This window comes from Dermacentor andersoni, chromosome 8, assembly GCF_023375885.2.
Source record: "Dermacentor andersoni chromosome 8, qqDerAnde1_hic_scaffold, whole genome shotgun sequence".
Taxonomy (NCBI): Eukaryota; Metazoa; Arthropoda; class Arachnida; order Ixodida; family Ixodidae; genus Dermacentor; species Dermacentor andersoni.
The window spans coordinates 131398920-131471008 of record NC_092821.1 but is presented as its reverse complement, the minus strand read 5'-3'; the positions used below and the strand labels follow the sequence as shown (position 1 = coordinate 131471008).

Below are 72089 nucleotides of genomic sequence, written 5' to 3'. Positions count from 1 at the left end.
GAACGTACAGCCCCATAATCCAATTCGAGTTAACTCTTCCGCCACGAGGTGATGTGCCATGTGAGGAAGCGACAACGCTGAACCCACTCAGAGGTTATAAAATATGGCGCACAACAACGCCTCAGCAAGCAGCTCTCTCTCTGTCTTTTGTGTAGTACGCAGACAAAGAGCAGTGGTGCACGCAAGAACGACAGAAAGCTGAGCAAGTTGGTAAGGATTCATTATGCAGAAAAAGGTGAGGCGTGCAGACAGGCCACAAGAGTAGAGAAGTTCGTGTTGTCCACTTCTCTACTCGCGTGTCCTGTCTGCACGCAAGGTAACGTTTAACATCAACTCACCACGCTCGTGTTAGTCTAAACGTTGAAGAAATTAAGCTTTAGCCGTCAACATCACCGGTAATTATCATCAATGAAAGCATTTAGCACGGAAAGCTTCGCTTACATCGATTCCCACGTTGCGTGGTATCTGTATATTTCTTTTCTTGCTTTCATTCAACAAGCACAAATGTTTTTTTTTTCTTTTTATCCAGAATCAGACGCCAGACATCTAAGACGAACACTCCAAGTACAAAGTAACGACAAATACCTCATCGGCCTGCAACGAAAGCTTCCTTGAAGGAACACGAAACATCCCCCTTACCCAGCCACAGCGTGGTTCGCATACACACACTCTAAAAAAAGTTTGTATCTGCGGTGTGCATCTGCCACACAACGATAATCGTCATCTGCCTGGCTTGCGTTTCCTTTCTTGAAAACGCTGCGGACGCTACTTTCCTGTCGGTAATGCTACGTCATGCTGATAATGTGCATGCCGTTCATTACTGGGAAGTACCAAGCTCGCAGCTTTAGAGAAAGGTGATGTGGACAAGACAGATGATGTTTATCGTTGCTTTACAAGATACGACTCAAAGGACGTAAACTTTTTCTTAGAGTGCACCACAGGTGTCGATAAACTATTCCAAAGACCTCTCAGTGCAATAGTTATGGTTAATGACTAATAATTAGAGATGTTAAGAGGAAGCTTTAGCTCGAGCCCAGTGCTGAGGCCGCCTATCAAATACACGTGAAACCAAAAAGTGGTTTACTCCGATAACCCTTCAGCCGATTTTAATGAAGTTTGTGGTAGATTTATGACGCACTTGGCGCTGCGTCCCGTTTACTTTCTGAATTATATTCCTTGTGAGAGCTCGCGCTTTGGGACGCTGCGTATGACGTCATACATCCGGGATCGGTCAACGTTCCCCAGTACTTTAACTGCAGAACGCGACGCTATGTAAAAACAGTGTGGCGGTGTACCCAGTTCATTAACGGCACGTGTTAATCATGCCTCGACATTTATTCCACGTGGTACCACTCTCGTCGTATTCACATAGACAACAGGACATTACATATATAGGTAATTGCGATTGTATAACACTTAGCCGCAGATCACGTCACAATCGGTGTTTTTCTTGCTGAAGCCCGGTTTGGCACCCGTGTAGAGCCCAACAATCGGCATGTGTCCAGCCGGCCGCAATAGAAATCAAGAAATCGTCTTCAAGGCGGTCGTCGTCGTACTGCCGTTTTTCCACACACAGGCCCGCTCGTATCGCACAAACAACTAATCAATCTATACAAACGCGTTATTTCATCTGGTAACGCTTTCTGGAGCTCCAAGCAATGCTGGATAGCAGGGTAGCTGCAGAATAACATCGATTCTGATAATATATTCCAATAACAGGACAACGATTCCAGTAGTTTGTTGGATTAGTGCAATTATTTATTTTTTACGGACCGCCATACACGTGTTTTTCTTTCGGCGCGTAGGTATCTTCCCTGCTCTTTATTTGGTAGTGAGCAGGATCCCTTCTGCGCTCCCTTCTTGGAACGACTGGCCCTAGTCATGCTACCCGCCTCTTCATTTCCGCTTCCAGCGCTCTTTGTTCAGCGCCAGTAAGGTGTTAAACACGTGTCCGAGTTTTTTCGGCTGCGAGAGCACTGGGCGACATTTCTGAGAAACATATATGGCTTTCACTTTTCTAGTTGCCTGAGCGGTAGGTCAGCGCCCGTGACAAATACAGCAGACTCAACAAAGTCTAGGAGGTGAGCTTCGACACAATAGCTAGAGGAAGTCTTCAAATGGGCTCCTCCCCCCCCCAGAGCGGTGGGGGAGGAGCCTATCGGAGCCTGGTGTGCACGCAGGCCACAGGACTAAATGCTATAAAGTCAGCCTGACTGTCACCGGTCGGTCACTCGTTCTGCATCTGTGTGTGTGGTGGACAACTGGACAGACCGCCCAACGGCACATGATCGCTACGTGTGGACCTCATATTCTACTAGAAGGTGGAAGGTGAGTGTTGAAACCTATTATCCATTGTCTTTCTTTTTATGTTGCATAAGAGATCATAAACGTTTATGTTGCATTTGATTGCACCATAAATTAAAGAAAAATGTATGCTTTGGCATACCATGCTTCATTTCAAAGCGACGATATATCATCGTTTCCTGAACTGCGCTTCCATGCCAGGATTTGCGGTCCCGGAAGAACATTTCATTGGCTTTTCTTTTTCTTCCTGTTTTCTTGGCATTATTGACCGACATATTGATGCGAACTAATCTGCTATATTCCAGAAAGAGGGCAAAACGGCTAGAGAGCGCAATGCGCACGTGATCCTTTGCGCGCATTAACCAACGAGCCACTTGTAGTATGCCTTAATAGACTCAATTAGAATGTTAGTAGCGCCTTCGCCACTGTTAGCGTTATGTAGATCATTTACCCTTCATGCTATGTAAGGCAAACGCGTTTCAGGGAGGTTCCTGCACTCTTGCTTTAGAGATGGAAAGAATCACTCACACTTGTAATTGAGGAGTGAAATATATGTTTCTTTTCTTTTTCGTCTGGAACAATACAGTGCAACCAGAGTACAGTTGTTTTCGCGGCGCCAAAGCGAGGAGCTGACCTGATTATCATTTAATTGTACATGTGTCAGTATATGATGTCATGGTATTTGAGGTAAGGTCGGACGACATCCGTGAAGTGAACTTCGCCTTAGATCCGAAGGCGTGCGCTTGGATACGATGACCGCGACGATAGCCACACTATCGTGATAGTGTGGCTATCCCTATCGTGATATTCCCTATCGTGAATTTCCCTATCGTGATATGATTACTTTGATACGATGCGCGACTGAGAGTTTACGTCGAACAAATTAAGCTAGAGCCAGATTCAGACGCCATCAGTAAAACGGCCCCTGGGTCATCCTCTGGCAAAACCTAGATTGCTACAAAACGAAATCAACAGCCTCGCAATGCGATTCTCAGTTTTGTTGCGCATAAATGATTTGCTCGTTTTCTCACTAGCTCTGTCTCCTGCGCTGTCTGCTTGCACACTTGAGGGGCGATAAAAAAAAACTATTCTTCGGTTGCTTTTCGACCCACACTCGAACCAGCCGCCGGTTACAAAGCACCACGGCTTCAAGACTAATGGGAGTTCAAGGCTAGTGGACAAACTTCCGGGAATGTTCGGGTCGTTGACCTCGGTGATGGGGCGCGGTTTGGACTGCCGCGTACTTTGACCCTTCCTTTCTTTGCGGCATCAGCATACATTTCGTGTCGGACAAGGAGTTTCAAGTGCGATGAACCGCAGGGCTGCATTTTAACTGCGAGACTTGTGAAAATGAACCGACGGACCATCATCTCCTTGGCCTGCAGCGTACGACACTCGACGAATGTTTGTGCCCCAGTGATACAGGCATTCTCGGGGATCTGTCACCCTTTTCTTTCTTAGTTCTTCCCCTCCTTGCCACCTTCCACTCCCATGTTTCTGCCTCCTCCTTTCAGTAGGGTCGGCACGCGTCGTGCCCCTTCATGGTGGCGGTTGCCAGCCTGCTCGTCGCTTACTCTTTCCTGTCTAGCGTATATATGTTTTCAAAACAAATAGGATTATGCAGATCTCGCGCACTGTGGGAATCGATGTAAGCGAAGCTTTTTTTGCTGGATGCTTTGATTGACGATAATTAGCGGTGATGTTGACGACTATAGCTTAGTTTCTTTAACCTTTTGCGCACCACTGCTGCTTGTCTGCATAGTACATGGAACACACGGGGAGAGGTGTTTGCTTGAGGCGTTGTTGTGCGCCACATTTCATAACCTCTGAGAGGATTGAGCGTTGTCATTGCCTCTCATGGCACATCGCATCGCGGCAGAAGTATCGAACTTGACTTGCATCATGGGACTGTACGTGTGAAAACTACAGTCGGATTATGAGGCACGATATAGCGGCGAACTCCGGATTAATTTTGACACCGTGATGTCCTTCCATCATCTTCATCATCAGCCTATTTTATGTCCAGTGCAGGACGAAGGCCTTTCCCTGCGATGCCCAATTACCCCTGTCCTGCGCGAATCGATTCCAACTAGCGCCTGCGAATTCCTTAATTTCATCAGCACCAACTAGTCTTTTCCCGTACTCGACTGCGCTTCCCTTCTTTTGTCACCAATTCTGTAACCCTAATGGTCCACCGGTTATCCAACCTGCGCATACATGACCTGCCCAGCTCCATTTCGTTCTCCTAATGCCAATTAGAATGCCGCCTATCCCTGTTTGCTCTCTGATCCACACCGCTCTCTTCCTGTCTCTCACCCTTATGCCTAACATTCTTCGTTCCATCGCTCTTTGCGCAGTCCTTAACTTGTTCTCGTGCTTCTTGGTCAGTCTCCAAGTTTCTGCCCAATATGTCGGCACCGGTAGAATGCATTGATTGTACACCTTTCTTTTTAATAATAATGCTAAGCTTCCAGTCAGGAGCTGACAATGTGTGCCGAATGCCGCTCCAACCCATTTCTATCCTTCTGTAAATTTCCTTCTCATGAACAGGGTCCTCTGTGAATAATAAACCTAGGTAAACGTATTCCTTCACAGACTTTAGAGGCTGACTGGTGTTCCTGAACTCTTCTTCCCTTGCCCGGCTACTGATCATTATCTTTGTCGTCTTCATATTACCTTCCACCCCACTTTTATACTCTCTGTTATGGTCCTCAATCATTTGTTGTTACTCGACCCCAGTGTTGCTGAACAGTACAATGTCATCTCCAAATCTAAGGTTGCTGAGATATTCGCCGTTTATCCTTAATCCTAAGCCTTCTGATCTTCTGATCCTTACTCCTAAGTCTAATAGCTTGAATACTTCTTCCAAGTATGCAGTGAATAGCATTGCAGAGATTGTGTCTCTTTGTCTGACCGCTTTCTTTATAGGTATCTTCTGACTTTTCTTGTGGAGAATTAAGGTAGCTGTGGAATCTCTGTAGACACTTTCGAAGATATCTATATAAGTGTCCTGTACTCCTTGCTTACGTAATGGCTCTATGACTGCTGGTATTTCGACTGAATCAAATGCATTTTAGTAATCTATGAAAGCCGTATAGAGACGCTGATTGATCTCTGCAGATTTATTAACTACCTAATTGAGTACAACGATGGGATCCATTGCACGGTTCCCGTCGAAATACTTCTCCTGTACCAGTTTTAGAATGCAATACCAACTCGCCTAATCCTCAACCCTTGTGAACTTGATTAGGTGTGCCAATTACTCAATCAGCGCATTCCCAGCGTCAACGGCCAGCAGTTCGAACACATATCGGTCTCTTGGTGCCACCCAAGCATACGACGGAGAGAAGGAGCGAACGCGGGCTAGCTGAACCACCTTCGCTAACTGCAAAAAAAAAAAGAAGAAAGGAGTTATCGCCGCATACATGCGAGAGATATGTGAACAGGAATACCACCAGAGAAAGACGAACCGAAAATGCACCATAATGTGTGAATGAGCGTGCGCGGAACAAGATTATCACCGCCCCGAAAAAGCCTTGGGGACACACAAATGCACACATAAAATCTTCAAACGGTTCACCACTGCTCGTATCACACCGCTTCGCAATGCGGAACGGTGCGTTAGCACCTAAAACGATAAGGCTAGAAGTTGATCGTAGGCAGTTATTGGTTGAGTGAGGTAAAGTTAAATCCTCGGGCGACTGCGTTCCAATCCGTCAAGTCCCCACAAAGGTGGCGTCGAACCCCATCGCCTCTTTCAGTCGTCTGCTAGCCAGAGAACTTCCAGAGAGCAGCAAGATCAAAATCACCCTGGCTGGTTCTTGCATCGCACGGGTAGCCCTAATTGGAAAACTGAAGAGGCCCACTGGCGGTTGCCGGATATCCAAGTGGAAATACTTCGGCAACAAAACAATGCCTGTGACGCCACTGATGAAGTGAGAAGGCAGATGGAGAGGGCGCGCCGCCAGGAGGAGGATTCCCGCGAAGCCCTCCTCTCCCACTTCGCATGTAAGCGGGCTGTGTCAACACCACCTAGACAAGAGAAGGCCGGCGGCGTGCTCGGGGATACGGGTTTAATGAAGGGATCGCGCCCATATGGGCAGCGTTAACCAGGGCGCAGTTATATTTTAAGGCATAGTTGAGCAGATGGCCCGCAGTGAGCAGAGTGTGTTCCTATATTATTTTATTTATGCAAAACCATTTACGCGCTCCATTATTAAAAAGCCCGTTCATAAAAAATGTAATGGTTCAACCTTAGGATTGAGAATAAATTTCGGGTAAATGATGACTCATATTGACTCATAAATGGCTCATATTGAATAGTCACAGTGCTGCCCTCTTCCTCAGAGTAGCTTCAAAGGCTTCAAACGAATAATTCAGAGGCTTCAAACAAATCATTTTGCTTTCGAGGCATTATTACTTACAGTACCACAGTCCACATATTTACAACACCTGAAATGAGTTTAGCAATGGAGTTACAAAACATATTCGCGCAACTATTTACAAAGAAACAGCTGCCTTATTTCGCATAGTTCCAGTTTTTCTCTTTCCCTTAGCATTGGCACCCACTATTCTGTCCTTGATCTTGCGGAAACATGAACGCATGATTTATCGGCCCCGATTTGTAATTGCTCTAGCAATTGAGCACGCAGCGCTTATTGGGCATATCCTGGCATGAACGTATACTCCACATTCCGCGGCAGTGAAGGCTTGCGGGACACACAAGCGCAGAGACTACATGCACGATACACGTCTAGAAAAAAAGAACGCTAGGAAGCATGTCGCAGCATTCCAGGACTTTTCTAGCCCCGAAGCTAACCAAGGAGCCGCAGGGTTCCCGTAACCAATCGAATTGTTATCGCCGTCGTCGCCCACTGGGTCTTCCGCGCCTCATTTTCAACACAGGTGCGCCGCTCGTAGCACGCTGCACGGAACTTCTATGTGGGCCTCTTTTGCGTGACGTAGCTCAGGGGGAGAGGGTACACCCAGAAGCCCTTAAGTTCTCTAGAGGGTTTTGGCTGTGTGCGTATTCTCTTGCAGGTCCGCTGGCCTCGCGGCGATAATGGGCAAACCGCGGAGCAGAACTCGTTGAAATGCACTGTGTTTACGAAGCGTTCATTCATAATAATAATAATAATAATAATAATAATAATTATTATTATTATTATTATTATGAAAGAATATTATCAGAGCGCCGCATATCAAGCAAAATTTATTTGCACAAATAAATGGGTGCATTACGCACGCAAGGCCGTTCTTCAATGTAAAACTCGCACGTGCAGACCGCACTTCTTCCTCATCTACAGTTTCCTTCTCCAAGCAGAGGAAGCGAAGCGGAACGACTTACATAAGTTACTGCGAAACATTTCTGTTGTCGCAGGGCTCACACACCCGACATCTCGCGTCCAGGGAGTGAGGTATTTTTGCCAAGGTCAGTAGCCCTAGCCACGGCCTAACCTCTGCTGTATAGATGCGCGCAGACTCTGGCTATAGTAAAGGTGAAGTTAATCAATGGGAACAATACTTCATTCGGCTAGTCAGTGGTGGAAATTATTTTCCTGAGAATATATCTTTCAAGTGATAGGCAAAGACGAAACAATTAAGCAAAATTCTTTAGCAATAGCTTTACTCCACTTTTGCAAAACATGTTTAATGGCTTGAACGGCCAAAATGCACACCAGCGTTTGGACTGTATGCGGAAGCCATTGCTGCAACAAGAACATGCTGAGTGCTTAGACAGGGCCGTTTGTGTGTATGACCTCTGTAGTCGTGCGCAAAACGTTTGCAAAGGATCGCTCAGTTATTACGCATAAAAATAAAACCACGCTTTCTTATGCGCTCGCCAATACCGTATAATATCTAGATTATAATATCTAGATTATCATATCTAGGTTATAATATCGAGTGAGCTTCTCACGTTCACAACTAGCATCGCACTCAGATTCGCATACCTCTTGCATGTGCTTTTTGACAAGCTTGTTTTAAACAAGGTAGCAGGTTGAATTTTCGCCACACTATATCGTGGAACGCTGTACACCGCTCTTTTTTTAACCTTTCTTTAGACAGGTATATAGGATTAGTTTCTCGGGCAATAATACTGTATTGGCCCAATAGCAAAATAGTATTGGCAAAATTCTCCAACCTCGACTACTCTCAACGCTGAAATGAAAAAGTTTGACGAAATCTCGTAAGGTCAAACAGTAACGGCAGAATAGGAATAAAATACAGTTTTCCGACCAAAACCTCACCTTGGTCGGCATTCTGCATTTTATTCCTATTATGCCTATATACCCTGATAACTTCCCTAGTATTTTAAGAATTAAGAATAGAAACGTCGTCCGCGGACCCGTCTTTCCAAGTACATCTGCACTAAACGTAACAGCGCAAACATCTAAGACGAGCCACAAAAAGAAAGACACGACACACACAGCGCCAGTGTGTGTCGTGTCTTTCTTTTTGTGGCTCGTCTTAGATGTTTGCGCTGTTAACGTTTAGTTCAGAAGTATGTACCAACTAGGCCCAAATGAAGCGTTACTGAAATTCAAGTACTACAAGAATCAGATGGGAATGATTCTTCTTTTCACCCGCTAAAGTGAGAAGGGAGCTGAAACATCGCATTTACAGAATAGTTCTCGAAAAGGGAATGAAAATATCGGCCTTGCGCTCGCACTACAGTTATTTTGCGAAGCCCATGGAACGGGGTCTACCAGCATTTGCGCACCTCGCTCTCAGCCAATACAATCCATCTGTCGTGAAGACCAGAAACGCAAATGACCCTCGAAGAGGAACCTAAGCAATGTTCTATAGGAGAATATTTTCACTCTGTCTCGAGCTACGCAAACTACACGCAATTCATCCAGTATCGAATTTCAGCAGAAAAACAACAGCTTACAACACTGTAACATAATTTACACCCTTAAAAGTGAAAAACGGTGTAAATGTTTCTATAACTCACACCCTGAGGGTGTGAGTTATAGACACATTTGCACCTTTTCTCACTTTTAAAGCTGTAAATTATTTTACAGTGCACTACCAGCGTAACGAAAGAAGTACACAGTATTCCCATTACACCCCAGGAATTAGAAAGGGTAGATTAGGATATAAAAGATCGTCAGTACGTCTAGACAGACTTCCTGATGCAAAGCGAAGACTTTAGCCCAAACTGCAACAAAAGCCCTTCAAACGTTTTTTGCCAATTATTCGGACGTCGGGTCAAGCGCCCAAAAAATGGCCAACGGCGGCTATATGGTTGCTTTCTTAAAACCAGGAAAACCAGCCACATCCGCTATAGTTAGAGACCAACAGTACTTGCGAGCTGGCCAGGTCATGAAAAATTAATCTTATTGTATTCATCCTTGAAGCACGCCGTCTAATGCTCAAATATCAGCGTGTTTATACAAGATGCGATGTTCAGTAACTTAGCCCCTACATATACTTGAACAGAGCATGCGAAGCTTTTTTTTTTTTTCGTAAAAGCAGCAGTGTCCTGCAACCTTCTTTCACTTGGAAAAAGCCTATGATACTACTTAGTGGGTGGCGATATATTACAAGACTTCGCTGATATTAGCTGCCTGGCAGATCTGATACCTGTCTGTTTTTCAGCAGTTTCAATTGCAACTTAGTACCCTGGTTTGGCGATCATTTATACGAGATAACGGCGTAATGCAGGGCTGAATTTTTTTGCATTTCTCGCCTATTCCAGCATTTTAAGTGCGCCACTTTTTGTCGTGACAATTAACTCGGTAAATGAAGTGATGCCTTCTTCGATGATGCATTCATTCTGTGTCGACGATCTACAAGTGGCGTGCCGAACATCGACGACTTTAACATTCGAAAGCTACGCTTCAGCAAGCGTTAAACAAACTATATATATAGCACAGTGTGCGGACGAAAGCGGTTTTCGTTGCTCTCTCGAAAAAAAATGTGTTTTCTCGCGTTTTCGCAAAACCGAGATCTGCAACCTGGTCAGCTGCCTGGCCCGGTCTCCTCGAGCGGCCAGTCGCGCGGCAATTTTGCGTGCGTTTGCGGGTTTCTTTCACGCTTGGAAAAACACTTTTATGTAGCACGTATTGAGAAACAGAAAGCTGTGTCGAAAGTTTTTCATGTCGCTCTACAGTTTTCTCATTGCCACTATTCTTCTAAATAATATATTTGAGAAGTTGAATAATCAAACAGTTTGAGTATCTCCAAGCGACCGCAGACAACATGGCATGTGTTCTATCTGGCCACGTGGCATTTGCATATATATAGCTGGGACGCCCTATATATATATATATATATATATATATATATATATATATATATGTATATATATAGTTGCCACTAGTGGCACCTATGTTTTACACACTTCTATTTCTAATTTAATTCAGTGTCTAGCATAATTAAATAGGGCCCTTGTACACTTGTACATAACTGTGTTTCAACCTTTTTAAAGTGCCGGGCAAAAACTTCGATTAACCAAGTAAGCGATGGAAGACCCTGCATCGAAAGCGATAATTCGTTAAACGGCTAGAGTGGTGAACCCCTATCACGGTTAATCGCATAAAAAATTAATTTACCATGCCTACAGTGCATGAATACCAAAGTTACATTGGTCAAAGAATGCCAAAGTTACATTGGTGAGGCAGAACCCCCTTGGCATCTTCCATGTCTCGCTTCCAGCTTGCTAGCCGAGACGAACAAATAGGAAGCCACGTATCGGTGAGATAACTCCACTAATATATATCCCGGCCACGGCGGCCGCATTTCGATTGGGGCAAAATGCGACACCTTGAGAAAATTAATTACATCTTACGCAATTTCGTTTCAATGATTATGATTATTGTTTTGTAAGATATAGCTGATATAATAACGGCACCTTTTATACATAAATTTTGTTCTAATATGGTGTATTATTAGGTGCAGTTTACAGAGATGTGATGTCGTTTTTCATTATCGAGTTAGAATTAAATGTGGAAATTTCGTTTGCAGAAATCTTGCGAATTACACCGATTTGTGTAAAAGGAGTAATGGACGAAATCAAAAATTACGTTTCCGACAGTTACTAGATTTCAATATTTCCTTTTAATTGCAACAACATATTAAATTAGATTCTGCGGCTGGCTGTCGTGAAAAACCGTTTCTACATTCCCATGTGTTTAGATAGCAGCCGCCAAGGTCGTTGAGTGTGCAGAGCTAACCCCACGGATACGACACCGACGAGTAGTGCGGCCAAAGTTTAATTTCTACGCGCGCGCACACGTGACCGAGCAGACGACAGTCGGCTTCTTCCGGAATGACGCATTTCTTATCAAATTTTGAAACGCAGATTTCTGCTTCCTTTAGAATGTTTATTAAGCTGCATCAATAAACATGCACAGTAACAGAAAGAACAAGCGCATGGATTCAAACAACATGCTTTATTGATGTCAGATATCAGCCATTGGCAAGCTCCCCGTGTGAAACGTCTCCATGAGGACATATGCAGGGTATTTTATTTATTTGTTTATTCGATATTTGAGTACCCTAAGGGCCCGTTAGGGCATTACATAGGGGCGGGACGGAAAAGTTCAAGCATGAGTGAAATCTGTACAATGTAAATACATGAAGGCATTAGGAACCATAAAAAACATCTTGCAGAAGCAAACAAAGAAAGAAAAAAAGGAAAGGGTAACGAAGTTTATACAATGTTTAGTAGCGTGAAACACGCATAAGAACCTAAAATGCGATGCAAACAATCAGTACCCATCACAACACGAGTTTAAGGATACAATCGAATAATGATTTAGGTAAACAGCCTACACAGATAAATATCAGATGAAACGGAATGAATTTTATACAATGCCAAGCACTTGAAAACACTGTTGAAGTAAATATTCAAGAAATGTGGGTTCGGACAGGTTGACACACTCTAAAAAGGTTAGCAGTGCTGCATGAAATGATGATGATTCCGTAAGCGAGACAATGTTTGCAGGTAGCGAATTCCATTCGGCAATAGATAAAACTAGAAGCGAATTTTGATAAGCGTTAGTCCTGGCAAATATAGGTTTTACTTTATGAACATGATCTGTGCGGGTAAGATGTGGGGAGCGGGAAGAATATGGGCTCGAGCAAATGCAATGTTGCTGTGGTAAAGGCTATGGAAGAAGGTCAACCGTGATATTTTCCTGCGCATGTCAAGGGAAAGGCGATTAAGTAATTTTTTTAAGGCCGACACACTTTGATATCGAGAGTATGAAGTTAGGATGAACCGCGCAGCTTTATTTTGAACTGATTCCAGTAGGTTCGTGAGATTAGAGTGATGGGGGTGCCAAATTATTGATGCATATTCTAATGAAGGCCTGATAACAGAACTGTATGCACGAAGTCTGGTATCTGTGTTAGCAAGGTGTAAGTGACGTTTCAGGTAACCAAGTTTTTTGCATGCTTTTGTGGTGATGTGTTCAATGTGAGCATTCCAGCTTAAATTGGAGGTAAACAGGACACCCAAGTACTTGATTGAAGATACTGAGTCAACAGTAATACCGCGTATTGTATATTGGTCAGAGGTAGGTCGAGTTATCGAAGCAAATTTTACGTGTTTAGTTTTGGCTATGTTAATTTCCATCTGCCATGTGTCACACCAGTCAGTTAGTTTTGTTAAATCAGACTGCAGCACAAAGACGTCGGCAGGGCTGCTTATTTCATTATACAAGACGCAGTCACCTGCGAAGAGACGTATTTGTGAGGTAATATTAGTTGCGATGTGATTTATTTATATTAAAAATAGCAGTGGCCCAAGGACGGATCCTTGGGGAACTCCCGAAGTGACGTGAGTGTGTTAGAAAAGCACTTGTTGAGACTGATTACTTGAAATCGGTTCGTTAGGAACTCCTCAATCCATCGCGTCGTGTTGTAGTCAAGCTGTAGGTTTCTAACTTTCAGTTTTAGTCGATTATGAGGAACTCGGTCGAAAGCTTTAGAAAAGTCAATAAAAATGGCGTCTGTACTAATCAATCTGTGTAAAGAAATGTGAATATCTGTTACAAGTTCACAAAGTTGCGTCTGACATGAGCAATTTTGGCGAAAGCCATGTTGGTTATTGAGGAGCAGGTTATTATCGTTAAGATAGGCTATAATGTGAGAGTATAGGATGTGTTCTAGTCATTCAGCGATATAGGTCAATGTCAGCGATATAGGTCTGTAACTATTAGGGTCTGCTGTATCACCAGATTTAAATAGTGGCATCACTAATGCTGATTTCCAATCTTCCGGTAGGCACCCTGTATCGAGTGATTGCTGAAATATTAGAGATAACAGAACTGAAGAGTAGTGCGAGGTTAATTTTAGAAGTTTAGCACTTATACCGTCAGAACCTGGGCTGGTTTTATGAGGAAGCCTGTCAATGGCACGAGAGACACCATGTTCCGTTATTATGATGGAAGAAAAGGGGAAACGGATAGATGGTTGTTCAAGTATGTGAGTGTTATCAAGGTGCAGTTCTTCAGTAAAAACTGCAGAGAAGCATGTGTTAAATAGCTCAGTGCTATCTTTTGTGTTAAGCACTGCTCCGTTCTCGGAAAGTAGTAAGGCAGCAGTGTGATTTGCTTTTGGGTTAACTACTTGCCAAAACTCTTTCGGATCAGTCTTTATCATATTGGGAAGGGTGCAATTAAACTTGTGTTTAGCTTCGACAATTGTAGTTTCTGTATGGCGCGCTATGGTTTTGTAATTTTGCCCGTCTTCTGGAGCATTTGTTCAGGCAGCTTTTCTGAACGCTCTTTTTTTCTTGTTTATACACTTCTTGACTTCGCGGTTAAACCACGGATCGTTCTGCCTTGAGCTGATGGTCATTCTTGTATGCTTGTAGTTTCAACTTCTTTGAGTTTATCGCGGAACAAGCTCCAGTTATCATCTACCATTCTGTTTTGAAAATTGTTTGCAAAGTCTGCTGTAAATGAGGCTAACATATCAATCATTCTGCCAGTGTCGGCGCGTGCGTACGTATTGTATTCTTTCGCTGTATATTTCTTGGCAGGTTTCAATGAAAAGGAACATTGCACCACCCTATAATCACTTAATGGTTCTAGCACAGGTGTCGCAGCAAGGTCTGGATGATTTGTTAAAATGATATCTAGTATGTGTTCACCGCGAGTTGGTTCGCGCACGACTTGAGTTAAGTGATGAAAATACAAGGTTTGTAGAAAATGAAGACACTCAGATCTGTTGCAATTTTCCTTTAAGGAAGAGGTTGACCACTCAATATCTGGGTAATTAAAGTCACCCCCTAATACTAGTATGCATTTTGGGAACTGGGATAAGACCTGTTGTAAAGCATCATTGAAAAAATGAACAAATTCCAAACGGCTATCAGGTGGACGATAGCATGCACCAATGACACATTGCGCATGTCCGATACGTGCAGACACCCACACTATTTCAAGAGTCGATTATCACTAGAGACGGTTGATAGTCATCTTTAATGACCACTATAACTCCGCATCCTCGGAAGCCTTCCTGGTCCTTTCTAAAGATTACAAAAGATGGGTCAAGTGCAAGTTCGCTGTTAGTGATGTCACTGGAAAGCCACCGCTTCCGTACCTATTACTATATCTGTGGTGCAAGAATGTATGAGTGTTTTCAGTGCATCAATTTTATGAAAAAGGCTGCGGAAATTTGCCAAGAGCAACGAGACTGCATGTACGGATGTAAGCTTACGCCTCTCAGTTGTTTTTCGTCAATTACTGAAAGGTTGGTTCCTTGCAGCAACCTGTACAACAGTATTAGTGATTGAATCGAACCGGTAGAGACATAAAACGAATAGAAAAACGTTCGTTTCCTTCACGATTGCTCTTAGCTAACTCGCGCAACTTCCTACGAGCCAACTGTACTTTAGGCGAAAAGTCTTCTTCTATCCACACTTTAGGGGACTCAAGATTTTTCAGTTTATGGGCATTTTGCAGGACTTCTGTTTTAGATTTAAAGTTACCGGCAGCTTCGAAACGGGTGAGAAACTCTTCGTCAGAATAGAGAGTGTTCGAGAAAAGAAAATATTTACCGGCGATTACGACACTTCCTAATGCCAATTTCGAGCGCAGCTGTTACGGTGTTTTTAATTTGCGATACACAGTGTTACAAACATTTCGATTCCGAACAACAGGGTCCTCTCGTCGGTGGACCTGAGCGTCTGCTCGGACAGCTCCTTTAGCAGCAGACGAAGAATGTCCGTCGGTTGCGTCGCTCATCGTTCAGACAGAAAGCGTCAACGCGTGGGACGCGCGGAGCGCATTCTCCAGCAGCTGCGAAGACGCAACAGCGCATGCGCAGTTGGTTGGCGCATGCACAACAACAACAACAGCGCATGCGCAATGCGTTGGCGCATACGCCAACGCTTTGTTTCCATAGCGCTCCACGCATTCCTCGTCGCGACGCCGTTGGGCATGTCTCGTGCGTCGCTCCGCTTTCCCCTCAACCTTTCGCCACACTCTCCTCTTCCACTTTCCTCCTCGCGCTTACTTCGCTCTAGCCGTGTTTCATCTCCCGCTGCGCTCCACGTTCGCTCTTTCATAATTTGCTGTGCTTGTTCGCTCGTCGGCACTATAAACACCGGAACGGCCGCCTAAAAGCTCTCTCTAAACGTGACCTTCGCGGTCCGTTTGCGAGCTTCACGCAGGACTGCAAATTTGGCTGGGATATTCACAGCAGCGTGCACTTTGCGCTGACTGGTTAAGGACTCCTTTTGAATATATCGTAAATGAAACGATGTACCCTTTTACTGTCCTATCTTAATTTGCCCGCAAATTTTTTGTTCTCTTCCCAGCGCAGACGAGGCTCATCGAGGGCTTCAAGTACGTCCTGAGGCGGGAAGCCGGGCCATAACCGCCACCATTTTGATCTTCGAACTATAACTTCTACCTAAGGGAACAAAGAATCGGCGCGCTACGAAGAAGCAAAAATGGAACGCTGGAACCTACCTATCCCGGGCATCAACGGCCGCGACATCACATGTTACTTGCAGCGGCACAGAGAGGCCATCAACCGAGTGCTCCTCGGTGCAGGTTTAGAAGTGCGCGAGGACATCGGAGAGATCGGTTGTACCCGCCTGGCAGTGATTCAAAATTCCACCTGCAACTTCCCATTACGGGCTAACCCGGACGACGCGGTGAGAAACGAGGCGTTCAGCCTTGCCAATTATCTGCTCACGCATTACCCATATTGTTTCAACGCCTTGGAAGTATACTCCACCGATTACTGCACCGACCAGGCTCGAGACGCGCTGAGCGTGAGTCCCGGCTTGAAGAGCTTGACTCTCTACTCACTACATGGCAAATTTCGCGCGAGTAAGAAGCGCATCAGCAAGCTCATCGAATCTATGCCATCGCTCGAAGAGCTGATCTTTAAAGCCAAGTGCTATCCGCTCCCGAGAGTTGGCAGTGTCATTGAACGACTTGTGTCAAGACGTTTCGGTCAGCTAGCAACACTCGATGTCGCTGGTCTGCGACTGAGTCCAAAATATGTCACTCGCTTTGTCTTCGCCCTCCTTGCGAACTGCACCATAACCAACTTAGCTGTCGGAGGCTGCGTGTACAGAGCTGGCCCCCCCAGTGAACCCGGGCAACTGTTTGCCTCTTACCTGACCAAGCGTACCGCCACCCTGAAAAAGCTGACGCTGCGCGGCCACTACGTTTGCCGGGACCGAGCTCTCTGGATGACACTGACAGCGGCACTCAGCAGAGCGACCACACTGGAGGAACTGACTGTGGACGTGTACATCGGAAGCGAGATCCTGTAAGTAGCCACTCGGCTTTATTTATTCTACGTTTACCCTTTGCTATACCTGCACCCCATGTACCAACGTAAACATTCAAGTAGTTTCTATACTAGTGTAGCCCTGACGTGCGGTTATTGTATATTGACCTGATGATGATGTGGAGTGTTTTATGGTGGCAAGGGCCAGTGATGGCCAAAGATGGAAGAGTGTGGCAGAATCGATGATGTCGTGAGTGACAACTTTGTGATGTATAGAGGATGTATAGAGGCCTAAAATTCCATGTACGGTACTTAATATGCACAAGTATTAAAATAATTTCAATGACAAGTGAAGTGAGCGATAACCATGAAAGATATTCTAACATCAAGAAAAAAAAAACGCAAAAAAGATAAGATTCCCTTTGTATTGCCGGCCTGTATTACTTCGACCGTAGGTCAGTGCTCGTAATTGCGTTTGCCATGCCCATTCCGTCCGTCCATTTGTTACGCAGACGTCATCGTCGAATACACTCAACGACGATCCCGTGAGGCAATGGGTATTCGGGAGTCGAGCGCGTTAACCATTTAGCCGTCGCGCATCAACGGCGGATGTACAGCACGTGGTGCAGGACCGAGCGCTACGCAGACTCCGAGAACAGCTGCGTGCGCGCATGCGTTTCGGAGGCTACAACCAGCGGTAATCCAGAGATCAATGATCCGGTTATGTGGCGTCGCGTATAAAATGTATTGACGAAATATCTACGAGCATACGTGCGATTCTTTATTGTCACGCTCGTGAAAACAGCATCGGTAGCACAATAACCCATACCCACAATAGAGGATACCACAAAGAAAATAGCATCGACAAGGCCAATGCCACTGTTAAAGTAGCAGTGACGATCACAGGTAGTTTGCATAATAGTTCACAGGACTCGCAACCGTCACGTACCCAGCACATCTACAAATTTAGAGAGAAAATCATATCCCTCAGATATCGTAGCTCGCAAAGTGTCATTTCGCTCGTGACTTATGCTGTAGGCAAGTTTTGGCCTCGGAGATAATTAATGCCAAGTCGGGACCTTTAAAACAAATCATCAAACCCGAATAACAAAAAGCATTTAACGCAGCAGTTGTTATCTCACCTGCGCCACGAAGTACTGATTTACACAAAAAATGAATTGAAAGAATTGGTGTAAAGAACTTCGAATTCAAAATTCTTCCCAAATGCCACGCGGCAGTACCGTCTGGAAAGTAGATGCATGGGATTTCTCCTGCTGAAGTGTTAAAAAAGATAAAAAAAAACATTTGGGACTGCATTACGAATGTTTTCGAAAATCGTCACACTGGTGACAATGCCATCTCGCATTGGTACACCGATGAGGAACCAAAAATGAACATAACGCACCAAAATTATAAAGGTTAAACCACTTCGAGCAAGGAAAGCAGGATTACCCGGACTGTCTGGCCAAACAGCTGCGACTACGGAGCTTCATGAAGCTATACTATTTGTCTATATTAATGCAGCCTACTAAGACAGGAGAAGCCTGAGAGTACTAAAGCCTGTCTATGCGCTTTGTCCGAATTCTACAGCAGCCATTATCGTGATATGAAAGAAGGAAGTTTCGTACGTCACAAAGTAAAATTGAGAGCATATTTAACTAATCCATACTATTTCAGCGTCATAACAGATATACAGAAAACTTTAGCTATTTTAATAGTTCTTTCTTCGTTTCTGACTTTTCTCTTCAAGTAAATGCATCTTTATACGCCATCATCCCCCCTCTCCACTTTACACGACTGCAACTCGGGCAGGTATTGCCATTATATCAATCCTTCAATTATCTATCCTTCATTATCTATCCAGCCGGTCCTTGTTCTGCACGGTTCTGAAGTTTTCGTTGGCGAGTCTCGCCTGCATTTTTAGTGGAAACAATACTCAGCGGCACAAGGCTAAACATAGACATAAATACAGGACGAAAAAGCGACGAATCGCACCGGCATGAGTTACGTGATGTTGTAATGTTACAAAACATCGGAATGGCCGTGGGGCAGCAATTTGCGCTCGGGTCTGTGCTGGCAGAAAGGCAACGAAGCCACACGGGCACGTTTGAATTTTCGCTCACTAAATTATGCAATAAAGATAACCTGAAGATGCAAACAGAACGAAGCCTTACCTCCGTATTCAGATGCATCTCAACTTGAAGCCCGCTTTGACTTAAGTGACGCCTGTCGACAACGCACCCAAAGAAAACGGAACAAGTGCCTTGGGCGCGTTCGCACCAGGCGTCGTTCATATCGAGTCAAGCATGGGCTTAGAGTTAATGTGCGTTTATGAATACGAGGGTGAGGTTACACTTGTCTTATGGTGACACACTCTACAAGCGATTCCGAAACGGTGTTCTGTTAGCTCGACACTGGCGTGGTTAAAAGGCTAGGGTGGGTAAACTTGGCATGACGGAAAGAAATTAACCGGGAGGTAGCGTCGTGTGGCAAAATTTAAACCAGTCAGTCGGCCCCACAGTTAATCCTCTTACGTTAGGTCTTCGCCGCGTTGCGGATTGGCCTAGACTTTGATGCATTATCGTGAGTGCTTGAGCTTACATTGTCTACGCTGACATTTAGAGGGCACTAAAGGCGAATAATTTATCAATGTGGACTGTTGAAATGCTATTCCTGACACGGAAAACACGTTTCGTGCTAAGAAAACACTTAGTTTTCGTGCTAAGAAAACACTTAGTTTTCGTGCTTAGAAAACACTTGGTTTAAGAGAAAACTGCGTCTGAAGAGTTTGCATTCCTCTATAGCGCAATTGAAACTGCCCGCCCTTGAGCAAAAAGTTGTCACGCAGCATGCCGCATTACCACCCTTTGTTGCCAGTCAATGAGTTACCATGTTTCCATAAATTGCGAGTACGGCCACAAACCGCCCGATGACCCAGTCGACAGTACCGCAGCTCTAAAATGGACGCCGAATTTTCTGCTGCTTACAGAAATTTTCCTTGCCGGCCGAAAATTTGCGCGGTGTTCCGCCTGTTGACACATGAGTGCATAATAGGAACGACTGCGCCCTCCTACCCCTGAATTCGCGATTGCTACTTGTTCTCCTCCTCATCAGCAATAAATAAATGGCAAATTCAGCCTTGGCTAGCTTCGTCTCCTCACACGGGGTATACAAAGCATACGAGATCGCACGCGCTCTCCGCAGCCTCGGAGACCATGGAGTCACGTAAGCGTCAAGTGAGTGAATGGCCCTGATCCCTGACTCGGGGCAGCCGTTTGCCAACGCCAGAGGAAATGTAGACAGCAAGAAAGGAAGTATAAGGCCTAGAAAGTACAAGGAGAGAGAACATGTAACCCAGTTTCGTCACAGCCAGCCTTTGAGGCCATCAGGTTGGTCGGGTTCACTGTACTCATGTCGCCTCCGATATCGCCAGAGCCAGGACGAGGCAATCCGCTAGCCATGCATGTCGGGGTCCCGTCAGCGCTTCCCAGCCGCGTCGCTGCATGGTCGGCCGTGACGAGCTGTAGCAGGCCGTAGCTCGCGAGGTCGGTGGCCAGCCGCTGCTGGAGTCTCCTGTTGTTGTGACGGGGTGGCTCTAGCTGGGCGATGTCCGTTTGTGCTTTTCTGCCAGATTTCCGGCGCTCCTACTCAGCTGTTCCCCCTGTTCTTGCCGAGTCTTCGAGGCCCTCGGCGTGTGCAGCTCGGTCTTTCTCGGTGTGACCATGTGGGCGCTAGGCTCACTGGTCACACCAAGCGCCAAGCCTCGAACATTGCTGCTAAGGCGTGGAGGAGTTCTGCTACACCGCACAGGCGAAGCGCCGAATAGTTTGTGGCGGCGTTGGCTTGTGAGAAGAGCGCCAGTGCGGGTTTGAAATAGAAGTGTGCTGCCTCTATCTCCTCACAAGTTTGGTGATGGGCACGGTTCCGGCTTGTGGTGATGTTATAGTGCCAGGCTTTGCATTTTTGCTACTCCCGTGCACCATATACTTGTTTCAGCATCATTGATTTCGTTGATGACTCCTTTGCAACGCTCTGTCTCTTGTCTTAGTTTTGCGGCGTTTTGGATTTTGCCTTGATTTCGCACCAAGGGCCGTGCATTTCCCATTCCAAGCGGTTTTGATCTTGTTGTATCTTAGTGTTTTGATTCGAGGCTGTCAGATGGCGCCAAATCATTTACGGCTAATGGCGTGGAGTGTACTGGCCATGAGCACACGTTCAAGTTAAATATAGTACGCTCAAGTTAAACCATTCGTGTTGCTGCAATCCGAGACATTTCTTTTACTGCTGCGCTTTGGTATTTATGCAGACGACAACAAATGTTCGTATATCCTGAGCACGTCAGGAGCAAACGTGCTAACCACTTTAATGAACAAGTACGGCATCGATTAACGCTCTATACGGAATCAGACAGGGCCAAGTCTGCGAAGCGCATTCGAGGTCACGTGGTGGGCACTAATTCGGTGTGCAGGAGAGTAAGAAATCAAACCATGTGTAAACCATCGACGATGACTGTCAATGTAAGCGCACAGGGCTCGAGCGAAGGAACGAGTGACAGTCCCTGCCTCATACTCGCCCATCCCCGAAAATGTATAATGTTGCGCTGGGCACAGGCGCGACAGCCTGCCCCCCCTCTCCTCCCCCTCCCCCTTAGCCCTAATCCTAAATCTCTTGCTCGAGCTTATGCGGTTAGAGTATCTTGCTGCGAGTTTGATTTGGCTCATTTGGCACCGCTTTATTTGCGCTCTGAAAGTGCACGTAGATGACTCGCAAGTGCATGCACCCTTCATCACCAAAAAGTTGCGAAATTAAGTCTGCCTTTGGCTCCCGCAAGCATCATCGCCACATTGGACACAGTCAAATACGACCGCGCCGTTGGAAGCGTGTCCTGCAATAGTTGCTGGAATAGTTGCAGCTCATAATGTACTTGATTTTCTAGCGACTCTGTACATATCGTCCACGTGTCTATATGTATATATATATATATATATATATATATATATATACGGTATAATTCATGTTCCCTTCTTGATAATCAAACACAGGGCTTGATTTGCGTTTGTGCAAACTTCTAACGCCTTCCTTGTGGTGCCTGTTTTTCAGCCCCGAAGTGACCGCTCTGTTTGCTGAAGTGGCTGCCAGCAGTCCTACCCTAGGAGTCCTCCAACTACCAGCAGTTAGCAACGATTATTCATAGGTGCAGAGGCATTTCTTTGCTATGTTCAATAGGCTATAGCTGCTCGAAAATTTAGAAACAACAGGCGTGACAATCAAATCACAAGTCCGCCTGAAGCAACGAACAGATAATACAGATAAGACTAATCCTTGCGTATCCATAATTACATGGCAGCTGGACAACACCTACGGGGCAGAAACCTGGAGGCTTACGAAAAGGGTTCTACTCAAATTGAGGACGACGCAACGAGCTATGGAAAGAAGAATGATAGGTGTAACGTTAAGGGATAAGAAAAGAGCAGATTGGGTGAGGGAACAAACGCGAGTTAATGACATCTTAGTTGAAATCAAGAAAAAGAAATGGGCATGGGCAGGACATGTAATGAGGAGGGAAGATAACCGATGGTCATTAATGGTTACGGACTGGATCCCAAGGGAAGGGAAGCGTAGCAGGGGGCGGCAGAAAGTTAGGTGGGCGGATGAGATTAAGAAGTTTGCAGGGACGGCATGGCCGCAATTAGTACATGACCGGGGCTGTTGGAGAAGTATGGGAGAGGCCTTTGCCCTGCAGTGGGCGTAACCAGGCTGATGATGATGATGATGATGGACAACAAAGCTTCGCTCTAGCGTGTTTTGAGGGCAACTCTGCTGCAAAGCATCCCGTCGTGAGTAGCAAGTGAGGGCACTTCTCTGTAGTCTGCATCAATTATTTTACCTTCGTTATTGGCTTACCAATGCTTCACTCTGAAACACTCCCGTTTGTGCTACTGCAGAAGTACATCTTACCCACTAAGCCGAACTAGCGTGTCTAACGATTAGCTACTTCCCAACAACTTACCTGCTTAACAGGCTACTGAGTTGCCGTATATTTTAGACTCCTCACTTCTTGCATTAAATGGAGGTCTTGAAGCTCTGAATGCTCGAATATATAGTGACAAGCCTCAGCTTGAAAAATTACAACTTTCCACCTCGGTAAGACTAGTCTGTCTAACGATTAGCTACTTGCCAACAACTTACCTGCTTAACGAGATATATATATATACTGACATGCCGTATATATATATATATATATTGGAGTGCTCAATTTTTCTTTTTTTTGCTTTTAGTGGGGGGCCCTGAAGCTCTGAACCCACGAAAATATATTAAAAAGCCTCAAATTGCTGTCAATAATTATTTTTAAATTGTTTTTCTACTGTCAATTTTGGTATCCTTTCCCACAAGGATAGCGTCTTGTGACGTTATGACACAGTACGTGGTCACGGGGGAACAGGACATTGCGACGCTTTGACGGCTGCTCCGACTCGCTCAGTCGTCCACTGTGCGGCTAGGACGGCCCTCACTACGAGTAGCTGCATTACGGACGACCAAGAGAGCCGGATCGAGTGTCGAAACGTCGCACTGTCACTAGCAAACGTCGGTACGCCGAAACGTCACTCTACCACCTTCTGCGTCATAAAGCCAAAACACCACCGAAAAGAAACTAGAACTGACTGCAGAAAAGCTTTTACGATAAATCATTAGTAATGCAGTAAGCATGACCACATCTTTTCCGCGTTTGAATATTCTTGCACATGCAGCACGGCAGCTGCGTAGCCTTGAGATCGCCCTTCATTATTCTTGAGAGCCTTCACAGTTAGGCGCGATGTTGGTTCCCTGCTCGCGCACACGTTCATTGCTCTTTCTCTGCAAAATTTTTAACACTCGCAGGAGCTGCAGAAGATGATGCACAAGAACGCCGCTCGCATAAGTGCGGCGGCCAGGTTCGTCCTAGGCGAGGACATCCACAAGGGTGCTAGATTGATCGAACGGCTACACGAGCACCCCCGGTTGCTGGAGCTGGTACGGGAAGGAGCATCTGTCCCTGACGACGAGGCCCAGGCTATGGCCCGGACAGCCATGAAGAGGGTGCGAGAGTGCAGCCTTGGCGACTACTTCAGGCTGACCGGCGTGGTCAAGAACAAAGTGGAGCCGCTTGACCCCTACTCCGCAGAAGTCCACCTCGTGAAGTTGCCGGCAGACTTCTTGCTCCGGGTGCGCCAGTGCCTGAACGTAACACACGTTGCTGTCCCACGCGGTGTCGTAGAGAGGTAGTGCCGGCCCCCCCCCCCATGTCCCCCTACGAAACGTACTTTGGTATAGAGCCTGCCCCTTCAGCTCCATTCCCCCTGGAAGAATTTTGACTATATGCCACTGGCTGCCCGTAACAACTTGTATCCTTGCACGTAGCGCTGTACTTGCATACTACTATGCATGCTATGCATGTACTAAGCGAAAAATAAAAGTATTATTCTGTACATACAATAGCGCCGCTATTTCTTTCTCCTTTTTTTACTCGTGACGCCTGCGGCGGAAAGGATGTTGCACATCCGTCACCAAGGTTTGTGTGTGGTGTACTGGCTAACACGCCCATGGTTCTGCATGGTAGGAAACACAAATACCGAAGAAAGTGGACGGAAAACGGCGCCGCGATAGCTCAATTGGTAGAGTATCGCACGCGTAATGCCAATTGACGTGGGATCGTTTCCTACCTGCGGCAAGTTCTTTTTCCCTCCCCGTTCAGTTTCAGTTTATTTGTTTCATAAGTAGATACATGCTTACATAAGTATACACAAGGAGATCCCAGAGCATGTGGCAAAAATTGGACCTCCTGTCAGAAAAGAAATATATATAGACATATATTTACATATGTATTATTTCTTTGTATATACTATGCATATACATCCAATAATTTACCATTTCTTTAATTCATTTAGTAAGTACAAGTAGAGTTTTCCACGTGCGTTGTCCTTGGTGACAACGTTTGTTGACTTCTTATGATACGCCATATATATATATATATATATATATATATATATATATATATATATATATATATATACCATAGTACAATAGCAAGAAAACAGTGGAATAAAGCCACCGTCGATACATAGATTACTTTTTGGCATAGTCATTCATCACAGGCCGCTGTCGCGATAGGTAGAGGCTTTCTTTTTTCCCCAGTGAAACAGACGGGTATAGCTTACAGAATTACTGCTTCTAATAATTCCAAACGCCTCGAAAATCTCCCCAGTCACTTGATCCGTGTTTCCCGATCTCACTTCAATCATCGCGTTTTCTAAACGTGCTGCCAGCCACATCAGTTGCATGGAAGGAATAACGGCCTGCGCTTAACTCGGTTTTCGAACCTTCGTGCACTAAGAGCGTTTTACAGCGTTTTACAGTTCTACGAGCGTTTTACAGCGAAGCTGCTTGTGCGGACCCTGTGCCGTGTCGTAGTCGGCGTTTGTTAAAACTATCACCATCAACAATCTCTCGAGTCTCGTCGACGTCCTCCACAGCGCTACCTCGCGAACGCGCTCGTGCCACTGCTCCCACGTTCCTCGTCGTGGTCGTCTTCCACAGCTGTCGCCGTTACCGTTCGTTATTCCATCGTAGAATTTTACTTCTGTTCTGTCGTCGTAATGTGGCGGCCGCGTTTACGGGGGAACGAACCATCGCTTATGCGGGTATGAGCCATTCATTGTCTTACGCGATGGACAGATTTAATTTTGATGCAATTCAATTCTGAAGAATCGCAAGCGGCAATGCCGGCCGTATATGCTGCTAACCACGCCAGCGAGCAAACTCCAGACGTCGAAAGCAAGCGACAACGGCGGACTGCGGACATGCCGTCATGACGTCGTTCTCGCCGTCACAGCGGAAGGTGTGTGTGACCTCATTAAGAAACACAAAGACGTCAATCGTCATAGCAATCCAACCAATCGTCAAAACGATTGTAGCGCCCGCGTCTCCAGTGGTGGGCCTTGTGCCCAATGTGCGGAGCTTTGGATTAGTGCATGGCTCCGCAGATTCTATGCAGCTACAACTATGGGAAGAGCACGAGTCGTGCGTGCTTCCGAGGAAGATGCTGGTTACCGCGAGCGTCGGCGAGAGTTGGCTCGTGAACGGGCTCGTCGTCGTAGCTATACTCCGAGCTGCGCGTCACAGAAACATCACGCGCAAAAAAAAAAAAAAAAAGAGAAAAGGCACAGGGAGAACCGCAAAAACAAAACAAAAACATTCCTAAAGCATTCTAACCTCGCGAAGCACGCTAAGGCGAAAATGAGGTGAAAAAAAAATCTTGAAACAAGAGATTTACAATATAGACTGCTCGCGAAGTTCGACTTGCATGGTGTAACATTCGGTGCAACTAACACAGCTTCACTGTTCCACCATCGTCATGGACAAGAAGGGGCGGTGATTTGTTTTATTTATTTGTGCATATATTTAGGAAACACCTTACTGTCGGACATTAAGTGGGGCATTGTAACAATGAGCTGTGGAGTACAATGGAAACCAGCTCAAAATATAACACAGCAGTGCTGCAGTGGCTGAACTGCATAACCAAACAAAGTACAGAATGCACAAGCAAACAGCAAATAAGAGAAAGCAGATTAAGCAAGAAGTGCGCATAGACGTTCACGAAATATTTTACGATAACTTATCGAGACAATTTCATCGGGAAGACCATTCTAGAGAGATATGGCACGAGGTACAGCAGATAAGTTGAAAGCAGTAGTTTTATAAAACATGCGCTTGAAGCCAAGATGATTATGTAATCTTGAAGACATACGGGCGGAGGTTTCGAAGAGTAATTTACATGGCTTATCGGAAGGAACATATTGTTGAAGTAGGCAGAGCAAAGCAACCTTGCGACGGATGTATATACCGGCTGTAAAGAAATATCTAGCTTAATATGCGTCATATTGCAGTTCCGATCAAAATTCCGAGTGCTATATATACCGGGTAGCTCTGTTCCGTATATGCGTTCAAGCATGGTTATTGAATATTCGTGGCATGGTGACCATACAGCGGATGCAAATTCTAATAGCCGGCGTACAAACGTCAGGTTTGCTAATTCACCCACGTCAGCAGATGAATTTTGCAAGTTGCGCCTCAGAAAGCCAAGCGTTTTAGATGCAGTCTAGCAAATGTGGTATTGTGCCTGGACAAGGAAAGGTGAGTGGTGAGGTTCACGCAAAGGTATATGTAGGCGTTGGTACGTGACAGTCATGGTATTTATGCTGTACGCCAATATACTTATCTTTTGCAGTGGCAACAGCGCACTCACTAAGAAATGTTTTGTACTTGCTCCACGAGAACTCGCTTGCACGGCTCTTCGCATTCTTCGCGAAGTGCTCGCAGGTTTTTTTTTTTTTCTAACGAACCATGGTTTAATCTTGTCCTTCGCTGCCGAAACGTACGGAATGTATACGTCTACAAGAGTGACCACTTTTTCTTTTGCAAGGTATCGAGTTTTCGTAGGGGAAAAAACGGAAAATAATTCAGTCAAGAAAAATTTTAGCTTGGTGTTGGTGGCAGCCAATAACTGACAGATCCGAAGAACTGGTGCAGCTGACAATGTCACCCGAAGGTCCGGCGCGGTCCCGAATCAGCCAAGCATCTGCTCTCGCCGGTTTCGTCTGCGCATCAGGCGAGACCGGCATGCCTTGCGCGCCTTCCCCGGCTTCCCATGGCTGCTGGGCACACTCGTGACGTCACACACAGAGGCTCGCTCGGCTGCTTAGCCAGTTTGCGGCTTCGTTTTTGTGCTTTTTTGCCCATTTAAAATGATTTTCGAATTTGCAAAGGAATTTTATTATCAGACGCGTGAAAGGGGGGAGGGTCTCGGCCGGGAACCTAAATATTCCATAACCTTGACATGGCCAAAAAGTCGCCGGAGTTGCCCTTTAATCTACTGTAGAGCCCGTAAACGTCAGCAAGCGTATTGCCTCTTGCGGTATACTGATGAGCAGGCATACCGGTGCTCGCCGGCGAGAGGGGTCGGGTAGCGGAACTTCTCGAGGAGCTGCCCTCTACAAGTGAACTATGAATAACTCTTGCTTAGTCGCTCTGCTGTATATCGTAGAAAGAGTATGCTCAACGTAACTCAAAGGGACACATAAACGAGCTCCGTTGATACGAAGTTTCCTTTAGGCGAAAGCCACAGAAATCAGCAAGTACCATTTTATTCGCAAAGCTCCCAAGCGTTCCGATATAACTGCGGCGAACAAAAGAGAGAGACCTTAACGTGCTCCCCTTCAAATATTGTAGCTTATTTCGCGCAAGGTGGTGTTCATGCGCCAAAAGGGCTCGCAACAAAAGCTAGCATTCTAGACTTTGAGATGCATCTCTTTGTTTGGTCCTAAAGGGGTATACACGCACAGGGTCAGTAATATGGATGTCTTCGACAATAGAGTCATAGGCCGCTATTTTGTAGCGATGCCTTATGCCTTATTCTATGCTATTCTTATAATCCACCCCACACGGCCGCCTGATCCCGTTGATAATGTGGGCAGACCGTCGCTCTGACCACTGGCCAAGCGCGAAAAGCCTGAAAAAGCATAAAATCGGAAAAAAGAATCGCTACAAAATACCGGCCATAGTCTTCCCCACGAACATCACTGATAAGATTTTGAATTGCCTACGCAGAGCTGGTAATAAGGGCTTTATCCGAGGGCACTTATTCCTGGCGATGGGAACGAAGCAGTGGTGGCAGCCTTACCGCAACATCTTACCGTGCGTCCTTGTCTTTTTCTGGTATCATATACTTACCTATCGAAGTCATCAGGATGGAGACAGCGTTGCAACGTTGACGTGCTTAATTTGCGATGACTTTGCCGCCACTACTTAATGGATTGAATATTCTTCACGGTATATTTTGTAGCATCCCCATTTCGCATGTTCACCGGGCATTTACTGAACCAATGTTCAGTAAAGGCAAATGTTTCGTGAACCAATGTTCACGAAAAGACAGGTTCCGCTTAACCCACGTTTAGTTTGTTAACGTTGCGCTTGTGGGCGGCCAATGGAAAATGGTGCAATTTTTCAGTTTATTCGGCTTTTCCATTTAAGCGAGTTTCGTTCATCTGCAGTCCATTGTAGCTTCCTCTATGATGCACTATCCTCCCTCATCGTCTTGCTATCGCCCCCCCCCTCCCCCTTTGCTGACCGCCGTTCAGGTGCGAGCAGACCGCGCTGGACACTTTCAGTGCAGTCGGCAGTAATTTCCTTGCTTTCCCTTTTCACTTATTTGCTTATTTAATATGTTTCGTTGCTTTTTTATCCAATAAACAAACTGCAAACAACAGCTATTACTACTACAAAGTAGACGTGAGCCCACAGTTTGGTGGCGACACCTGGTGGCACATAACTTAACTTTACGCAGCTGACAAACTTATTGCAGTGACTAACCACTTAGCTGCTAGCCTAAACTGTGGTCAGCAATGTGATCATTAGACAGTGTTAGTTTAGCGTACGCTATACTCTATAGTGTATATAGTGTAGCATACGCTAGGCAGCGCATGTTCTTTAGCTTTAATTGGCCGACGAGATCTTTGGATCTCAGAGGCCATATGCCACCGTTGCGGCTATTTCCCGACTGTAGCGATAGGTGGCGCAGCCATCTCGAATGTGCTAGGTGGCGCGCGCCGCCGCTGCCCGATTCAAAGGGTTGAGCCTCAATCATCCATCCATCCATCCATCCATCCACCCTTTCTTTTGTTAGGCTTCGACTCATTCGAAACGAGAAGCGATCTCGAAAACACCACAAGGTTATCCATGATACTCTGTCGTCGAAGCGGCCTGAGACTAAGCGAAAGCCATTTACGCAATCATTTGCTACGAACGAAGTGCATTTCACAAAAGCAACGCAAAATTCAATTCGAAGCGGACAGCTGGAACCGCCGCCGTGTTTCACGCAAACTCCGCAAACCACGCAAAAACGCTAAGGCTAACTCGTTTGCGTTGCGTACGCCCGCTATACCCGCTATTTCGTTTAGCGTTCAGCGCGTGCGCAGTGACGACACGCTATACTAAAACAGCAGTTCCCCCCCCCCCTCTCCAACACCCACTTTAATTTTTTTCATTTTTTTTTTGGCAACACCCGTGTAACAAAGAGAAAACATGAGTTGTAGTTCGATAGAATTGTCACAAGATGTATCCACCAGCGTTATCGCTGCAGTCCGCATCTCCGGTTAAACAAGCGTATTATTTGAGAGCGTTCAGTTGTGAACAGTCATGCGTTCATCACCGCCGGTGCTACAGATGGGGTTTGGCGCGGCGAGCATAGGTGGCGAGGCAGGTGCGCGAGCGATACCAAAGCAGCGAGGGAACCCAAGATGTCTCTGCGCCCGCAAACCTTCGAAGAGCGTCAGATGGGGCGCGACCTCTTTTGTCTCTCTTCGACGAAACTGCGATTGTCATTTTCAGCGCTCGCGCATGCCGACATTCATTGCATTCCGCAGCTTTGTCCTTCTTGCGAAGGCTGACTGACACCCACTTATCAGGAACCGCAATCTCGCTTTCTTTCTTTCTTTCTTTTTGCATTTTCGAATTTTAGGACAATCTAGTGAATACAATGTGTAGGTTTCTTTAGTTATACGTGAACGCAATTGGACGCTACAGGCGTGAGAGGACTTTGCGGAGAACATGCTTAAAGGTTGTGGAGGTGCGTACTCTCGTCGTGGCCCTCCGGGGGCACGTGCCCGTGTCACGTGGCAGGACCTTCTTTGTCAGCTGCACTGTCCAGTAGTGGCCAGTTGGGGCCTGGATGCGAGAGAGCTAAGGTCCGCCCGTTTGCCTCGTGTCCGTCTCTGGGTGCCTCAACTGACCGTCTGGCTCGGATGCGACGGCCCGTAACCGACGAGATATTACACCAAGTTGGGCGAGTTGGTTTACCATGAAAACGATGTAAATGCGCTTCAAAGACGTGGACTCTGGGTAAAGATGAGACAAAACATAGCGCATTGATCACAATAATTCAAGAAATCACAATCAAGAAATTTTTGAAAAAGATGAAAATTTCTTTTTTATTTGGCAAGACACTGAGCGGAAGCAAATGCACACTAAGCATATCGACACCACCGCAGCTGCTCACTGAAGCTGCGCTGCTCACAAGTTCGATCGAAAGTGGCGCGTAGTGCTTTTTATGTGGCAGTTTTTTCTTCCTGGAAGGTAGGATTCTGCAACTGAACGATACCCAAGAAATATGGCAAATAAATAACTTCCTAAACCCTTGACCGAATGTTGCACGAACTAAACGGGCATAGAGCGTAGCATCGTCTGTCAAAATCAGCTTAATAAGGCACTTGCGAAGTCATGCAACGTTAATCAAGTGATATGTCCATGTCTCGCTATATGCTGTATACACAGCGTGACTAGGTTTAAAAAAAAAAAAAAAGCACCCGCAGAATCTTCTCTTAGTTCGTTTCAACGCTGAGCCCACCAAATGACCATTGGAATCTAAACGGTTGCCGACAACTTCTTAACCACATTATACTTGTAACGTAAAGAAAGAAACGTAGGACTGAGAAAAAAAAAACAGCGCAAGACAAGTCTGTGTTTTTTGTTTCTTTTGAGCCCATTGTCAGCACTGCTAACGCAACAGTCGACGGTGGAAGTTCACGGACTGCGGGAAGTGACAAAATGCTGAATATCTCGCAGCATACTATTCCGATTACCAAACCTGCTCTTATGCACGGGAAGATAATGTTGTAATGTTGTTCAATGGCTAGAATCATGAACTGTTCAGATCCTGCAATACGTAACCTACGTATAACTGCAATACTTAACCATGCAGTGCTGCTTTCATACCAGCTTTAGTACTTTCATGCAGCAATACTTCAAAGTGTAATGCTTTCCTTTTATTTATTGTTGTGTGCACGGTGTTATTCCTGCGCTGAAGATTACAAGAACGACGTTAAGTCCAAGAAAGCGAGATAAATAGAGCTGGGCACTTAAGTGATGATGATTATTGTTTTGGTTGATCAAAATAGGTCTAACGTATTCTACGAATAGTGTGCACAGTCGCAAGAATTTCAGTACTTTTGGAGCTTGTTGATACTCGTTGATATTGACGCTGACGTCGTTAGACTCGTGCGTTCCCGTCAATTGACGGACTGCTTATACATCGCCTTTGCAGGCGATCCTTCACGATGATAGAATATGACATTGATCTACGTAATCGCTTGGAATTTACAGCGCTTTATAACTGGCCGAAAGCAACGTTGCACAATTTACAACGAACGTTTGCCTGATGACTAAAGCAAATAAAATGCTCGAGAGGATGATGACTATATAAACCATTACGCTGTGAGTAGCAATGTTTATACCACAGAGGGTGTAATGCTATAGTAGGAGTGTGGAGTGTAACAAAAATACATGCCTACGAAGGTGTGAAACATGCAATGACGCTTTATATAGTGGAGAGCAGGACGCGTGAGAGGTGCTTGTAAAGCACCCTCAAGAAGTACTCGCGCCCGGTCTGCGTGGTGCCACCGTGACCGGCACTGGGGCTCTCGATAACTTGAGGGATTGATTAACTTCAATGGTATTGAAAATGTCGGCAAATTTTTCGCCACCCTTATCTAAAATACCTTGACTGTGAAAGGAAGAAGCGCATCATTTCAAGAGAAAGAACACGATTCTCACTCTACTGAGTGACCCTGCGCTGTCCTCAGGAATATGTCATGAGTGTACCTCTTTCGGTGCACCTTTCTATATTGTTGTTATGTATCGCAGTACAAAGAAAGAAAGTGATGTATAATTGAGACATATTTCTAAAACGCAAACAAGAGACACGTCAGAAAACCGCGCCACACATTTGCATGTTGCGACCACCGCATCGCGACATCAAAGGCGCTTTGGTAGAACCGTTGGGACGAAGGGAATAACGACAAACGCCTTTCCTAGGACTCTCGAGGAGAGAGACAAAAATCAGTTGCCCAGACCCTATTCACAGTCTATCATCGACGGCCGCAGCTGCCTCACTGAAAATAGACAATGGAGTACTGGCAACACCTTTACGTGGAAGTAACTGCTTGTCCCACATTTGACTCCCTTTCGGGAGTACTCAATTCCCCCTGTGGGAGCCTACGCTTACAACACTTGGGCATGCGCCATCGGGTTATGAATACTCTTTCACGATGGACTGCTATAAAGATGACGTAAAAATCGAAACTGCTTAAGACGAAGCAGTTACTCCCATTATCAGCGAATCACCAGCACTCCCTCGGTTAAAAATCTGGAGGCAGCGGCGTTTTTCACGATCACGTAATAACCGCCCATAAAACGAGGGCGTAGCAAGAAGTTAAATATAGACAGCGCTGATTTCTATCTGCTTCTTACTCGTCGGAGGGAGCACATCTATAGAGAACAGCATGGCTCACACAATGCGCATGAATGCTTTTTCTCCGTCAAGAAGAACGACAGAAGGGCCGCCTACACACTGCTCACCAAGCCTGCCGATAAAATCCTCTTCGATAACTCCGATATAATCAAATTCGTTGAATGCACATCGAAGCAGGGCGATCAGACGAGGACAGAAGCCACGCACAACGGGACTAGCGCTATAGCCCCGTTGTTTATGCCTTCGGTGCTTGTTCCTTCTCACAGCTTCAATACACTTTCAGAATGATCTAACTCAAACAAATCAAGTTGTCATTACTAAAGAATTAAGCCTTCTTAGGTGCAATCACTTGCAATGTCTTCCTTGTACGTTCCTCGTTTTACGCGCCGCATCTAGACGTTCGTGAACGGCCAGCTAAGCCCAAAGTCACGTCGTCCTTCACTTGGCGTCCCCGCCGTACACGAGTCGGTACATGCTCGCGGCCACGGGCGCTGCCAGCGGGTTGGAGACGAGGATCTTGGGCGCCGCGTACGTCGTGGGCCGGTACACGCGGCCGGCGTCGTCGGCGTCGCCGAAGTAGTAGTCGGTGCCGAAGTCCTCCTCGTACGGCGACACGCTGTGCGGCATCCACGAGGCCTCGAGCGTCGGCCGCTTGCACAGCAGCGACGCGGCGAGCAGCGCGAGTGCCAGCAGCGCCAGCGCCACGCCCACGCCGAACGAGGCGAGCCCCGTGATCCAGACGGTGGGGTCGGCCGCGTACACCAGGTGGTACGAGCAGAGGACCACGCCCAGGCAGGCGGCCATGGTGCCCGAGAACAGCAGCACGTTCAGGTAGGACGGGTAGCGGACGCGGGCCCGCAGCAGCTGCTGCTTGTCGCTGGCACTCATGGCTGCGGGACTGCGCGAGATGGCGAGGTGGACGCACGTGTTACCAAGGGCGCACCGAGGAGGAACAGTTTTATCGGTTTAGAATGACAGGGAAGTATTTCAAACATATCTTTTTATTGCTTTAACCTGCTAAAGTGCGCTACTGACGCGTGACTTGGACGAAGAAACATGTATATATCCCAACCATCATGCACCAAGTTTAAAAGATATATATGCAAATGCCGAGTAGCTGGACAGAACCAAGGTAATGTTGTTTGCCGTCGCTTGGAGAAGGAATATCTCTTCGCATTCCGTATAATCACACAGTTAGTCGTAATAAATAATCAACTTCTCAAATATTATAATTAGATGAAAAGTGTCGATGATAAAATTGTACAGTAACATGAGGAACTGCCGATACAGCTTTCTGTTGCTCAGTATACGTGCGACATAAAAGTGTTTTTTTTTTTTCGAGCGCGAAAGAAGCCCGCGAATAGACGCAAGCTGCCTGGAGCGGCCAGTTGCGCGGCAATTTTCCTGCACCAGTTCTCTCCAACTACACTAGCATTGCTAGCATAACAGGCCCGAAAGCAAGCCCTTCCCTTCCGCCGCTAGCAGTGCGTCGAAAAATTGGAGGCTTTAATTTGTTTCATGACATATACTACCATTCCGTTCTTCATTCACGACAAACTTAATATATCACCGCAATATATGTCCCGTCGCATTGATCATCACCATAAGGCAGATATTAGATTTTGTAAAAAAAGAAAACATTTCCCGAATCTTTTCTTCCACGCAGAGCAATCGAGTGGGACTACCTTCTTGCTGAAATTGCGTCAATCATTGATAACCAGCACTTTCGCGAGGCCCTAACCACCAATGTTTAACAACAAGCCTGTTTGAAATTGTTATTATTGCTTACTGTACCTTGCTGTTGCCTTTAGGATTGTATTTTTTCGCACTTCCCTCGTAGTGCTATGCCGGTTTACCGTATATAAATAAATAAATAAATAAATAAATAAATAAATAAATAAATAAATAAATAAATGTAACACGCATTGACCAACAGATAGCTGTATCTGGTGCTTCTCGTGTTTCTCTACAATTTTCTCATTGACCCTTTTCACGTAATTACAATATTTGAGAAGTTGGTTGATTTATTAAGACTAATTATGTAATTAGGCGGAACCTAAAAAAAGTGATCTGGGTATCTCCAAGCGACGGCAAAGAACATTAGCTTGGTTCTGTCGACCTGCGTGGAATTTGCATATCTTTAAATCTTGGTGTATGACAGTTGGGACACGCTGCATGTATAAGACAAACAGGGTACACAGCGCCTTCTGTAAGTGTTTCTTTTTTTTTTTTTTGTCTAAGTTCTTGCAGTAACGCTCTTTAGGAGGTAAAACTGCATTACCAACTCGGCCAAGTTCACGCCTCATTAAGCTAATTTGGTTAGTTGAGCGGTAACAGCTTCTTTACAAGGAGAAAAAATTGTACGCCACACTTTATTTTTTTAGACACCATAGTCAGTGGTATGCCACGGCGCGTATAGTTTTCATATATAGAGAAATGCCTCATGATGAGAAGGATGGTACGCTGCAATCGCAAAAATATAAAATTACCTTCAGGGATTTTACGTGCCAAAACCACGGTCTCATACGAGGCGTGCCCCACTGGGGTTGTGTACCTGGACTAATTTCGACAATCGAGGGTTCTTTAATGGGCGCAAAATTAACGGGACAGACGAGTTTTTTCGCATTCCACCCCCGTCGGGATGTTGGCGCTACATCCGGCAACGAACCCGCAACCTCGTGCTCAGCAACGCAACGCCATAGCATCGAGCTACCGCGGCGGGTCTATAGAAAACAGCGAGAGAATGAAATTGGACACCGTTTCATTGGGCGAGGAGGAAAGAGCGCGCGGCGAGCCTTTCCTCCTCTCTGACTTGTGCCAGCCGGCTTGTGCACTGCTTGAATGTGTTGCTGTGGCATGCTGAGGGGAGGATTTTAGATGCGTTTTTGAGCTGGTTCTCCGTGAAACCGACGTGATGTCTGTTCATACGAGGTCGTTGAAGAGTCACTGTGCGTAGCCTTTCGGTGCGGCGGTAACTACGTGCACCATGCGGAAATTTCTCTTGGCAGCGCAAACATGGGACACGCATCGTCAGCCGTGGTGCGTGTGCCTGTATTGAACTACTTGGGCTGTATCGGTTTTTATTCAAAGAACAGAAGCGGCGTCTCTGAATTGCCGCAACTAATTTTTAAAAAATATTCTAACTATCTCATCGCGTGGCGTAAGAACCAAAGCATAGGATTGTTCGTGTACGACCAACCTAATTCCATCCTAAAACATCTAACGCCAATCGTTATGAAATATTTGCGTCAGTCACTCGCATCATTTTCATGCATTACAAACCTAGCAGACCAGAAGTGAATATGCTATGTCTACTCATGTATGACACCGGTGGCGTTTTGCTCAACACAGCGATCACATGTGGTTGGTAAACCAGCATGATACATATAAGCTTTGTGGCTTGGCATTGCCGTTTCACTGTAAAATAATTTACAGCCTTAAAAATGAGAAAGGGCGCAAATGCGTCTATAAGTGACACCCTTAGGGTATCAATTATATAAATCACACCCTAAGGGTGTGAGTTACAGACACATTTACACTCTTTTTCACTTTTAAGAGTGTAAATTATTTTAAAGTGTTGGCCCTCTACAGCAGTAATATCTCAAGGGGACCCTATTTGTGCGGACACAATTTCCGTAAAGCAGGTGAGTGCGTCGTAGACGACGGAACGAACAAGACCCCCCCCCCCTCCCCCCCAAGAAAAAAAAAATCGGGTTTCATTCCCTGTTATTGAAAACACACACACACACACACACACACACACACACACACACTGGCTAACCTCTCGGGGTCATGCTAACCTCGCTCATACAGATGAACGGCATTTGCGGGCCAATTGATGACCTGTCGGCGCCACCTCCTTGCTCATCAAAAAGACAAGGTATGGCCTCTGAGATTGCCAGCGCTTTCCGAGCAGAATCTTTCTTTCTTTCTTTCTTTCTTTCTTTCTTTCTTTCTTTCTATGACGTCTAACTATCGTAAAGCGAACGCTAATAATAGAAGTGTGGGTGGGAGGGAAAAGGCGTCATTGTCGCCAGTGGGCGGTTAGCCTTTACACTCTTCTGATAGGGTGCACATGTTTACACATACGATGCGACTGAAGTCCTGATGCACGGAACTAAGAGCAGTTCAATGCCTCCCTTTCCCTCTTTCGCGGCTCCTGCGGTGGCACCATAGAGCTAGATTACTTTCTTCGATAAATCACTCTTTCAAGAGGAACCCTTATTGCAGGAGCTCTTACTTAAATACACGGGAATGGAAAAAAAAAAATTTTACTCGGAATCATCACCATCATGAGCCTATTTTTATACCAACTGCAGGACGAAGGCCTCTCTGCCAATGATATCCAATTATGCCTGCCTTGCGCCAGCGGTCCCAGTCTCCTGCTTTCATGTTTCGTAATTTCATGACACCACCTAAATTGCTGCCGTCCTCGACTTCGCTTCCCCTTTCTTGGTACCCCTTCTGTAGCTTTTATTACACTGCACCGAATATGAGAAGGCTAGTTAAAAGCGGACTTCTGTAAAAAGCATCTTTCGGAGCATCGGAAGTGGACAAAGGGTAGACTATACAGTATGTGTTCGCAAATCGCGTCAAATTGTTAGAATGCTTATGACATATTTGCGGAAGTTCTATTTGCAAATTATTTATATAGTTCCGAGGAATACTTCTGTATCGATATATATATATATATATATATATATATATATATATATATATATATATATATATATATATATATATATATATATATATATATATATATATATCAATAGGCAAAACTGCAGAATTCTGATAACGTTTCTTATTGCTTAGTTAAAATTAAGTAAGGTTGATTCCACACTTCTTTTAAAGCTAAATTAACGGCCTAAAAAATATTTCTTACAGTCAGTAGATTTTAACAGCTTTCCTTTTATATGCTCCAAGCACCATCTAATTAGGTGCAGTAGATGCAGAGCAAAACAACATACATATGTTTAAAGAGGAAAAGAACCGCGACTTCAGAGAGGACATGATGAAGAAGTGGACAGAACGATCGTCCACTAGTCCTGTCCACTCCTTGGTCACGTCCCGTCTGCAGTCGCAGTTCTTTTCCTCTTTAAATATGTCGGACCAACTGGCCCAAAGCTCCCCCCTCCTGAACATACATATTTCTTCGTATAAGGGGACATTGCACTAGCGCGTAAGAATGGCAACAGACAGGAACATGAAAAAGACACACCGAACGATAGACATCAACTGACTTTATTCTTAGGAGGACACAAATATATAGGCGAAAAGACGCGTGCTGCAAGATCAATCCCTGAATCGCAAGTGTAATGGCACCGTTCCGTGCAAGAATTATATTTCCTTTGTTGTTACAGATAATTTAGGTTTGCTGACGCAGGCCTGTTGTTCCCGATGAACAAGGAAGGCCTGGAGTATTTCACGCTCTCTATATGATCTGTACGTGCTAGAAGTAATCACTTGAGTCTTATCAAAGAGCGGCGTGCATTCATTGTCACAGCGCTTGCAGTGTGCCGCCAAGAGCCCAGATCCCGATGGTGCCTCGACAAGCAGCGTGTGCTTATCTTTGACGGCAAAGCAAATAATATTCTTGCACAATATAGGGTGTCATTGCGCATGCGCTTCGGGGATTGAGCTTGTAGCACGCGTCCTTTGGCTATATATCTGCGTCCTCCTGAGGATAAAGCCAGTTGATGTCTAGCGTTCGGTCTGTTTTTTTTTTTTCATGTTCCTGTCCGTTTCCTTTTTTACGGGCTAGTGCAATGTCCCCTTATACGAATAACCACCAACTAGCCCAGCTTTCTGCCTTAAATACGTATGTCTCCCTTCCCCTGTATTTTCATAGGGGCTCCTGAGGCATGTGATGCCTCAATGCCGATAATTATACGTTTGACCGCGATATCACCTTTCTGCTTCGATTGTGAAACCAAATCTCTTTCCTTCTTTATTTCTTTATTGATACTGTCAGCCCTAGAGGGTCATTCCAGTAGTGGGAAAAGAATAAAAGAAAACAAGCAATGCCAACACATCTGATTTAGGCAGAGCGCGCAATACATATGACAACAATCTGAGTACATGTAACGTACAAAAACAATTGCAGTGCATATACTTGTCTATCTATCCAACTGCGTTCTCTCTCTCTCTCTCTTATCTCTCCCCCTCTTCATCCCCATACCCCCTTCCCCCAGTGCAGGTTAGCAAACTGGACATGCGTCTGGTTAACCTCCCTGCCTTCTATTTCTCTCTCTCTCTCTCTGTTCACGCGTAAGAAGAAGAAGAATAGAATTTATTGATAGGAAAGACAGAGAGGTCGACCTGAGCTAGTGCGCTCTAGTCTGCTACTTTGCACTGGGGAGGAGGCAAGGGGAGTGAAAGTATTGGGATGGATGACGACGATAAGAGAAGTGGTGAGTGCTTATGTACATGAGACAGTTGTCTTGCTAGAGCCGCTCGTCGAGCTTGGTGTCCTGCAGAAACTTCAACAATAATTTTGTTGCACACATTGAAATTGCAGTGTCAGGCCATGGGCCGAGGACAGCTTCCTCCGACAATGGTTGTCTGCCAACGCTGGCTAGGAAACTGTCTAACGTCCTTCGCTCCGGTGTATATGCCGGGCAGTCGCACAGTACGTGTTGCAGTGTTTCGGGCATCTGGCAGTGTTCACAATCAGGGCTGTTCGATTGGCCGATGAGGTGTGCGTAGCGGCGGGTGAAAGCAACGACGAGCCGAATCCTGTGTAGCAATGATGTTTTGCTCCGTGTAAGCTTCGGGGGCAAACAGAATTTACCGTGTCATAAAAAATTTTCATATATGTATACCCGACTCCTCGCGGTCACGAAAGCGCTCGTAAATATGCTTTCGAAAACAGCCCTCACTTTGTCACTGCGAAACAGGGCCTCGTGGGGTCCTGCCGCAAAAGAAACGCAGCTTGTGCTCCCGTAATATATTTGAGCCTGCGTGAAATACTGCCGCATCCGGTGCGTTTTCTGTGACGCAGAATGGCTGCACGTGACTCTCCGAGAGGCCGCAGACACGCTCCGCATAGCGAGCCGGAATTTCCCCACCCTTCGTCCTCCCTTTGATGTCGACCGACGTGGTTGTAAGGCTGCATCGCGTTGACTTTTAAAGAAGCGCCGAAGAGAAAAGAAAATTGTTTCACCTGCATTAGAGTAAATTACCCTTTTGCAATACCAGAAAAGATAGAAAGAAAGAAAGAAAGAAAGAAAGAAAGAAAGCCACGCTTACCATATGAGAAGGCTTGGTAAGCCCCCCCCCCCCCCCCCCCCCCCACACACACACACAGAAAAGAAAACTGAGAAAAACAATTTGTGCAAAAACTATTGACGATGATTGTCAACGTAAGCGAATAGCTCCACAGAATGCGCACTGGTAGCAGGACCGGCGCACCCAAGAATTTGGAATGTTTCCGGGATCGGTCCGCTTTATTCTGAATTGACACCGAGAACGAAGGCCGGTGAGTCTCCTGTTTATTGCCCTTGTATAAAACACGCACAACAGATGATCTAGCAGGCGTTTCTCAAGAGGTACAAAAGATAGCTTAACTGATGTGGAAAGGCGCTGTTGAGAAAACAAGTCGGCGCTTAGATAGAACACTAATATGCCTCAGTGTGGGGAATAAAAAAAAAAAGCGCAGTATACGCGAGCGTCTTCGCATTTTCCTCCTCTCTTCACGCATTCGCATTGAGTTCGCTCTGCGTGGTTGATTTTATGAGGTTGTCAACATTTTCATTCATTGCATTCTTTCCCCTCACAACTGCAGAAAAAATGAGTAGCCACTATCGTAAGCTGTCGCAATTGTCTGCTTTCACGTGTCGTTTCAACTTTTAAGTTAAAACTGAAGTTCAGTGATTAGCACAGTAGTGTGGCAAATTTGATGTTCGCCTTGGCTTCAGTGTACAGGCTCTGTCACGTGCAAAGTCGTTGCAGTCACGGCACTCAAACATGAGATAAGAAGTGTTTTCGACTCTGTCTAGGTGTTGTTCTGCGAATAGCTATATAGTCTCATTGTTTTATTTCGCTAACGGTTCACTTCTGCTCCCTCCGTCTTCACCACTGCCGTGTTATTTGGCTTGACTGACGTATTTTTTTTTCTTGTATATCACCGCGAAGTCAGCACTGTCAGCGCGAGTAAACTTGTTTTCACTAATTGACTCAACAATCCCTGCGGCGCCGGGCACCCTACAATATGTACGTGTTGCCCCGAGACACCGCAACTAAGTCTTGAAAAGAGAAATCGTGAAAGATAAGGCTTAGAGATAGCCCGAGACGAAGCGAAGAGTCGCGCGATGGGATATGGGAAAGGGTGCTGGCCTAACGTCAAGAGACAGTTAGATGACAGAGAACCAACACGGGTATAGCTTATCTTTAACAGGTCACGTGATGTTGGGCAGCAGATAACCGGCGGACTGTTAGATTAGCCCAGATGGTGTCGAGAAAAGATTAGGAAACTTGCAGGCAAAGCTTTTATTCGTCTGAAGGAACACATGGGTAGTTGGAGAACGCTGGGCGAGGCCTTTGTCCCGAAGTAGCCTTCAAGTAGGCTGCTGCTGAAGATATTGACATAATCCAAATAAAAATATGTAGTAAATGCAAATTCCTACTCTGCACACACCAAGGAAGTCGCCTGCTAAGTCCAGTACTCTAGGTTTATAGGCACTACGCATTAAAGGTTTACATGTAAGGTTATCGCTTGCGTGAAATTTGTACAATGTGTTCGAGGGTTTTGCAATATGGCTACTCAAAGATTAGTCTCATCATAAGAAGCAATATCATAAGGCTTGTTATAATATGACTAATAAAAATCGGGCCCCTCGGTTAACCCCCTTTCTTCTCGTTTGTAACTCACAAATAAATGGTTTATTTCTGAGCGGCGTATATATTATATCAGTTTTGTCCAGGACCTTAATACAGCACCTTCATAGATGTAGTTTACCGAACCATGATATAGTTATCCATTACTGAGCTGGAGAATTAAAAACTCGGTACTTAAGTCGTTTTCGATTTCGCAATTGTCAGGAATTGTCGTAATAAGAATGATGGCTTAATCTTTTCCTTACTTTCTGAAAATTGACCACGTTTTGAAGGTTTTAGTGATTATTCTTTTATTAATGTTACGATGGTTACAATGTCTTGCTATATACGAATCTAAAGCTAAATAATTACACTTTCAAAAAATTTCTGTCTTAAAAACAGATATTAGGGCGTAACCTGCAATACTATCTGTGAAAATACGAAACTTATAGAAGAATGGCTATAACATTTGCATTGTTGCGTTAATAACATAAAAATTAGAAGCAAACAAATCTGAAACGTAGAATACGTTTTCACATCAGTTGCCTATAAGACGTGAAAGTCTGAACGTTCTAGGTCATGAGGAATACGAGATTTAAAAAAAAAAATGTTTTCTGCCTAGTGGGAACGGCGCTAGTGGTTCTGAGTGTTCTCTTCGTCGTCCGAACTAAAATCTAATGAACTCCATTCATCCTCAGAGTCACTGCTGCTAGATTCATCCAAATAATCACTCGAGGATGCAACGGAACCGGGATAGTGACGTCGTTCGTCGACCGAAGCATCTGCCATCTCTGCGATCAAACGATAAGAACTGTGCTCTTTGTACCGCCGTTAAAACTCGCGGAACGAAACTTGGTTCTTAGACAATAAACGAGATAGTTAACCAAGTCCGTAGGAGCGCCGGTAGTGCTAAATTTTCGCGCTTTGCGTGTGGGAAATATATGACCCAAGTAATACCAGCGTGTTAAGTTAAATAAAAAGAAAAACGCTTAATAAAAGCCACTAGATTTTAACTCAATCTTTTAAATGAATAAGACCTCATCAAGTTCGGTGCAGTGCTTGCCAGGAAAAGACGATTTCTCCATTCCCAATGTCTTTTATAGGGGCTCCCGAGCTAGAGATTCCTCCTAGCTGGAAACTGCTACAGCCAGGCATTGATGACGTGGCAAAACTGCGACAAAGCTGGAGGCGACTCTGCAGCAGTTGTCACCGTAGCGATGGATTAGGGCCGCTGAGCAAGGCACTTTGGCGAGCCGATCGGTTCCATGGAAACAGTTGGCTCGCTAAACTGCCTTGCTCAATTCTGCTATATACGCATGACTGCGAACTGTACACGTCTGTCCTGTGCCTCAGGCATGGAATGTATCTTTGTTTATTATAGTCCGCGACGGCGTTGTGTGAACTAAAAAAAAAAGGCAGATCACAGACTATGGAGGATATGTCAAGACCTGTCTGACATTTCCTTAATTGCGTGAACCGCTCGCGATTTCTGTCGCGTGCCTTTCCTAGACAAGTTTTCTCTAACGTGTACCAGATATATTTGCGACGTTGCTGAAATAACAAGCACGCATAAGTTTACGTTCAGATGAATCCACAACCTTCTATAACGATCCATCTGATTAAACAGCTTGTCTAAGTTACCTGAAGGCTAGGAACGAAGAATTGATTTTTTATGTTACCGAACCGCCTTGATGAAAGGCCACTCTCTGGATACACAGAACGCTAACAGACTGACTACCTTGTGCTGAGCCAATTGCGCGCGGAATACAAGGCAGATGAATCATCGACATGCAGCAATGAGTTAATGATGAAAGCATTAATGAGTGAACAAGCCTGCATTTCTGCGCGCCGAGATAAGCACGGCAGGCTATTACACGACACTGTAAGAAGACCTCTGTGAAATTTTCTTAATTGCGTGAACCGTTCGCGATTTCTGTCGTGTGCCTTTCCTAGGCAAGTTTTCTCTAATGCGTACCAGATATATCTGCCACGTTGCTGAAATAACAACCACGCATAAGTTTACGTTCAGACGAATCCACAAACTTCTATAATGATCAATCTGATTGAAAAGCTTGCCTAATTTACTTGAAGGCTAGGAACGAAGAATTGATTTTTTGTGTTGCCGAACCGGCTAGACTAAAGGCCGATCTCCGGATACACGGAACGCTAAGCTAACAAGCTGACTACCTTGTGCTGAGCCAACTGCGCGCGGAATACAAGGCAGATGAATCATCTACATGCAGCATTGAGTTCATGATGAAAAGCATTAATGAGCGAACATGCCTGCATTTCTGCGCGCCGAGATGAGCACGGCAGGCAATTACACGACAGTGTAACTTGTTACGACAGTTAAGTTGTTATGCAAACGTAGCTGCGGTATATAAAAACTAGCGATACGGTATAACAGACTGCAGCTATACGTTGTGACGTCCGTTCTGAGAACACTGGCAGTTTCGACCGACAGGCGAAGCATTGTCTGTGATCGCGAGGGTTCAGCGTTGCGCCCGAACCCTTTGAGTGATGCTCTAAATATACGCGGATCCGACTACCGCAGACGTGACATAGGCGGGGGCGTTAGAGCTTCTGCACCCCTTGAAAGCTTTAATACGCCGTGTATGCGGGCCTGCAATGGGATCTCACAGGCATCACTACGCTGCCCCTAAACAGCCGCGGCAGCAAAATTAAATCACTCTCAGGTTTGAAAACTGATATTGTTTCGTACTTTCAATATTTAGTAGCCTGAGGAGATTTTAGATAAAGGCAATGCGCTGTGAACGTTATGTTTCTTTGACTTTTGTATGCGGGCCGCCATTCTCAAAATTCCGAGGAATAATTTAGTCAAGAACGTAAGACCTTGTTTGAGCAATCTGGTGGCTGAATAGCATGGCCTTCACATACGGAATATAATCATCATCACCATCATCAGCCAATTTTACGTCCACTGCAGGACGAAGGCCTCTTCCTGCGATCTCCAATTACCCCTACATACGGTATATACGGAATGAATAAACACGTAGCGTGCATATAACGAAATATTCAGAAGTGCACGGCGACGCCGACGCCGGCGGAAGTTCGCTTAGAGTGTCCATATGGTTGCTATCGCAATAAAACGATGTGCAAACATTGATCGCAATGATATGGTTGCCATCCTGCTGAAGGTATTGTCACGAAGTTTCAGAGGAAACGCTTACACGTTATATATACAAAATGAAAGCTTCACCGTTGAGGAAAGGTTTGGTTCCGGTATCGAACCCGGAACCTCTCCATTTCCACGGCTATCTCTCTATCGATAGTGTTGATAGAGGCTGCCGGAGGGCGGAGCGGGGACGACTGAACAACTCAAAGCGTGGAAATATTTGTTAAAGAACACGTGACATTTAAACCCAATTCCACGAACTTGTGTTTCCAAAAATGAGTGAACATCAAATCAATCAATCAATCAATCAATCAATCAATCAATCAATCAATCAATCAATCAATCAATCAATCAATCAATCAATCAATCAATCAATCAATCAATCAAAGATTCAATGAAGCAACGCATTTATTCCGCTCCAGAACAAATGCCGCAATTCTGTGAACTGTGCCTACTGAAGAAAGCTTAAAGGCGGACAAGTTTAATTCATAAATTTACCTCTTTTGCGAAATATTTACTTCATTTGTGTGCGCTTGACAAATTAGTTATATGCGTAACAACGGTGAATGATATCTTTTTATGTACTTTGAGTGTTCTATGCGTTAGCATTAATTGGTGACGTCTGCTTTCTCTGCTCAGTTCCTTAGCTTTAATCTGGATTCCTCATTTATTTAAAAGTATGTATTAGTGTAGTGTGAAATTTTCAATTAAAAATAAAATTTGGCTATAAACTTAATAAAAAGTGTGCCTCCAATTATCCAATTATTATCCAATTATGTGCCTCCAACTTTCCGGTTTAAATGCCACAATACATAAACGGAAAGGTTATTTCTTTGTAGTTCTAGTAAACAAATGTATTGCAGAATTAGATTGTTAAGCCTCTTTTTGCATCGACTAAATTTCTAAGAATGATGCCGCAGTTCATTGCAGTGATGATGTATTCTTGTCGCTTTGGTTTGTACGGATATGTGGCTGTTTAAATTGTAGATGTTCTAGCATTTATGTTGATGTTTTTAGATTATGGTAGGTATTATTGTTAGAACGACTGTCCTCCTTTGAAATTTTCCTGCAGCGATCGCATATCGAAATAGTTTTTCAGTGTAACATTATTATCTATAAGAGCAAGTTCTCAGTGTCCTGCCTACTGTAATCTCGGATGAAACTGGCAGTATTATTCAGTAAATAAACATATGACAACATTAAATTTGTGCATACAAGCAGCACACTATTTCCATTTACATGAATTTAACGTCCTCGACAGCTCATCAACGTTACTACTTTTGAAATCAGTCCTTATCATCGGCTGGTATATGTTACGAACATGACATCCCCCCCCCCCCCTTTTCTTTCTTTATGTTAGTTTTAGATCGGCCTGGTTACAGTGACGGCATCATCTTTGTCTAAGTGGAGAATGTACACGTCTCGTCATGTTCTTTGACGTAAAAACTTTTTATCGGCTTAGACACAATGATAAATGTCTGACGTAGGACGGTGAGATTCTTGTCGATGCGGCATTCTAAATTTTCAAGTCATGCCGTTGCATTACGAAGCATCTAATGAAAGTATTTCACGGATCCTTTTCGTCGTCCACGACAACACAGCGTTTTAAACGCATTTAGCCTAGATTTCCTTACGCAAAGCTGACGGCAATTTTTGTGCCTAAACAACTTCCATGTACTTCCGCATGCATCTGACCTTACGTGCGGGCTCAATTTTTTACGTAATCACTTCCGAGCTATAATTTTGAAAAAAAGTATTAATTACAAGGTACGCAAGACGGTGCCAAAGGATCGAGGATGTTAAACGGAATCCGTCCAGGCAAACCTTTCACTGAAGTCGCGTGCTTGCGTGGGTGGACGATCGAGCGCGTAAAACACGTCAACCCGGGCGATTGCGCACGAATACACGCCTCCGGATCCGGCGCAGGCCGGATTCATCCGGTTCCGCCGTGACAGCGTACTAAGCTGGCTTTTTTTTTTATCGTTACGATTCGAGGAATGCGGTAAAGGATCAATATTTCCAACAGAGCGTGGGCTAGCAGGAAGGCATGCGCCAGAAAGACAGCTGTAGATACCGTCATCTCGTAAGCCGAAGCGCAATGCCAGCTTTTATGGAATCTATCGCAGGGAACTCGCCCAGCTAATACGTAGAGAACAGTGGGTAGTAAGCTGATTTTATTTACAACGTGGCATCGATTAAATGAGGAAGTACGTTGCAGATTCTCTTATTTAGTTATTTGTAATTCAGCGGTATTTCGTATGATAGTCTTGTGAATACAATTGGGTGAATCAAACTGAAAGCTATAGTCTACGGTTCTGCGTAATTTTCAGAGCATAATTAAATCACGACGGCTCCTAACATACCCACCATTATTTGTAGATTATGTTTGGTAAATTAAAGTCAGCATGTGCGATTACTTCGTTCTAGACTCTGAACAAATTGTTTTGTACGCGATGCCCTGTATTAAGAAGAAAAAAAGAAGTTGCAGCAATTGGATGCTAAGTAGCACTAATAAGTGTGACACACAAGAAATTAACTACGAGAAGAATACGTTTCAATAAGGTGAATAGAAGGATTCACAAAGCCGTTCAAAGTAAAACAATAATAATAATTCCGGTGTCATACGTGCCAAAACTACAAACAGAATATGACGCACTCCGCATAGTGGTATGACTGCAGATTAATGTTGAGCACCTGGGGTTCTGTATTATGTACCTAAATATAAGTACACATGCGTTTTTGCGTTTCGACCCCATCGAAATGCGGCTGCCGTGATTGGGATCGAACCCACCACCTCGAGCTCAGCAGTGCAACGCGATATCCATAAGCTACCGCGGGGAGTGCTGAATTTCCTTCAGCTATTTTTTTCGTGTCAAGTTTCATGCCTGTTTCTAATTTACTAGTAGCATCGGCAACGGGCTACTGGGAAGAAAAAAAGACCAACGGAAAAATTGAAAATCACGTTGCACAGTGGTAAACCCACGAGCTGTATGGAAAAGCCGACTAAAACTTGCACTAAAGATGCCGAAAAATGCGTAAACACTCGTGACGAACAAAAAGGTTTCTCACAAGAGAAAAAGTTGAACGGGGATGGTACTTCGTAACTGTTTACGTGTCACATTCAGGGCTAGGTGTAACGAGGGCTCCTTGGGAGTTTAGAGAACGTTTGAAAACAAAGTCGAATAATAGTTTTTAAATAAAATAAGAATATTCAAATTGAAAAGGAAGATCTAAAAAAATGTACCGGCTTCGAACATTCAATCGAATTTCGAATACTTTCGGGGCAAGAAAACGCCAGTAAGGCTCGCGTACTTCGATTTAGGTGCACATTGAAAAGACCCACAGATTCTGAAAATGAGTTTGGACTCTGGAGCCATCCGCTATGCCGTCACTCATAGCCCCAGTGCAGCTTCGGGGTGTTAAAAGCTCTAGTTCGTTCGTTCAATCAATCAATCAATCAATCAATCAATCAATCAATCAATCAATCAATCAATCAATCAATCAATCAATCAATCAATCAATCAATCAATCAATCAATCAATCAATCAATCAATCAGGTGCACAGATCACGTGTAGCAATCGTTGCTTAAACATGATCCGGATGTTTCGTCTTATATTGCTCAGGAAGAAAAAAATATGAAAGACTTCGATGGGGGCGATTTGTAAAACACCCCTTGCGCACGTTAAAGAACCCCAGCTGGTCGAAATTATTCCGCAGTTCCCCACTACGGCGTGACTCCTAATCAGAGCGTGTTTTTCAAGTCAAATCAAACCAAATCAGTTTATTCAAAGATCCTGAGATGCTTAGGTGCTTTGGCAAGTAAAACCCCATAATTTTAAGAGATGAAAGACTGGGTAACCAGAGTGACCAAAGTGTGCACTGCAGGAAGGGGAAAAAGGTTAAAAAGATGAAGAAAAAGAAGTTATCAAGAGAATCTATCTGCACAAACAGGATGAGGCTAAATGACGACGAGTACTCCATTTCATTCCCTCTCGATGCTTTGGCCAAATGTCGAAGAAACATTTGGCGAACATGTCGCCATTTCTACACTGCCAGTACACAGCTTGTGCCGAACCGTGGCGTTATGAGGTAAAGCTATTCCACTCGGATTTTATTCCGATCACCCTGACGTCAAATTTACGTAATCTCCGACGCTAGCACGGGTGGTGGCCCACAGCGTTGTTTAAATGATGATGTATGGGGTTTTATGGCGCAAGGGCCAGGAGCGTTGTTTAAACAACCCAATCACACACACTCTATGTTGACATAGGAAGTCACTCAAGCTTGTTAGATTTGAAAGATTGGCCTACCGTGACAGGTTTTCCTTGTCTAATTAGCTGACGAGAGGCGAGAAGCACGCAGAAGTGGAGAGGGTTTTAGAGAAAGTAGATATGTAAGTGGGCGTAAACAGGAGTGAAAAAAGGCCGTGCCGGCGTCTCTTATCGGTTCGCTCTTCCTCGCTTAGCTTGCGGTAGATAGTGGACAATTGCCGCGGTGTGCAACAGCGCATTACACGCAGCCAACACGGAACTTCAGGGAAGGAGAGTTGGCAGAGCCATGCCCCATACTTGCTGAAAAATTTCGACAACGTTATGCTGCCCCGTAAAAACTTTATGCGCAAAGAAGTCCATTCTCGCCAGCAGGTCCGACTATCCAGCGCCAGTGTGTTAAGCGGGTCGCCATTTCCCATTCCGTTCGGAAAGGGGCAGTCCCCGGCTATTCGCAAAGAAGAAAATAATAATAATTATAATGGATCTTTAATGCGTACGCGTTATTTAGATGTGAGTTCCTCGCTATTTCATTTTTCTTTTCTTTTTTTTGACGTCTTTTGACAGACAGGTGAAATTAGCGCTGTGTTCAAAATTTTTTTACGAATAGGGGGGCGCTGATAACAACAAAGGCGCATAATCGGAAACAAAATGTCTTTTTGTTCGGCCTCATCGTGCGAAATCAGTGTGCACAGGCCATTTTGAGAGAAAGAGAGTTCGCGCGGCTCTTCGTGACGTGGGGTGGCAGAGACATGAAGTAGACATAGCCCGGTAATTTTGGAGCAATCGCTACTCACGAAAATGAAGCAGAAACAGATTGCAGTAGCTTGACGGTGCAGCGACCTTGGACGGGACGACTCTTGGAACGATGCACGCTTCCAGCCCTTCAGGCCTTGTCGATTGGTGAAGCGCTTAAGTGCAAAAAGATAGCAAACACTCTTCATATATATAGCCCAGTGATATCGCATGTGGCCCCGTTCGCAAATTTCGCGGAATTGCTTAAGCCGCAATCGCGCGGGAAAGAGTCGATAAACAGAGACAACTTAAGCGGCTGGGTTCAGAAAACACCAGCGATATTTTGTCAGTATTCTGTTGCGACTCTCAGCTGCGACAAAGAAAACGTAGAAGATTTTCGTGGTGATTAAGCCATTTAATGGGCACGGTTACGTCAGTGGATGCATTTACGCCAGTTAATTAACACGTGGCGCACAGTGAGGTCATTGAGATATGTGCATTATGCGCTTAGATCAAACCATCAGAAGAAACTTATCATGTGCAAACTAGTTCGACTTCAGACGTAGTGGTGAAAAGAAAAAGAAATGATCTGGGGAGGGGGAGTTTGCCAGAAAGGGGCAAGGAACGCAAGCAAACATAACTTGCTGCAGCAATGGGTGCCAACGAAAAGAGAAACAAGCAAGGCGCACACCTGGTTATCAAATGTTTTGAAGCAGATAACACAGCGAGGGTCGTGCACTTATCGATGACAGCCAAGACAAGCCGCACAAGTTCGAAAGCCCGCTTACACCCATAAAGCCTAACTTTTGCAGCGAAGCTGTATATGGCTAGCCGATTCGTCCGTCCGCCTGTCTGTCGCCTGTACGCTGATGGCTACTCCGGCGCAGCCTAATGAGCATGCGCAAAAAAAAAAAAAAGTGAAAGAGAGGTGCGCGATTGGCTGCGCCAGTAGTGAAGTCGTTGCTCTCCGTCGCAGCTGAGCGCGCTCGCAGCAGTTTTTCTCCGGCGCCGAAATGGGTAGGCCGCGCGACATACATACTCCTGAGGAGCAGGCAGCTTTCGATCAGCAACGCCGCGAGCGGAACCGGGAACGAGCTCGCCAACGCCATGCCGATGCTGCAGCCCGGGCACAAGAACAGGCTCGTGCTAAAGCCCCTCCATACATGTTTCCGCCGACCAGGTTAAGTACTGCCAACCTACCCTCCTCCTCCACGCTCCTCTCCCACTCACCCCCTTAGCTTCCGGCGTCGAGCGGAGCTTCCGTAGCTGCAGCTTCCTGTTCCGAGTGGAAGTGACGCTATGTTTTTTTAGCGTTAGCGTTAGCACCAGCTGCGGTTTAAACTGTGAATGCGATTCCATTTAAGAACCACCGCCTATTGTAATCAGCGATCTGATTGTGTTGGCTGCGTCGCGTCAACCTGCGACGGGTTGTTCCACGAGAGACAACGTACAGTGGAATGTAGTGCCTGGGCGATTGGAGACCACTGCCGTTTTTCGTCGCAATTGAAAAACAGCGACCGCGAACCACTACTTCAGTGGAATACAACAGCTTGTCGCCTTTGCATTCTTCTCATGGTCACTGCCACAGCTCTGATAAGCACGCGCGGGCGTGTCACCATCGGCAGTCAAAGCGTCAATTCCCGCAGCGCAACTGCAGGAAGCGGAAACGCCGGAACCGGAAATTTTGAAACCGGAAATGCCGGAACCGGATTTGGTGCGAGGGGAAAAGGCGGCGCACAACAAAGGTTGTCGCTACTTAAGAAAGCGGCGTTGACGCGTGAATGGAGGGGTTTTAGCTCGTGCAGCCTAAAGCCCCTCCATTCACGCGTCAACGCCGCTTTTGCTAAGTAGCGCCAACCTTTGTTGTGCGCGGCTCTTCCCTGATTCGTCGCTCATACCAGTTCCGCTTCCATAGCTGCCGCTTCCGGGGTTCCCATTTACGGTCGTTCCACTTCCGGAATGTCCGGTTCCTGAATTTTCGCTCGTTGCATGCTCCCACCTCTATGCAGAAGTGACGTCGCTTCCGCCTAAATGAGAAGCTGGGACTACGCAAGTTCCGCTTGACGCCAGAAGCTGAGGGGGTGAGCGAGGAAGGAGCGCGGAGGAGGAGGGTAGGTTGGCGGTATTTAGCCTGGTCGGCGAAAACGTGTATGGAGGAGCTTTAGTGCAGCCGAGCGCAAGCAGCAGCTGCGTACCGAGAATCCGGCAACTTACCAAGCCGTCGTTTAAAGCAGTGTCGGGATTAACCCAGTGATAAACACCGGGGCCGCACGTTTCAGCTTCGCTGGTTAACCATCTATACGAAGTGCTTGGGCGGCGATTTTATTTCTTTGTGTGTTTATCAATATTGGCCCTCCTACTCTCAGTTACAATCATGGCCTATTTGGATGGCCCTGTCATGACCTATTTAAGATTTTATTTATGATTAACGACACGTGAGTGACACCATGGGTTTGAGGCGCACGGATTTGTTCAAGAGGCCTTCCGAAATAGATCCCAGTTGTAAGTTCTCGCCTTTGTGTTTGTGATTGGCCATGTTTGCGCTTTCTTTCATATTCTGCGCCCCATGGCGTGTACCATGGCCTCCGAGAGCAGACGACGTGCACTGTTCTTCGCGTTGCCCGATCCCGGAGGCCGCACTTCTGAAGCTATGATGGAATAAAACTTCACGAAATGTCAGTGCCAGCGCTCCGTGTTCCTTCTACGTAAACAAAAATTAATGCTGTTCTGATACACTTTTGAGAGGATTGTTAACTTCAAGTGCTCATATATCCAATTACATGATAACGAAGAAATGGTGTGGCCTGGCACCTACTGCACCGAATTTGATGAGGTTCTCTTGATTCAAAATAAGCTGAAATCTGCTGACTCTAGTGAGTAGTTCTTCTGTTTAGGCAATCAGTGTTTTAATAAACATTGTCGAAAAACAACCAATTAAGCAATGAGAAACAACAACAGCAAGATGACATCTCCGCAACTATAAATAATAAATAAAATAAAAGCCTCAATTTTGACGTATCATTACTCTGAAGCATACCGCATATTTTTTTAGTATATAGGGCTCCTGAAAAATTCTCGAAAAGATTTTTAAAATTTCCGTTAAGCTACAAACTCATATATCACACGTGTCCAGTTTTGCGTAAGTGCAATATTTGTTGTTTGGCGCAGAGTTAGGGGATTGCAAATTCCGTGCTGAGTTTTTCCTTTTATTTCTTTAACGTTATTTATCGGCAATTATTGAAGAAGTTATAGGCATTAGAGCAACATTCTGCTTTCAAGACCGGGTAGATTTTACCGATTACGTCTCAAACGCAGCACATATATTTCAAGTAGGCTCAGCCGGTTGTGTGATTACAGCATGTCTCACGTTTTTCCTTTTTCATTTTGCGTGCATATGAAAGAGGCAAACCGGGGTTGGCTTCGAGCTAAAACTTGTTCACATGTTTGCACGTTCGTGTGTTTCACAGCGTAAACGACTCGGCGCTTAAAGGGCAAGACGCAGGCGCAAACTGGGGTGCTATGCCGGCTGCCGTGATTAGCCAACAAAACACGTCACGCTGATTGATGGAGAAACAAGGAAACAAGAGAGCGCCGTCTATCTGGCATACCACTGGTATGAATCATCTCGGCGAGGCCCAACGTGAGGGCATTCGTTTCGGCATTCGACGTGTCGTCTCTTCTGCTCCGTTTATCTCTACAGCGACGGCGGTAGGAGCAACCTTAAGGCAACAACAGCGTTGAGGGTGCGCTCGCTGAGATAGCGGCAAAGATAAGACGGCACGCAAGAAGGCACAGATCATCCTCTATTGTGTCTGTTCATCGCTGCAACAACTTTGCTGTTGGCAGGCGCCGACCGAAACATTTTGAAAGTACCTGTGTAATGGGCAGCCAGAAAGCACTGTATAACAATACTCGGAGAGATGTGCTCGTCCAGCAGTGCACAGAACAAAAAAAGAAAAGAAGGGGCTGCTCCTATTTTATTGCATCGATAACATCTACGACTTAGTAAAATCGACTGTTTGATCCGGTTTACAGAGACCCTAACTAAAAACAACAAATTTCAGTTTACGTTGAGAAAGTATTATTTCGAAACTCTATATTGGTCAGTTTCACGGTAATAGGTTAATACTATTAAGAAAGTAGAAAACGATTTCATCTTTTTTTTACATGTGCCTCTACGTCGGTGTGACGTCATGAATCTCGATTCTTTTGCGTCATTGATTGCAACTTCGAAAATGTTCTTCATATATGTGCATTTAACGTTGCTATCAGCACAGGCCTTCTCTTGGATACATCCACACTTCATTAACAATGAATTTACCTTTAGATGCAGCACGCAAGCAGCAGCAAACTTGCAAGAGCAGAGAGTGGCATTTCTTCGAGATCAGAGACCTAATCAGCGATTCTGCTGTTGTCGCTACCACCTGCTTCAGGAACATATGCCTGAATAAACTCGCTCAAAGATGGCACTCCTCTTGTATGTGACGTCTTGCTCTGCTACAAGAGAGCGGTGCAGGCACCATCGCAATTTCTTTTTTTGCGTACATCCTATTTTCAAATTTGCCCCGCCCCGTATTTCTCAAAAGATCTCTTGAACATTTTTCGCAGATGGTACTTAGTTTTCAAAAAACTCGTTGCGGGATTCGTGAAGCTGTAGGACACGCGCAAATATGTAAATGTTACGAAAAATTTGGGAGAGTCGGCAGATCATGCCATAGTATATTCGTGTCAAAATGTGTTTTACCTCGTAAATCGCAAGCCACTGTGCGCAAGATGAATAAAGAAAACCGCGTTTATGGTGAACGTTCTAGAAGGGAAATACACGAACACACACATGGGAACACACATACACACAGCGATATCAAAAAGCAGACACATTAAACGCATGCACGGAACAGCCTATATCATAGTGCCGGCCTGGCGCCAAAGTACACTTGCTGCTTGCAGCCTTTGCTCATTCCTTTGTGTCTACCCCCAGACTTATCATGGCGCCACATAACACTTGCTTGAAACAAACACCTGCTCCAAAGAAAAGCAAGGCACAAAACGTCGTTAAACTGTAAAAAAGCGAAAAGCTTGCCGTATTCACAGCAACAAAACGTCAGAAGAAACTAGCAGCATCAACTACCACCCAGAAACAGTGAGTTGGTTTTACGATGAGTGTCGTGTAAAATGCTTGAGATTCGAACCATCACATAAACGAGCTGCTCCGGTCCCACAATTGCGCGCAATGCGCTAAAAACATGTTGAACTGGACATGCCGTCTGCAAACCGAATCTTGTCGAGATATTCGCCGTTGATACTCATTCCTAAGCCTTCCCAGCCTACTAAGCTTGAATACTTCTTTCTAAGCATGCAGTGAATAGCATTGGAGAGATTGCGTCTCCTTGCCTGATCCCCTTCATGACAGGTAACTTTCCACTTTCCTTGTGGAGAAGCAAGGTAGCTGCGACGCACTGTGTTGTTAGGCATTCAGCTTATCTCGGCCACTTGACGGCAAAGATATGCAAATGGCATAAGTGAACGCCATGTCCCCGACGGACGATGTCCAGCCCCTACACCACATTGCGCGCTGTGCAATACGTTTGCGATTGCGGAATGCGTAGCCAAATCGCGAGCTTGCGCAAACGATACGGAGCGAGCAGACAAAACTGCGATAAAAGCAACACTTTCTGCTGTTCGTTGAGCAGTGGACAAGCTCCGCGCGCCCGCAGCCCCCCAGCAAGCGAGATTGATAAGCCCGCGGGAGATATTACGCAGGCAAGGTCCGTGTATACTCACGGATGCGCTGTTGGTGGCGACGATGGCGTTGTGGCAACAGCAGTAGTAGCCGACGCGGTTGTCGTAACCGCTGTGCACGTCAGTCAGCAATTCCAGACGTGGTTTCCAGCGACCGGACGGTAACGCGAGGTTTCAATGAAAGAGAGAGAGAGAGGATGGGGAGGAGGGTTCGGTTGGTCGTCGGACCTCCGGGCTGCAGCGCGCGCAGGGAATTCCCCGCCGAAAGCGAATCCCGCGTCGGCCGGTTGTCTCCGCTGGGCGCTGCTTGGATCGTCGCTCGAAGCGCGACAGATACGGTGAAGCGTCGGTTCGAGCCGCCCTAGCAGCGCAGGTGCTCCTCGGTCGTCGTCATCGGCCGCGACGGCGGCAGTAGGCTTCGGCGGCAGGACGCAGCTGTCGCTGTCCTACGTGCGTCATAAAGACATAAATGTATAAAACGGAGAGCGCAGCAGCGCGCCCCTCTGCCGGAGGGAGGGAGCGAGGGGGGGGGGTGGAGGTTGGAGAGGCGTATACACGCGCGAACCTGCGCTGCTCGAAACGCACCCTTCCCTCCTCTTCGCCGACCGAACCCTCCGCCTCAGCGGGCGCAGCCTGTAACGGAAATACCTGCCCAGAGAGCGGTCGCGGGCCGCCTGGCTTGCAGCACGCGCGCGCGGCGTAGCTCGGGCGAAGGTGCGCGATAGATGGGGAGGAGCGCTGTAGGTGTACGGAGCGGACGTAGCCCGGTTTGGCGCAGCTGCGTCCGCAGTGCCTGATAGATATAGGGTGAGAGGTCGGAATATGAAAGGGGGAGGGAGGTGTAATAAGGGGCAACATGCAACTGACCTCGACGGTCGTTGCCCTCTCCGGCCAGACAGTTTGCTGTGACAATCGCCCGTCGTCGTCATTCAAACAATCGTTGACTGAGGACGTATTGACCATCCTTGCCGCTGCAGTTTCGATAATCAACCGGGCTGAGCGCCCTTCTATGAAACAGTACGGTGTGTATTCGGATACGCCGAATACATTAACCTCGCATGCGGCAATAAAGGGTTAGATGTAAGCTCGTGAGAAGCAAACATGACACGTCGCGTTTGCTTAATGTTTATGCACACAGTTGCTTACGTGCTCACGTCCATTTTGCGCTGCAGGCAAGTTGGATGTTATCAAAGTTGCCCAGCTGTTCACCTTTCGCCACCGTACTGTATACTACCGGTTACGCAGACAGCAACAGCCGAGCCATTGGCGATATCTTGTGACTTCTTGTTCAACCGCATACTGTTAACGGCTATTGCTGCTATCGCATTCACTCCCGAGGCTAAGTAGAACGTCGTCGTACCAGTTATAGCACGTTATAGTTCCGCGTGCGCTAGTTGAACTCAGCGTCACGAGACGGCGCCATGAGCCCTGCCGCTCGTTTCGGCGTTTCCGCTATTCCGATATAACGTAAACGGTAAGAGGGAGTTATCATCTTCAGCAGCAGCCTATTTCTATGGCCACTGCCGGACAAAGGCCTCTCCCAGCAGTCGCCGATTACCCCTGTCTTGATTCCAACTTGCGCCTGCGAATTTCATAATTCCATTACCGCAGCTAATTTTTGGCCGTCCTCGACCCTGCTTCCCTTCACTTCGCACTCATTCTGCAACTATAATGGTCCATCGTTTATCTGCCATACGCCTCACATGACCTGCCAAACGCGATTTTTATTTCATTTAATGACAACTGCAACATCGGCTACTCTCTCTTCTTTTGAACTTCAGTGGTAAGCTCTCATTCAGGATTTTCTAATGACTACCGTATTCACTCGATCCAACGCATTTTTGTCCTTCTCTAAATTTCTTTCTTGTGATTAGGGTCCTCTGTGAGTAATTGACCTAGGTAAACCTATTCCTGCACAGAGTCTAGAGGCTGAGTGGCCATCACGGATTCTTGCTCCCTTGCCAGGCTATTGAACATTACCTTTGCATGCTGCACATTTACCTTTTAACCCCACTCTTACCCTTTCTCGCTTAAAATTCTCAACTATTTGTTGCAATTCATCCCCAGTGTTGCTGAACAGGACAATGTCATATGCAGACCGAAGGTTGCCGAGATATTCGCCGTTAATACTCACTCCTAAGCCTTCCCAGTCTGATAGCTTGAATAATTATCCTAAGCATGCAGTTAATAACTTTGGAGAGATTGTCTCTGCTTGCCTGACCCCTTTCTAGATAGGTAATTTTCTACTTTTCTTGTGACGAAGCAAAGTAGCTGTGGAATATTTATATTTATTTCCCAAGATATTCACGTGTGCCTCCTGTACTAACACAGCTCAAATAATTTTTATCTTTAGTGCGTCTTTAGGGCTTTAATAAAGTTTTCCTATGATTCTATTCACCTCGTATCATCTGTTGTGCCAAGTAGCCGGTCGGGCAATAGCGGAAGGTGCGAATAGATCTAGTTCACCGAGTTCAGAGCGCATGCGCAGTTACTCCCTGCCGTCGCCATGATGACAGTAGTCCTCGAAGCTTCCCGCCGTACATCAGTTTAAGTTAACATTCAAGGCAATGCGCAGGACACTGCTATTTTGGCAATAACTCAGAACAACACGTTCGCTTCATGCGTCTTAGGAGCAAACGTATATCCAACGATCATTCCACGTTTTCCTCAGTCATACCAGACAGTTTCTGCAGTTCCAAGCTTTCGCTCATCACGATCACGGCACTTCCTGCCTTTAACGAAACGGCTTTATTAACACTATCGGGCTAATAAAGCCGTGTCGCAGAAAGCCCGGCGTCGGCGTCGCTTCGACAAAACGATTTCCGGACCACGTATACTCAGGCCCTCCACGTGACGCAAGGAATTGACTGAACTAATTGAATTTATCAAGCTACAATACGTGGAAAAATCGTAAAAGAAAAGAAGAATGCAAAATGAAAAGAATCGTTGCAAGATGCGGCGCCGCTAGGTAGCTTTTATTCCGTAATGGCCATTGCCATTATACCAGCGTACGTCGGAAGACAAAAAAAAAAAAAAAAAAAAATGTGTCGTCGACGTTGTCGCCAATTGCGATATGGCCTCCTGATGTGTACGTACGCGACCTCCCAGGCAGAAACAAAGGGAACAAACGTCACACCAATAGAGGCTATGCGACCGGCCTTGCTGCGTGTGACGCCACGCCTTCAACCCAAGGAGTGCGGATGCGTAGGGAGTGGCTGCTCTTTACAAGCACCCATGGAAGCCCGCCGTGATTTCTTAGTGGCTATGGTGTTGGGCTGCTAAGCACGAGGTCGCGGCATCGAATCCCGGCCACGGCAGCCGCATTACGATCGGGACGAAATGCGAAGACACCCATGTACTTAGATTTAGGTGCACGGTAAAGAACCACGGGTAGTGGACATTTCTGGGGTCCCCCAATACGGTGTGCCTCATCATCAGAAAGTGGTTTTGGCACGTAAAACGCCATAATTTAATTTTCTTTCCTGCCTTCTTTCACCGTCCTCGCCTGGTTGTGCACTTAAATGTTTTTGACATGGGAAGGTCAAGAAGAGACAGAGATGATCTAGTCGAGCCCTGTCATCTGTTAAAGTTTAGAATTCATTTATAAGAAAGTTTTTTTTTTTTTTTTTTTTGTTACTGGCCCGTGTGACGTTGGCAAACCTAAGGCCAAAGCATTAGCCCTAGCAAAATTTTCAGAAGCTTTTACGTTCAACGTGCGTATTTCCCAACCAGAGAGAGATTTAACATGCAGTTGTAGTAGCGCCGTTTGCTTCCACTGTGAAACAGAAGAATGCCCCTTTTGTCACCTTCATGCGGACGCTTGTCCTGGCTGATGCAGTCTGCCATACTGTGGCTTAACTGATATCGCTGGCATCAACGCACACGTGCCGGGTGTACCAGAGTTACAATTTTTAAACCTTGATGTTGTGTGTCATAACACCCAGCCGCCGCCTTCTTTCTCAGCGTTTTTCAGTGGCGAAAAACAAGAGAAAGCTGTGTAATTCAAATTTCGAAAAATATTTTTTGAGCACAAGTACACATGTGAGGTCCCAGAAAAAACGACAGAAAATTCTGGAAAAAAGAATAGCTTCTTTCATATTTTTTTCCCTAGGGCATAAAAAACGATAAATCAACAACAAATAGTCCTAGTTTACCTAACAAAATGTAATTTCTTGTTGCAGTTAGGCGAAATATAGTTTAGTGCCACTTGTTTGTGAGCGCGTTTGTGAGTACAAGCATTCAGGCTACATGTTTATTTATCCAGTTTGTGCAAATTATTTCGTTGTGGTGTGCTGCATTGGCACCTTTTGTTGCTACGTAAGTCATCTGTCGCGGGACGCAGGATCCGACCTTTCACGCCAGAAAAACCATAGGAAGGACAGCCATTTAATGCTCGCATTCGCACTGATCCTTCACAAAGGACACCATGAAACCTTGAGGACATCCTCAGGACTTACGTGTAACTACATTAGGAGGTCTTCAGGACATCCATGCATGGACCTACAAATATACTAAACAAGTCTTCAAGACATCCAAGAGATAAATGAAAAAATGGTGACCAATCAAAAGCTTGGAGCGATAGATAATTAGCTGGAAAAAATAGGCAAAATAGAAAAGCAGGTCTTGGAATGCGTGGAAGGGGTTGACAAACTCGATCATCTAGTACTGTCCTTGGCATAGAAAGTCGACGAATTAGATGACAGAGGCCGCAGGTCTAATCTTTTCGTATACGGTGTTAAGGAACTCGAAAATGAGAGCCAACAAGATCTGCTCGGTGCTGTTGAGAAAACAATCTTTGAAGATACGATTGGAATAAAAACGGCTGGCATCGAAAGAATCCACTTTCTTGAGCGAAAGCAAGCGACTGATAATCCCAAGCACTGACCTGTCATGCTGAAGTTATCTGACTACCGGGATAAAGCTAACACACCTAGTGAGTGAGTGAGTGAAATAACTTTATTTCGGTCCAGAGAAGACGCAAGGAAGACCCCGCGCCACCCGGCTAGTCCCACGTAGGGACCGCCAAGCCGAGCTTGACGGCCCGATCGCGGGCACTCTGGACGGCCAGGGTTTGGTCGTTGAGTTCGGGGCTGCCCAAGTAATTGCAAAAAGCTAAAAGGAACGGAATATTCAATCAGCGAGGATTATTCACCCGCAGTAAGAGAAATTAGAAAGAAGCTATGGGAAAGAACGAAAGTGTATCGAGACCAGAGAGGGGCAAAGTTTTTTCTCCTACGATAAAGCCAAAGGAAATAATCGCCTGTTCACCTGGGATGATGAAACGAAAGACATAGTGGAAGTTACAAAAAACGATAGCATGGACAAGGGACCAGCCACGCGAAGTCGAAACCGCCGTCGGCCCTAGTTGTTCTCAATGTTAATGCGCGCAGCCTCTTGAACAATATCGATCAGCTAGAGGCGATTCTCGATCGATCAAAATCGATCAAATTCAAAATCGATCAGCAAGAGGCGATGAACCTGACATCATCTGCGTGACTGAGACATGGCTGCGCGCTGACATCGGAAACCGTGAAGTGGCCCCACCGGGCTACTCCATCGTCCGAAAAGATAGAGCAAGAAGAGGTGGCGGTGTTGCTTTGCTCATAGGCCAAGGCTTAAATTACTCACTGATGCCAGATGTCCCAGGTGTGCAGGTAGTCTGGTGCAGAATTCAGTTGGGCCAGACCAACATCTATTTTGGCGCAGTGTAGAGAGCAGCTCAAGCCGAAGTGTCGTATCTCAAACAGCTTCTAGAGCACATGTATGAACATATGGTAGGGAATGCCCTAGTAATGAGAGGAGACTTTAATCTTTTGGATATTAACTGGAACTCCCTGAGCCGATCCAATGTAATAAACAATACCACGCTGAGTTTTCTGTTTACCTTCAACCTGACCTCAATTGTATCCAAGCCTACCCCTTGTCCAGGGCACTTCAAGCTATATCTTAGACCTTATTTTCGTAAGCGATTTCTTTTGCAAAGGAAATAACAAAGTCAATATTCTTGAAGGACTATCGGATCATGACATGGTTTTTCGCACGCTAATTATTCCAAATCGAGTCCGCCAACGTAGTACTAGGAAGCGCGTGTACGCATTTAGCAAAGCAGACGATCACGCTATTATGACCTACCTTGCCAACCAGTACTACGACTTCAACGAGCTAGTCTCAAAGGGCTCGGCCAACATTGATGAAATTTGGTTGCTGTTCAAAGCACATGTTATGAACTGCTTCAGGCAATTTGTGCCACAAATACAAGAGAACACCAGTAAGCACAACCCATGGATAACACGCGATATAATTCATTTATAACGTAAAATAACGAGGTCGAGGAAATTTAGCAAATTGTGCCCAGTTCCAGACTTGTGCCAAAAAATAAATTCGTTAAACAGAGCGCTAAAGGAAGCAACAATGGTAGGGAAAACAGTGCTTCTGCAGTACAACGCCTAGCGATTTTATCAAAGTCTCACCCCAGAAATTCTGGCGTTGTGTCGGGCACAAAGATAACCCTCCAAAGCCGTTATCGCTGACAGAAGAAAACAAAAACAAGCAGAAGCGTTTAACGCATTCTTCATAACGTTTAGTAAAGCAACGTATTCTTCCTAACGTATTCTTCCGTCACTGCCCCTGACAATGACATTGCGCATGTTTACAGGCCAGATAATATAGAGCTAAACGAGGCACTGAGTGCACCAATCGTAACCGAAGCAGGCGTGTTCCCACTGTTATTAAATTTAGGCGATAAAAAGTGCATCGGTCCTGATGGAATCCCGAACTTTTTTCCTGAAACGTTATGCCGAGCCTGTAAGCAACTACTTATGCCTAGTGTACAATAAATCAATCTCCAAACAATGGCTTCCAGTAGAATGGAAAATGGCTAAAGTAGTGCCCGTCTACAAGTCGGGCGATACCTCTTGTCAATCAGATTATAGGCCTATTTCTCTGACATGTACATGCTGTAAAATTTTGGAACATAGTATCTTCAAATCCGTCACAGAGTTCATTGACGCAAATAATTTCCTCCATCCCTGCCAACATGGCTTCAGGGCAGGTCTGTCTACCGTCACCCAACTTGTTGAGATCCTACACGATTTCGCCAAAGCAACTAACGACCAGAAACAAATAGATGTTTTTACCCAGACTTCTCAAAGGCTTTTGATCGTGTCTGCCGTGCTAAACTACTTCTAAAGCTTAAACATATACTAGGAGATAGGCCCATTTTTCGTTGAATGAGCAATTACTTATCTGACCACCGCCAGTTTGTTCAGTTAGGCGCCCACATTTTTGAAATTGTGCCAGTACTTTCTGGTCTACCTCAGGATTCCGTTCTGGCTCCTATCCTGTTCCTTTTGTTGATAAACGACATAACTAGTCAGGTTGAATCCAAGATTAGGTTATTAGCAGACGACTGTGTCCTGTATAGAGAAGAACTAAACCGACAAGATCAAATTAGTTTTAATAAAGATTTTGCTTCGATAGCCCAGTGGTGTTGAAAATTGGCAAATGGCCATCAACTTTGATAAAACAGTTTCAATGTAACAAAAAAGAAATCCATGCTTATTTTTACATACGGCTGTGATAATACTATCCTTAACACTGCCACTCAATATAAGTACTTGGGCGTCATCATATCATCAGATTTAAGATGGTCGGCTCATGTAGAGCACGTGGCAAGCAAAGCGATGCGAAAGCTTATGTTCTTAAATCGGGCTCGTTGATACTCTACGAAGGAAGCCAAGCTCTTGGCCTATGTGACAATCATACGTCCTATATCAGAATATGCGAACTTGGCGTGGTTTCCCTTTGCCCAAAACCAAATAGCTACTCTTGAGGCTGTCCAGCGAAAAGCCGCACGTCTTATCTGTAACAGATATAGATGCACCGATTCGCCTACTCAGATGTTATCCGAGATCGGCCTTCATACACAAGCAGTCGTGCGATGCTGTACCGACTCAAATTTTTATATCTCATCCTGCATAATAAGGTTAAAGTGGATTCAAACACCTACATTTCATATAACAGATCCAGAGAAACCCGTCACAAGCATCACCTTCCACTTTAAGAATATTATCACGCTAACAATACATTTAGTTTTTCGTTCTTCCCGCGAGCTGTTCGCGACTGGAATGCTTTAGCCCAGACGGTAGTCGCACAGCCCATTGTTGACAATTTTGTTGAACTTGCTGGATAAACAGTACAGTCAGCAACGAGTAAGCGATGTTACGATTATTGTGTTTATCATTGTCTTAATAACCAGGTGTTTTTGAAAATCTGTGATGTGGAATTGTGGATGATGTTATCAATTGTATATCTCATATGCTTGTCCTTCTTTTCTTCTTTTTGGAGAACATCCTATGTAACTGATATAAGTTGACTGTGCGTTATATGTTTGCCATACTCATTGCTGTTAACATAGGTCCATTATCCTTAACACTTATTAGGTACCCTTTTGTATCCTTATGTAAATGCCTGTATTACAATGTCTACAGACCCTTCTAACCCACTCCTGTAAAAAGCTCTGATGGTATTGACAGTATCACGAAATAAAAAAAGCCAATTTTTCCGGCCGGAGCACATCCTCAGGACATCCTTGTCAGTAGGAAACATCTGTGAACGTATCTCAGATGTCCCGCCCGTGAACACGTCTTAGGTAGGTATGCAGAACAGAATTTGCTGTTGTCTCAACTTAGTGCTAAAGTGCAGGTGAGACGAAAACTAATAGCTGGTGTTTAAATAAGGAAATAAACCTGTTTTAGTGCACAATTAGTAGGAAGAAAGGAAGAAGGCGACAGGCCAGAGGGGGGCACACACTAACAACCGAGTTTATTGCTCAGATGGCGGGAATGTAAGTACATGTGTCGTGGGGAGGTGGAGGGGGGCTAAAGAAGAAATGTAAGGGGTGAACTAACTTCTTAGGTACATGTGCAAGAACAGGTGTCATCTCAAGAGGTACCGGACGGTACTTATTATCTAATAAGTTAATCGGAGGCGCGCACTCACACTATTATTTTCGCCTGCGTCGCGAATAAGGAAGGCCTCAATCATTTCACGTGCCTCTTTTGTCACTGCATTTGGCCACAACATGGCATTCGTCAAAAGTAAGGGTACACCTGCATTAGGAACAGGGGCTCAACAGATGGCTGTCTTCAGAGCCGCGCATCATTTTGGCGTGGTTAATCTATTGCCCTGTATTGCCGATGTAGTAGCGGCCACACGTTAATGAAATGCGGGGCCTCCAACGACTTTCACCAACCAGCCCAAGCAGCCACCCTTTTGTATAGCTACTTTGCCACTGTAACAAATGGCATCAAAGCAAAGCTGTCCCGGTCTCTGTATATTTAGAAATTATTCTGCAAGTAGCTACACTCTCCAAAGAAACTGCTCGGCTTGGTGTCATGCTCATTCTAACGAGAAAAGTGTGTACAAACTTTCCTTCGTTGCCTCGGCTTTCAGTTCCTATGGAAGCATTTATGCGGTCATCTACACGAAAGTAACTTGCAATTTTTTTAATAATTGTTATTCTACTCAAATACTTGCAGTGACTAATAGTTTACTTATTTAATTTTTGCCGGGTACTTAGTCATCATCATCATCATCAGCCTAGTTACGCCCACTGCAGGGCAAAGGCCTCTCCCATACTTCTCCAACTACCCCGGTCATGTACTAATTGTGGCCATGTTGTCCCTGCAAACGTCTTAATGTCATCTGCCCACCTAACTTTCTGCCGCCCCCTGCTGCGCTTCCCTTCTCTTGGAATCCAGTCCGTAGCTCTTAGTGACCATCGGTTATCTTCCCTCCTCATTACATGTCCGGCCCATGCCCATTTCTTTTTCTTGATTTCAACTAAGATGTCGTTTACCCGCGTTTGTTGCCTCACCCAATCTGCCCTTTTCTTATCCCTTAACGTTACACCCATCATTCTTCTTTCCATAGCTCGTTGCGTCGTTCTCAATTGCAGCAGAACCCTTTTCGTAAGCCTCCAGGTTTCTGCCCCATATGTGAGTACTGGTAACACACAGCTGTTGTACACTTTCCTTTTGAGGGATAGTGGCAACCTACTGTTCATGATTTGAGAATGCCTGCCAAACGCACCCCAACCCATTCTTATTCTTCTGGTTATTTCAGTCTCATGATCCGGATCCGTGGTCACTACCTGCCCTAAGTAGATGTATTCCCTTACCACTTCCAGTGTTTCGCTACCTATCGTAAACTGCTGTTCTCTTCCGAGACTGTTAAACAGTACTTTAGTTTTCTGCAGATTAATTTTCAGACCCACCCTTCTGCTTTGCCTCTCCAGGTCAGTGAGCATGCATTGCAATTGGTCTCCTGAGTTACTAAGCAAGGCAATATCATCAGCGAATCGCAAGTTACTAAGGTATTCTCCATCAACTTTTATCCCCAATTCTTCCCACTCCAGGTCTCTGAATACCTCCTGTAAACATGCTGTGAATAGCATTGGAGATATCGTATCTCCCTGTCTGACGCCTTTCTTTATAGGGATTTTGTTGCTTTCTTTGTGGAGGACTACGGTGGCTGTGGAGCCGCTATAGATATCTTCCAGTATATTTACATATGGCTCATCTACACCCTGATTCCGTAATGCCTCCATGACTGCTGAGGTTTCGACTGAATCAAACGCTTTCTCGTAATCAATGAAAGCTATATATAAGGGTTGGTTATATTCTGCACATTTCTCTATCACTTGATTGATACTGTGAATATGGTCTATTGTTGAGTAGCCTTTACGGAATCCTGCCTGGTCCTTTGGTTGACAGAAGTCTAAGGTGTTCCTGATTCTATTTGCGATTACCTTAGTAAATACTTTGTAGGCAACGGACAGTAAGCTGATCGGTCTATAATTTTTCAAGTCTTTGGCGTCCCCTTTCTTATGGATTAGGATTATGTTAGCGTTCTTCCAAGATTCCGGTACGCTCGAGGTTATGAGGCATTGCGTATACAGGGTGGCCAGTTTCTCTAGAACAATCTGACCACCATCCTTCAACAAATCTGCTGTTACCTGATCCTCCCCAGCTGCCTTCCCCTTTTGCATAGCTCCTAAGGCTTTCTTTACTTCTTCTGGCGTTACCTGTGGGATTTCGAATTCCTCTAGGCTATTCTCTCTTCCACTATCGTCGTGGGTGCCACTGGTACTGTATAAATCTCCATAGAACTCCTCAGCCACTTGAACTATCTCATCCATATTAGTAACGATATTGTCGGCTTTGTCTCTTAACGCACACATCTGATTCTTGCCTATTCCTAGTTTCTTCTTCACTGTTTTTAGGCTTCCTCCGTTCCTGAGAGCCTGTTCAATTCTATCCATATTATAGTTCCTGATGTCCGCTGTCTTACGCTTGTTGATTAACTTAGAAAGTTCTGCCAGTTCTATTCTAGCTGTAGGATTAGAGGCTTTCATACATTGGCGTTTCTTGATCAGATCTTTCGTCTCCTGCGATAGCTTACTGGTTTCCTGTCTAACGGCGTTACCACCGACTTCTATTGCGCACTCCTTAATGATGCCCATGAGATTGTCGTTCATTGCTTCAACACTAAGGTCCTCTTCCTGAGTTAAAGCCGAATACCTGTTCTGTAGTTTGATCCGGAATTCCTCTACTTTCCCTCTTACCGCTAACTCATTGATTGGCTTCTTGTGTACCAGTTTCTTTCGTTCCCTCCTCAAGTCTAGGCTAATTCGAGTTCTTACCATCCTGTGGTCACTGCAGCGTACCTTGCCGAGCACGTCTACATCTTGAATGATGCCAGGGTTCGCGCAGAGTATGAAGTCGATTTCATTTCTAGTCTCACCATTCGGGCTCCTCCACGTCCACTTTCGGCTAACCCGCTTGCGGAAAAAGGTATTCATTATACGCATATTATTCTGTTCTGCAAACTCTACTAATAATTCTCCTCTGCTATTCCTAGAGCCTATGCCATATTCCCCCACTGACTTGTCTCCAGCCTGCTTCTTGCCTACCCTGGCATTGAAGTCGCCCATCAGTATAGTGTATTTTGTTTTGACTTTACCCATCGCCGATTCTACGTCTTCATAAAAGCTTTCGACTTCCTGGTCATTATGACTAGATGTAGGAGCGTAGACCTGTACAACCTTCATTTTGTACCTCTTATTAAGTTTCACAACAAGACATGCCACCCTCTCGTTAATGCTATAGAATTCCTGTATGTTACCAGCTATTTCCTTATTAATCAGGAATCCGACTCCTAGTTCTCGTCTCTCCGCTAAGCCCCGGTAACACAGTACATGCCCGCTTTTTAGCACTGTATATGCTTCTTTTGTCCTCCTAACCTCACTGAGCCCTATTATATCCCATTTACTACCCTCTAATTCCTCCAATAACACTGCTAGACTCGCCTCACTAGATAGCGTTCTAACGTTGAACGTTGCCAGGTAACTTACCTTAATTACGTCTTCTGAGTAACTTGTACATGTCTGGCTGTATGGAGAGAGTTGGAAAAAGCGACCGCTGTGTTTCGTTCGCGTTCATGTACATACGCGTGCGTGGTTACATCGCAGCGATGAGTAATGTCAGTGTAACAATTTCTGTAGCAGTAGCTGCTTCGGCGCGTTATTAAGCGATAGCTGCCATGCCACAAAGTAGCAGTAGCAATACGTATACATAAGCCGTAGATAAGAAGATAAGTACATTAGCACAAATTTCTTGCCGTTCTCGGTTTACCGGCTTAGTGAAGTCGTGGAGACAGCAGTAGCAAATCTGGAAGCGACATCTTGGGAATATCTGTCCAGCTATGACGTGTTTGAAAAACTGTGCGTTGCGTCTGTGTTATCGCCGAGGGGAACAGCATGAAAGTACTGCACATTAACGATTACGTCCCTACGTCTTTGCCAACATTTTACACAAGAAGTTGGGCAGAATATGTAAGTCACTGCAGCATTACCATTGCGGGCCGTCTGGCTAGACTCGGTGCCGCTAGATGTCGCTACCGGAGCTGTTGTTGCCGTGTGCTTCTACGGTAACCCGGTTGTACGCAAACGCTAGTACTTCTGCAGACGAGTTAAATCTCGGTCTGATGCGACGCATGTTTTTGCTCGAGAAATTCGCGCACTGCCTGTCCAGCAGGTAGCGCGCTCGAGTCTTGCCTATCGCGGCGACAGACGGCAGAGCGAGAGTGAAGTTAGAGAGTGAGGAGGAGGAGGCGAGCAGGAGGCACGACGTCGCTGCGGAAGAGCGGGCCAAGTCTAAAGTACAAGCGCGGTTCCCTCTCCCGTGCGCGTCCTCACTTCCTCTTATTGCTCTCTCTCTCCCTCGTTGTAAGACACCTGCCAGCGATACGGCATGAAAGCGCTGAGCTCCGCACTGTAAAGGTGAGACGTGAAGCAGGTGGTCGCAGTTTCGGCCTTGCCGCGGTGTTCTTCGTGTTTAAATGCGGTCAGCCTTGCTGGGCAACTCTTTCCTTTTTTTTGGATATATGAGTTGGGGGAAATAAACTGTGATGGCGCCGCGTTTGCACCTGTGCGAACAAGGTTAGACGGGAAGCCTGTCTCGCGTTCTTCCTTTCGTACTTGGCCTTGTTTATCTCTACCAGCGATGCACCCTAGTTCTTTCGCTTGTTTATCCCGCAGCAATAGTTACCTTATATATTAGTAAGATAGCGTAGATCGCTTTCTTTTTTTTTTTCTTGGGCACGGCCTTTCTCGGAAACTCGTGAGCAGCCCGTATTGAGAATAAATCCATAACTTCACCATTCAAGCTTTCTCCATGCTCATTTCTCTATTTCTTGTATACATTATTCGGTATTATTGTTATTTTTTTTCTTCATTGCACTACCATATCATTTCCTAGGCGTTTTGTCACTTCTAGTCACTTTGAATGTTTTCTTAAATTCGTCGTGCAGAAGGTACCCCGATAGGCACGTGACCGCGGGGCCACTTGTTTAATGCGTGCACTGCATCTCATTAAAGAATTTACAAGTTAATTGATCAATCGATGATTGATCGAATAAACATTTTTGACAACTCTATATAGAATTTGTGGGGACAGGGCTGTTGATCATAACAGCAGCCCATGTTGAAAATTCGATCGCTTCGAATTAATAAAGTTGTTCAAGCAATCAGCATAACGTACCACGTTTGCAAGAAAGTCGCACTTTCGCGGAGAATACGTCACTGAACGTGCAGGCAGTTTTGTTTCAAATGTCAACCCCTAGCATCGTTTGGTTCTGGCGACGAGGAACACAGTCGTGGGTAGGACCCGTTGCGATGTTTGCCAAAGCGAGGCGTATCATAGGGAGCGAAATATTTGCGATAGCGGCGGAAACCGAAGACGTGCCAAAGGTTGCACGATGCAGAAGAGTAGAACAGCGCATATTGCTGCTCGATAAGGACCAAAGCGCTCGCGCCCACGATAACGTCTCATATCGGCGTTCACGTGGCATCAAAAGCCAAGCAGACTTCCGTGCGCACGTGGCTATACTCGAGGCCCGAAGCTGTCAAGCGCATACACTCTGTTCTTCCATTAGGCTCTTGCGCGTTGGCCGCTGGCACCGTCGATGGTATAAAATTTATGCTTCATTTATGTAGAGCGCCAGGGTTGTCTAGTAAGCTCGGTTCACTTTAGATTCTCTGTATGAAAGATCCTACCTGCGATGCAGGTTGGACATTTTCTTTATATCCTTCTCACGTAATGTATCGAAGTTCCGTGGCAGTATGTGATGCCGGCGGTAAAATTTACGAGACACTTCTTTCTCGAAAAAGCTCATTTCACGGTTAGTTCGGGCACGCCGCCATTAAAGGCACACTAAAATAAGAAAGAAAGAAGGAGAAAACATTAGTTATGCTTTATGCTAATACTGGTAAATTATTCTTTCAAAACCTCTATCTATCTTCACTCATTTGGCAGAAAGAATGATGGTTATTACTGGTAACCCTGAAAGTCAAACTTGAAATTTTTCAAAGCTTACGCCGAAACCTGCGTGCAGGTAGATCAGTGTTACGTCAGTAATTCTGAAGTGTTTTTCTCCTATTTTGTTTTACTTCACCTAAAGGAAGCTCTTCAAACAGGTTTCGTTGAATCTCTGTTTCTTTTGGAATGCAACTTCGTCCCTCGTCATACCGATAAGCAAAAAAAAAAAATCTAGACCTAGACTAGAAATCTAGACTAGAAAAAAATCTAGCGTTAGGTGTCCAAACTTTGACGTCATGGCGACTTAATGCATGAACTTCACGATAGTTTCGTCACTCGTCTTGTCTGGCTTGCTAAGGCTTCTATAATGGTTGGAGTGACAGCTATGATATCGTAATAGTGTAGTCTTGTCTTTCTATAGCGTCACATTATAATGGAATTGAAGAATTTAATACAAGCACACACGAGTTGCTGACTTGAACGGTCAAATACAGTGAAATATATGCCCAGGCCTCGCAGAAATTCAGCATTTTCTAAGATCACGAAGCCGCGAACTTTTGACGCTGAAAGCAAAATCTAGAGGCTAACCACGTAGCATTTATTTTTAATATCCCGCCCTAAGTTTTATTGGGTGCGGATGCGTTCGTAGGTGGAAAGGATAAACTTGTGACTTTGTAGACTTGTCTTCTTTTTTTTCTTTCAGTCATTGAGTCCTGAGGCCGAAGTCGTGGGCGTCAGAAGAGTATAGGCTTGGTCTGGTTGGTAATACATAGTTACACTGGAAGCATAGCGCGGGAAGGACGGTCGACAAATACAAGACAGGCCAGCAATAAAGGGACACTAAACACCAACGCTAAATCGGTTTTCACCCATAAATCATTTTTTTTTTCAAAATTCATTTTCTCTTTATTTCAAAAGAAAAAAGAACACAGATAATCGTTGGAAGCCATGAAGGCCGATTTTCTATTTGTTAAATTCCGCGCCCAAACGGTACATCTTATACGTCAGTGTGACGTCACACATTTCGAAGTATCCAGTATTTGAACTATCCCGGGGCAGGGAAGAAAATGCGCGAAACTCGCGTGGTTGAGGATCAATTTGGTTTCCTTAGAATGCAGTGTTCTCCTTACTTACAGGTAAACGTGACAGAGTATTATATTAGTCG

The 72089-nt window shown here is 45.3% G+C and overlaps 1 protein-coding gene across 3 annotated transcripts; it reads right to left on the bottom strand.

The window, feature by feature from the left end:
- Window positions 1-31004: 31004 nt before the first annotated feature.
- LOC126525686 (uncharacterized) lies at window positions 31005-56706 on the bottom strand. Of its 3 annotated transcripts, XM_055067788.2 has the most exons (3): window positions 56631-56706; window positions 56088-56491; window positions 31005-34247 (listed from the first exon to the last, which is right to left on the bottom strand). In XM_055067788.2, exon 3 carries the CDS (start codon window positions 34235-34237, stop codon window positions 33788-33790), a length of 450 nt encoding a protein of 149 aa, XP_054923763.1. In that variant the 5' UTR covers window positions 34238-34247; window positions 56088-56491; window positions 56631-56706; the 3' UTR covers window positions 31005-33787. The 3 variants fall into 3 exon arrangements, with proteins under 3 accessions (XP_054923763.1, XP_050029556.1, XP_054923764.1); XM_050173599.3 differs by lacking the exon at window positions 56631-56706 and having other exon boundaries at window positions 56088-56569; XM_055067789.2 differs by lacking the exons at window positions 56088-56491; window positions 56631-56706 and adding an exon at window positions 50369-50469.
- Between the last annotated feature and the right edge of the window lie 15383 nt (window positions 56707-72089).

Excerpts from the sequence above, each read along its gene's own strand:
- LOC126525686 (XM_055067788.2), bottom strand. The coding sequence starts at position 34,237 with ATGAGTGCCAGCGACAAGCAGCAGCTGCTGCGGGCCCGCGTCCGCTAC.